Here is a 72,089-nt window from a genome sequence, read left to right on the forward strand (position 1 = left end):
TAAAAATACCCACAACACACTACTATATATAATATTTTATATTATTAATTTTATTGATTATGTCTCTTAGTATATAAAATTAATATTTTAATCTATAATTTGAAAATGTAAAAATGATTTAAGTAATATATTAGAATTAGGCATTAATAAAATCATTAATTTATTCTAAATAAAAATATATAATTATATTAAAATCAGAAGCAAACACAATTAAATACTATATCTATTAAAATTAAATTGATTATATAATCTGTATATATTTATATAATTTATTTAGGATTCTATTTCAAAATAAGAATTCATGAAAACCAGGTTAGAACCGGAACTTATGTTCACCATATATATTCAATATAGTTACATCTCATAAAACAATTCTTTTTTTTTTTAAGTTTTGAATTCAAGTCAAGTATTTATAAAATTGGTAAAAAAACATGATTAATATTTCTAATACTAGTATTTTAATTATTTTTTTGATAAAATTGATCACACAAAAAGATTCAGTTTTTCTACAAGATTTAATTATTAATTTCAATTTTTTAAAATTTTTCAATTCCTATTATGAAATTATTTTTTTCTTACATATACTTATACATATACATACTAATAGAAATTAATTTTGGGGCCTCTTACTTTTGGGGCCTTAGGCGATGGCCTAAATGACCTATGAATAGTCCCGGCAGGTTCTTTGCAGTTTTCTTTTCTGGACGTCCCATCCAATTCTTTACATTACAAAACTTTCCTAAAATAGTTAATGGGTCCCACCACTTTATCACTTTTCCTCCCTTTTCACACTACTTTTACTCCACTATCTCTATTTTATATATTAAATATCAATGGGTCCCACCAATTCACCCACTTTTCTTCCTCTTTTCTAGTACTTTATATATATTTCTTAACCTCCGTGCCCAAACCCAATGTAAACAATTGGGCGGGACGGAGGGAGTATTATAAGTCTAGACGACTAGACCAGATGAGTGTATTACAAGCTTAAACTAATTTAAGATTGGACCAACTTATAATATATGGTACATTTATACATTTCTAATTATTTTTAAATTCATATAAATTATTTATTTATTTAATAATTTAAATAGTCGGTTCGGTCCGGTTTTTTTGGGTTCGATTTTAACCAATAACTGGAACCGAACCCAAAACATCGGTTCGATTTTTAATTTTTCGGTTTCGGTTTCAGCTCGATTTTTTTCAGCTCGGCTTTTGTCGGTTTTTACCGGTTTCGGTTCAGTTTCGGGTATTTTTCATTTTTTTACTCAGCCCTAATACATGTATGACTCATTCAGGCAGCGTCTTTATAATGTACCGGTCAGCAGAATTTAAGATTCTGTTAGTTGTAATAACTGCATCCCAATCCCAAACAAGTTGAATGAGATTTTTTGGGTCAACTAAGCCTTATTCAGAACTGTTCAGAAGTACACAAATGGGCTCTTAATTGATACTCTTCCCATTTTATAAAAATCGTCTTATTTTGAAATTTATTTAATTATTTTTAAATTATATTTGTTATTTATATATATCTTATATTATTAATATAAAAGATTGTTAAAGAAATTTTAAAAGTTGGTAAAAAAGCATATCAAATTACCAAAAGACATGCCTAACCAACTAATATAACGGGATACCCATCTTGACCTGCTGGTATTTGTTATCTGAGTTCATTATGACCGTGACTATTCATGTTCCCCAAATATTCCTGAACTGTTTAAGCATGCATGATCGTAACTGTGCGATTTTATTTAATTAACATGACTTAAGTGTTTGAATGAAATTAATCCATTAATTATCTCGATAGTCAGATCTTTTCGATTAAAACCACTGTCAACCATATTTTGACTGTTCGTTTCATGCATGACAATCATATGTCTGACAGCAACTTTCAAGAAGTACTGTCAAGAGAACAAAAGGATATAATCATTTAAATAACTAAGTCGTGACAGTAACTTTTAATGACCCTTCAACTGTCATGAAAACATGTTGTCACAACCTTTGTGTTACTAATGCTTTAACCAAGTGTATAGGAAATTAATTTGAATATATGGGAAATCATCAAAACCAAGAAGGAGTTCATTCTCTACGAGGTCTGACATAAGTTATCGTTCCCATATGCAAGCTGTAATTTTCTCTCTGCAACAAAAAGTAACCAGTCACATCTTCACATCCAACAGTTACCAAAAATCATACATACAGTAAAAATCTCTCACAACTTCCCTCCTAAACTCAATCGTCATTCCTACTTTTGCTCTCTCTCTCTCTTTCTCCCCCCTACTCAACCTTAATCTCTACGAAGCTTTAAATCACTATCATGGCACCCAAAACTGCTCTTACTTAGACCAACTATGCCGGTATTCAAAGTGATGCCAATGCCATTGGATGCTTTCAACAAATAGTGTTGTTCATGAACAACTCTAACCTGAAGATTCCAATCACTGCAAAACCCTTGATTAGCATGGATAGATTGGACTAATTCTGGAAAACTGCTAAGAACAAAGGTACTGAAGAGGTTCCTAGTGTTGATTTTAAGATTGATAGCAAAGAACATATACACAAATTGTCACACATATACATGAAGCTTTTGGAACTACCTTCGCAGAGAACAAGTCATTTGATGATTTGGCTAATGATGATACTCTGTCAAAGTTTTTCTTGAAGATTGGGTATGCTAGACCTGTCCTGGACGAAAACTCAACCAAGTGGTATCCTACTGGTGAGATGGACAGAAAGTATCTTAGAAAAGAGTGGAATATGATATTCGATGCAATGGTGATGATCTTCTCCACCAAGACGTCAGGATGGAATGGAATCCCCTCTTACATAAGGAAGCTTACTCACTCTATGTTTCATGGATACAAGGTGAACGTGGGCAAAGTGGATATGGCTCAACTGTGTTCTGCCATTTCCAAAAAGGTACACGCTTATCCTCGCTTTGTCACTATGTTTTTGAATCATATTTGTGGTGTTGTTGAGAATGCTCCTAACACGAAGGAGTGTTTTGTATTGAAAAATAATACACACACCTCACTTATTTCCTCAAACCCACACAGTGGCATGAGATTGCACTACACCAAGCACATGAATGATCAAGTGTCCAACCTTGGTTCTTCATTCGCTGATGACCCAGTCATCTTTTCTCAGGAGGATGAAGGTAGAGTAGACCCAACCCTAGATAACCCACCTTCCATTCCATACATTCCACTTAGGCCCTCTAGACGACCTAAATCCCTTCAAGAGGCCCAAACAGAAACCAAAAAAAGACCCATAGAAGCCGATGGAGGTGATAGTGAGAATGTAGAGGGAGTAACTGCACAAGATGCAGCAAATAAGGATGGTGCTGTCAAAGAATCCACAGTAACTCCTTCTGAGCCTAAGGCGAAGAGAGCTAGGAGGACTAAAGTTACTGTCAGCCATGCTACATCCTCCTAAAAGGATGTAGACATTACAAGGAAAGAAAACACATCTCTGGGTGCCTCTTCTCAACGAGAGACATTTATTGAAGTTGGCCTGTCATCCAAGGCACCTTGTACAAAATTTGCACCAACTCAGATACACACTTCTGAGAAGCCTACTCTTGAAGAAACACACGTAGATGTGGGGCATAGTGAGGTATCTTCTCCTAATCCGTTTGATAAGCCACAAGTTACCTCTGTGACTCAGCTCCCATACATTTTTGAGATTTTATCTTCTATTTGTCCTACATCACTTGTTTCTTCTCTTACATCTAGAGTAGGGCCATCCCCTCAGATGTTGATCTTCCATTTCCTAACTTGAAAGAGCCCCAATAAAGTGGTCCACAAGAACCCATTACTCAAAATGTAATGGACACCACACCTCCAAAAACCGAGTTTGATCAAGGTAGATTATAGCCATATATTGAAACAGCCACTACCTTGGTTGATCTCCCTTTAGTAACTTACCATGCGTAAGTTGTTGTCACAGCCTCTGTCGCTGTTAATGACTCTGCAGGTACCACGACCTCCATTGCTGTCGACACCATACCTACTGTCAAGACTTCTCTTGCTGTCACCAGCCCTCCTGATGTCACAATCCCAACTGTTATCTTCACTCAAACTGACATCATTGTATTTACAAAGGCTGTTGTCACCTCAACGCAGCATCTTCATCCAGATGTGATCATTGAAGATGGTTTTGATGATGAAAATGTTCCACTTTATACTCTCTTTAAGGTACAATTGTTACCTTCTTCTTTACTACATTCCAGTATTGCTCATACTCATGCAGCTAGGTTGAGTGAGGGTGTTAAAAAGAAAAAAGAGATAAAAGAACAGAGAGTCAGGACACAAAATAAAGGGCAGCCAAATTTACTGCTGGAAAAAGGAGAGGGACTTGAGCATGTGCAGACTGAACTTGACATAGCCACATCTATACTGGCATTAGGCCTTGAGAGCTCCACTCTGAGAAGTGATGAGATCACTTTTAAACATAATGAGAGTGTGAGAACCCAACCAGCCTCCAGGAACCAATCTCTTCCTTCAATTCCAAAGAGGTTGAGAACTGGTGTCCCTGCTATAAAAGCATCCTACAGGTTATCCTCATTGGAAGAGAAAGTAGCTGTCAGGATTGACAAATTAGACAGTCTTTCTCAGTCTGTTGTTGCCGTTTTCTCAAAGATTCAAGCTACACTTGACTCCTTCTCCGAAATGCTAGTCTCAGCATTTCTTGCTGAAGAAATGAAAGAACATGTGTAATCAGAATTGTTCTACCTCCAATCACTATCAGGGAGCCTACATCGGGAAGCTCTGCTTTGGAAAGTAGACACAATTAGAGGGACGAAGAAATTTCCTAGGGAAAAAGAAACGGAAAACTTGTTGAACAAGCAGATGAGTTTCATGCCTATGGAAATGGGGAAGAGTTTGACATAGAACAAGAAACTCTTATTATGGTGGACTGTAATGAGAGTGTTATGCATCATTAAGATGATCAGTTTGAGAAACTCATTCAAGATGCAAGGACTAGAGTAGACAACCGATTGATGAAATGGTCTGAAAACATCAAGAAACTGGTTGCATATTTTTGTATAAACGTCAATATGAAAAACAGATGGTTCATCTATGTCTATCTGAAGAACCAACATATGTTGTACATCACAATGGAATGCCTGCAATCTCAACCAGGAATTGTTCTGTTTTTTCTTTTAACCCAGATGAAGAAGAAGAAGATTCCAGTCAACCAAATCATGAGAAGTCAACTCTTACACATTATTGATAGGATTGTCCAAATTCCTTCAGTGTCTATTTCAGGATGGAGACCACTGAAAATATTGACAAGTTTGGGAGTGTAAACCTTAAGGAAACAAGAGCTACAACTAGACCTGGCAATATAGGCCTAAAACCATATATCCAGTCCAACCAAACCATTTTTTAAAATTTGGTTCAACAAAAAGTCACATATTTTATTTGTATATGGTTGGTGTTGAAATCATATTTCTTATCCAAAATATGGACCCAGTACATGATAACTATATGAAAAAATAGACTTCAACCTTTCATTACCCATCCTTATTCCTTCGTCGACACTCGACTAACAACTCGTACAATACAAACACTCGACTCCGCTAGATCCCTACGTCCACCGACCACATCATCGCCGCCGAGAAACGTCTTCTCTCTCTTATCAAGTACTCTCTCTCTCCCCCTCCCTCCCCCCCTCCTCTCTCTCTCTCTCACTCTCTCTGATTTTCGTGTTTTAGTTCTTTCATTATTCATATTTATATTGTCTCCTTATTTTACTTGCGGATATGTTCTGTATAGATAGGCTTACGCGATTTGAATTGATTTTCATAGTGTGCCTAATCTGCTTAATGTTATTCTCTAAATTGATTATATTATGTTTAGGACAGATTTAAGCACTTGCTAATTCAAGTTAGGGCACCTATTATTTAAATAAGGCCGCAGGGAAACAATTGAATATCATGTGATAATTACATCAAATTGAGTATCATGTATTTTTCTTATTTGGGTAGTTTAATTTTAATGTGTATATTTATATTTTCGTGTTTCTTGTTGGTTTAATATAGATTTAAAGTTGTAATGGAAGAAGAACAAAGTTCAACCTCTAGTAGACCTGCAAAAAGATATAAGAAATCTACATCAATAATTTGGGAATTATTTGATAAGTTTGTGGAGAATATAACACAAAAGTCTAGATGTAAAAAATATGATCAAGTTTATATAAGTGAACATGGTACCTCAAATATGCGCAAGCATATGATGTCAAAACATGGAGAAGTTGTACCCGGTGATGAGCTTGAAATGGTTCCATTTGAGCAAAGTGTTTAGCAGAATCTAATGGGAAAAGCAATAGTACAACATAACTTGCCTTTTAGTTTTGTTGAATATGATGGAACTTGGGAAATGCATAGGTATTTAAATCACAAAGTACAAGATGTTTCAAGAAACACTATAAAAGCTAATATCTTGGATATATATAGGATAGAAAAGAGAAAAATGAAACAAGAGTTAGAGTCTTTATCTGGGAGAATATGTCTTACATCTGATTTGTGGTCTTCATCAACTATGGATGGGTACTTATCTCTTACTGCACATTATGTGGATGAAAATTGGAATTTGCAATCAAGGATCTTAAATTTAAGATTTATGCCTCCACCACATACAGGTTAACTACTGAAGAGAAATTTGTTAGTTTACTTAAAGAGTGGGGAATTAAGAGAAAGGTGTTTTCATTAACTCTTGACAATGATTCTGCAAATACTTCTTTCGTAGAAATTTTGAAAAGTCACTTGAATATGAATAGTGTCTTGCTTTGTGATGGAGATTACTTTCATGTGCGTTGTGGTGCACACATCTTGAATTTGATTATTCAAAGTGGCCTTAAAGTGATAGATAATTGTGTAAGTAAAGTTAGAGAAATGGTAAAATATGTTAGGGGAGCAAAAGCAATGATGATAAAATTCGCAGAGTTTGTTAGTCAACTTTCAATTAATTGCAAGAAGAAGCTTTCTCAAGATGTTTCAACAAGATCGAACTCTACTTATGTCATGCTTGAAAGTGCGTTGCAATCTGCATGATTTTGCTTTTCTGGCTTTTTCATTCTGCTTTACATTTTGCTTATCTTCCTTCTAACCCGAGTTTTGTAGATCACACTAGCTCCATCTCTTAAGCACATTTTTCTAAAGCTTAATACAGAGTTCAATAGTTATCTTTCACAATACAGGCTCATATAGTTATCTTTAAGACTTGCCTAAGCAATGATGCATGCTGTCTCTAGAGAGGAGTATTTTTTCCACCTTTAACAGAATGCTCCTCTAGATGCTTTCTTCTGTTTTGGCGAATTTTTTAGGCTGCCCCTTTTAAATTTATCTGCATTTCATGAGTACCTGCAGTTGTGTATTGTGATTTTATTGTATCCTCAAGGCCTAGCTAATGTTTTGTTATTTTTTTTTGCACCATTTATTTGTCTGTACTACAGTGGGGCTTATTCTATGCAAGTTTTATTCTTAGCATTAATCACTTGTTTTATGGGAAATATGTTTTTTTTTGTTGGGTTGCTTTGATTTTCTATTCTGCTTAACTCGTTGTGGAGCTTAGCTTAATTGTGTAACTTTTAACTCCATATTCTTTCTTTTGCCAGATTTCAGCAACCTTCACAGGGGGTGACTTTGAGTGGTAAACCTTGCAATAGATTTTCTGATTGAATACAGTGGCTTGCTTCAGTAAGGATGATCAGAGTTCTTGAAATTGATTAGCATCAAAACATGGCACTAAGCTACTATTCTGACTGGGCATAAAATTATCTTGAAGTTAAAGTTGATAGTTTTATATAATCATCTTTAAGATAATTGTATTAAATCGTACTTAATATTTATGTATTAATTACTTTTGTAGAAGTTGTATGTATGTATGACGTTTTTTAGCTTAACCAGGTTCTTTATTCATTTCCGTAGTTTTCTATTGACAAATTTACTGGCTATATAGCCGCATGCTTGTGAAAGTCCAGAGAAGTTGCGTAATTAATAATTTTTTTTAAAATTTTGATAAAAATATGGATATCCATATATTAATCCATAACCATATAAAACCAAATTATAACCATATTTTATATAATATGGTTCATATATGGTTTTGGTTCATAAACCAGTCCAAATCCATATTAATGAACCAAAATTGGTCCACAACCACATTCTGCCAGGTCTAGCTACAACAAATACTCTCAAGCTTGTACTAAATCAAATTTTAGATTCTCCTATAAGCTTGGAAAAGGTTGCTGTTGTGAAAAGACTACATTCCATTCTAGTTCAAAGGGATAGTGAACTAGATAGAGAAGTGAAGCAATGGATAAATCAAGCTAATGTTGCAAGAGGAAAAAAGGGTGGAAGCTTAATTTACTTAGTTGTTGATGCTGTTGTTCAGGAAGCTGTAATAATAGGTCAAGAAGATGGTGAGGCAGTTATGGGAAACGAAAGTGAAACAGAACCTACTATCAATCCTTCTGTCACTTAAACAACTGTCAATGAGCCAGAAGTCACTGTCAGCGAAGCCACTATAAGTAGGACAAGAGATGCTGTCATAGAGCCTACTGTCAATGTAACTATCGATGAAAGAGTTCCAATGGAAACTGAAGTTGTTGTCACAGAAGGAACTATCAATACTTTCGTCAACGAAGCTGTTGTCTTCGCTAGTGATACTACTACCAATGAAGCTGCTGTCACAGTTGGTGAGGCTGATGTCAATGAAGCCGTTCCTACGGAGACAGAAGCTACTGTCAATCTAGAATCTCCCATGGAAACAGAAACTAATGTCAACCCTACTGTCGCTACAGAAGCTGTCGATGATGATACAGATCTTGCTACTGTTCATCAAGCAATTCAGAAGAAAATTGAAGAAGCTGTCATGGCTATTGTCAGGACTACTGAGGTTGAAGAAACTTCAGTCACTCAGCCTCAAAGAACGTTCAAGAATAATACATTCAAGGAATTGGTTAAAAAAAGGAGCTGGGTGGACAAGAAGATTAAAAGGTCTAAGGACCAAAAGGAAGCCTAAGGTGCTCAAAAAGAATTTTCACGTCAAGACTGACACAATGCTAATTCAAAAAATAATCAAAAACAGTTTTGATGCACTAAGAAAGCACATGGCAACAAGGATTATTGAGGTAGGAATCGATTATGAAAATGAAATTGCTGTTACATACAAGTTGTTTCATCCTCGTATTAAAGGTCATGTAAATCACACTGACTTTGACAAGGATTTCAAGAATCAAAGAAGTGAAGATACACGATCAATCTACTTCTTCGAGCTCAAAAGGATGATTGAAATTCTAGAGGATGATACCACTATCACTCCTGAAATACTGAACCCTGTATATGATTACTATGATCTTAGAGAGAAGCAGTATAAAGATGTGTATGGTGATTGGAGAATGCATGACGATTCAGACTATCTTAATAATATTGAGGAAGAACAAGTAGATGTTGCACCAGATGATGTCATTGATTTGACTGCTGATGATGAAGATGAACAACCTCGACAACCTCCATGGAGAAATCCAACTGAAGCTCAATAGTATCATTACACTCCATCCAACTATCAAGCATGGAGGAATGAACTGTTGAATCTCTTCAAGGATCCAAAGAGAGAATGTTCAAGTAACCCACTTTACATTCCTCACGTTCTTGATAACCCAGTAAGATACAAGGACATGGATCTGGAAATCCACGTTAAGAGTTTGTCAACATTGAGAACTGGAGTGATAAAGGACATGTATGTAAGAGTGGTGGGATCCGTGAATAATTTGGAAGCTCAGTTTGCTCAAGAATGTGAACTTATCTTGGCAAGCAGAGAGGATGAAGATCCTAAACTTGATGAGAAGATAAGATCAGCCTTATATGCTATTTCTGGAAAGAATTTGTGAAAAGAAAGAAATGTAATGGAGTTCAGATGATGTTCTAGTGGACACATATGATGGTTTACAATTGATGGAGCAAAACAATTCGGTTCTCATGCTCTTATGCAAAGAATTGAAGAAATTGAAGATTTCGTTGAGACTCCAGAAGAAGCTGCTTTGGTTGCTGATCTCAATCTGTTAGTTAAAGAACTAAAAGAAACAGAACGGAAGGCAAGGGAGGAAAGGAGAGCTCGAAAATGAGCTAAGTACTAAATTGTTTCCTATCTACTTAAACTACGAAGCATGTTTCATAATCTACTGTGTCATTTGTTCATACAATTACCATATTCCATGTTCAAGTGATTCAGTGTCCTTAACATTTTTCAGAAACAAAGTTTTTAACTATTCTGATATATGTTAGTTAAGTTGACAACATGATTGTATTGAAAATTTGTTGTTATTGTCCATAAAAACAAATTGGGGGAGATTGTTAGGATTTATGGGTGATAGATAGCAGTCAACTAAACATTTTTATTTATTTAGATTTTTCTAAATAGAACATACGGTCACAGCCAGAGTATTTCTTTGTAGTGTTTTCATAACTGCCATGTAATTACAATGTTCTTGGAAGAAGTTTATTATATTGTTCATGCCCTGAGACGCACATTAGAATGACAGCAAGAATAAAAGAATGCTACTGTCAGATGGTTGACAACAGTACTACAAATGACAGACAGTTGTAGGTCACGACAGATAGTTTAATCTAATAGCAACATTGGTTGAAGCTCTGTAGACAACAAGTTTCCGCATGCAATATATAGGACTTGGAGTTCCTGACAGAAGCGTACACAGGAAGTCCCTGTCATCCCAATCATTGTTTGACAACAAGTTTTGGTGTCTCTATGTCACTGTCATCGGAGATACAGGATTGGCTTTGATTCTTCATCAAGTCAAACCTGTGGCTGATAAAGATGTTCAAAGTTCAGGGATGCTGGCACACTTGCAAAGTCTACAAATGAAGCTCAAGAATACACAAAGTCGTGGATAGCCGCTTGAAAGATGTCAAGTCACTATCCACTGGGATTTGCACAGCTCAAAATCGAATGTTTCCTAGGTTGCTTTTCATACAATGTAATATATGTTTAATTAGCATTTTAGGATATTCAGATGGGCTACAATCTACAAGTAGCCGCAAAAGCATAATCTACTTGCAGAGTTACGGAACCTGTGATGACTGTGATGTGCACAGTCTGATAGTCATATAGGAAAACATCACAAGTTCTATTGTAACAAGAAATGAACACACAAGTAGAGTGCAAAAATACCACCATATTCCTTGAGAGAACTGAAGCTCGAGAAACACCTTCTTGAGATTGTAGCAAAACAACAAAATAAATAATACATTTATTTTGTGAAGTTAAACTACTGTGTTCTTCAAGTTTACTACATAATCTGCTGATAACTTTAAATCTTATATTTATTGTTGAATTAAGATTTGAAATTATCAGTTTTGCATTTAACCCCCCCTTCCGCAATACATCTTATGTACAACAATAGCTTTTATATATTGACTTAGCAACAGAGAAAAAATGGTATATGCTTCAATTTACTACTTAGGTTGCTTTTTATTGCTAGGGAATACATTCAGATTTATTCACATCAACTTTGACACTATAAGAGTTTGTAAATACATTCAACAATTTATACCGAGCTTCAATGCACCTATGGGGGTCGTAAATATTATGAATGTATCACCACATAATTCATGGAGTATATAATATGACCAACAACCAGATCAAAAGCTAAACACCCAATATATCACCACGGTCACTGAATTGACCATATATGAAACACATACCATATAGATGCACCTCATTATGCTAATCTGTCTAATACCAACCAAACAATGTACTTGCCATTATCTATAAATTAAGTAATTCCTAATCAAATGTTAGTTTCGAAAGCCCAAATCACACTTAAAATCAAAAATGATCTTCTACGAAAACAAATCCATTAAAGGTCCAAGCTTTGTTTCTATTTTATAATCAACTTGATAAGTGCATATTTTTGTATATTTAAAATGCCTAATTATTGCTTGTTCTCACTTATTTATTTGTTTATTTGTCTTTTTTTTAGGAAAATTGCAAAAGCTTGAAGAAATAAAAGAATAAAGCAAAACGGAGGAAAAGATGGGAAGAAAAGGATCATAGGGGAATATTCTCAAGGAAGCATCTAGATGGGACACCTACACCCCCCCTCTACCCTAATTTCCCCCTATAAATACACATCTCCCCATCATGTTTCAACCAACCTAGGATTTTCTAATTTTAGTAGCCTCTCTTTTATGTAGTAGATCTAGTAGTAGCACTCTAGATTTGTAATCACTTTTTATATTTATACAAGCTTTCATCTTTGTCATTCCTTCTTGTTCTTAAATTTTGCTCTTTATTTGCTTTCATTGGCTATGAAATCTTTCTCTAACCACATGAATCTCAAGATTGCTTGTGGATTGAAAGGAGCCTTTTTAATAGTTAATGACTCTCTAGCTTTATATTTAATTTTCGGGAAGTGAGTAAACTCTAACACAAGAACAATTTATGTGAGGGTTTATATAAAATTCCCAAATTAATCAGTTTTTAGTTTTATTAATTAAAGTGCTAAGTAGTTTTTGGTAAGAAAATAATAAAAATAATGTTAAAATCTTTTGAAGCCCCTGCTCTGTTGTTTTCTTAAAAACCCCTTCTCCCCTATTTACGTTACTATGTTTCGTTTAAAACATAACAAACGACCACTGCCTTCCTTTTCTTTATCGTTTTCTTAAATTGATGAGTTTCGAATTATTGCTGTGAGTTGTTATTTTCTTCTCTGATTTGCGAGTTACTGTTGAGTGCTTGTATTTTGTTTACTCTAATCTAATCCGGGTTTCGTTAGCTGAGTCATGTGTGTCGCCCTTTTTACTGAGTCAGTTTTCTTTTAGTGGCAGCATTGTTACTGAGTTCTGGGTTTGATGTTGTGAGTCTTGGTTTTGTTCTGTTTTATATGCTGAGTTCATTTGTTTAGTTCTTGCCGAGTTGTGTCGATTTCGTTTGTGTTTCTGCCCTGGTTTCGAGTTCCGTTTCGAGTCATGAAGCTGAGTCGCAGCCCTGAGTTCGTTGCTGGGTTGTAGTCTGTTTTTTGGGTTTTTGTTTCGTCTTTTTCCGAGTCTGTATTTTTCAGTACTTCGATTTTTCTGCTCTGTTATTGCTTGCTGTTGATTTTTTGTTGAGTTACAGTACCTGGGGTCGAGATGGATGTTTGATTAGCGATTAAATGAGTCGTGGTTTAGATTTAGTTCGAGTTGGTGTTTAACACAGCGGAGTTTCTGGGTGTTAGTTTGGATTCTGAGTTTTTGCTTGCTGAGTCGTGTTTGCCATTTCGAGTCGTGTTTTTTTTTCGTTTTAGTCCAGTGATTGCATCGATCCTGTAATCTGATTTTGCTTGCAGAGTTTTCGAGTTGTTTTGTTAAGTTCTTGTCGAGTTACTACTGGATTGCTTCGTGTCTGCTATGAGTTTATTTAGCTGGGTTCTTGTTCATTGTTTTGTTTTTTTAGTTTAGTCCAGTGTTTGGCTGAGTCCGAGTTACAGTATGTTTGAGTTTTGGTGTATTGGTTTTGTTATTAAAATGTTTTGAGGTTTCGTTGCTCCAGGTTAATAGTAGGTTTTAATTTAATTGTTTGTTACTTGTCCATTCTCTGCATTTTGAATTTTAGATTAAGAGTTGTGTATTCCTTCATTTTGGCCGCAATTGCTAGTCAACGGTAGATTTCTTTTGATCAAATGTTTAAATTGGGTGGTTGGATTTTCTATACTTTATTTGAACATAAAATAATTTAGTTGCATTTTAGTAAATTTGATAATTTCATATTTGATTTAGAAACCCTTTTTTTTCCTCAAAACCATTTTCTAATTCGCCTAGATTAGAAATAATAAGTTGCAGAAATAATTTTAATCTCCGTGGACGAATCTTAAATATTAAAACGGTGATCGTGCACTTGCGATTTAAATGTATTATTTCTAGCACATCAAGTTTTTGGCGCCGCTGCCGGGGATTAAAATTTAATTTTTCGCACCTTTATTTTTAATCTTTCGGATTAGTTTGTTTCTCACTTTTTATTTTTATTTCAAGGAATTTGGAGGAATATTCGGGAATCATGGAGTAAAGTGAACAAATTTTGCTCGGATTTGGAAGCTTGCTTTGGTATCCCGTATCTCTCCACTCTTATTTTTCATTTTTATTTAGAAAACCACAAACAAATTTGAAAATTGAAAATCACAAAAAAATAAAAAAAAATTAAAATCCAAAAATATTAGTTAGAACTACATGTGTTGCATCATGCATTTTTACACTTAGGGCACATCATTTAGATTTTAGTTTTTGTTTTTAAATTTTCGTACCTTTAATTGTGGTGATCGCTGGAGGACCCTAAGGTGCGTTAATTTCTTTCTTTTCTCTAGATTAAAACACGTAGTTTAGAGCATCCATAATTGTTTATAGCTTTTATTATCTCGTTGTGTGGAGCATCATTTTAAATAAATCTTAAGGGCAAAACCCAATCACAAGATAAGGGGAGAGATTTCATCACTCCTTCCTTAGCCCACAACAACTATTTCCACATTTTGCATTCCCTAGCCTTTTAATAAAATTTGAATTAGACGTTAGCCCCTAGGATTTCGCGCTCAACTAGGAAGGTACCTAAAAGACGAGGTAATCTTTAATTATTCCGACTCTTCGGTGTCTAAGGACAAGCGAAAGCTTACCTGGCCGATTAAGGTTTGGTGTCTAAGCGCGGAGATTGGCCTCTTGGCAATGCCTGCTCCAAACTGGCCAAACCGGTCCGAATAATTTTGGATTTATCGAGTTTTTGGTGGTCCTTAACGTTAGGAGCAAGGTCTAGTTCATTTTTATTAGGGAACCCTAGAATTAAGTTTTCTTTCGTTTTTACACCCTTTCTTTTGTGTGTTTTAATTTTTCACACTTATTTGCTACATGTTTATCGTTTATGCGAACTACTTGGGTTAGGAACGAATCATCTAGATTAGTGAGACCGATTATCGAAATTCCGTCTTCATCCTCTTCCGATTCCAAAATCCTAGAAGTTCCAGAACCGATAGTTAGCATGGCGTTGTCTCTTAAAGACCGTTGTTACCCGTCTCGTTCCGCTCAACCATCGTGCATCACCCTTCCTCCCGTTAATGGGAATAATTTCGAAATTAAGGCACATCACATTCGTATGTTGCCTAAATTTTTAGGGAGTGATGGTGAGGATCCATATCTCTTTATTCAAGAATTTGAGGAGGTTTGCGGTTTGCAAAAACTCCAACAATTGAGTGAAGACTCCATTCGGCTTAGACTAATCAACTTTGCTTTAAAAAAAATGCCAAAAAATGGTTGTATAGTCTACCCGTCAATTCTATTTCCACTTGGGAGGGGTTTGTGGTTATGTTTCTTAAAAAATATTTTCCAAACCATAAAACGACTCGAATTACAAATGAAATAAATCAATTCCATCAAAGGGAAAACGAGTCTTTTTGGAAATTCTTTGATCGTTTCAAAAATCTTTTATCACAATGCCCCCACCATGGAATAGAAAAATGGAGACTTTGTAAGATTGTGTACGAGGCCTTAGATAGTCAAACAACCGCTTTGTTAGAGTCTATGTGCCAAGGCAAATTTATGGAAAAATATGAGGACCAAGGGTGGGAATTTTTCGAGGACTTAGCCGAGAAAACAATGTTATGGGAGTCTACTAGGGAACCTAAAAAGTCGATCGAGGCGTCTAGCTCTAGGGGTTTGCACTCGATAGGAAACAATATGGCAACCGATGCCAAATTAGCAACCCTTACTAAGAGACTCGAAGCTTTAGAGTCTCATAGTGGCCCTTCATCTCTGCCTATGTTCTCGAACTATAATGCTTCCCATCCCGAGATTCAACAATCTCACGACTTTGAGCAAGTGAACGCGATGTTTCAACCTAAGCCTAGAAACGATCCTTTTGCACCAACTTACAACCCCGGGTGGAAGAATCACCCGAATTTCTCATGGAACCAAGGGCAAAACTTTCAAACTCCACAACCTAATTTTCCTAGGCCCAATCCCAATTCTTTTCCGAATTATCAAAACCCGAGTCAAGCTCCGTTAAATCCTCCCGGTTTTAATGATTCGGATAAGAGACTCAATTCCTTAGAAAAGAGCATAGAGGCCTTAGTGAAATCGCAAACTAACTTGACCCAATCCCAACAAACTTTCATGCAAACTTTAACTCAAGATAGACAACTTTTGCATTCTAATGTGCAAGCCGTCTCTAAGTTAGAGTCCCAATTGAGTCAATTAGCAAGCACGTTATGTGAGCGAGAAAAGAACAAATTCCCGATCCAACCGGAGCCGAACCCAAAATTTCCACTTAATCAAAGACCCTCGGATAATGTGCATTCGGTCATTTCTCTTAGGTCGGGTAAACAAATAGATACCCAAGTTGGTGAGAACCTCGGTAAGAAAGGGGATTCGACTTCTAACCCAAGTCCACCCCGCACTACCATTAATCATGACAAACCCGAGTGTTCAAAAGCCCGTGAGGAGTCGAGTTACCCAAACTCGGAACCGAATTCCGAGTCGCAAAGTGAAGTAGTCTATAAACCAAGAGTCCCTTACCCTCAAAGACTTATTTCACCGAAGCAATCGGCCCAAATGGAGAAGATTTTGGAAGTGTTTAAGCAAGTCAAGGTCAACATACCCCTTTTAGATGCAATTCAACAAATTCCTTCATATGCTAAGTGTCTTAAGGAGTTATGTACCCATAAGAGAACCAACCATGTCCCTAAGAAAGCTTTCCTTACGTCTCACATAAGTTCGATTCTCTCAAACCAAATTCCCGTGAAATACAAGGACCCCGGTTGTCCTACAATTTCATGTGTCATAGGAGAAACTTTTGTGGATAAGGCGTTACTTGATTTAGGGGATAGTGTTAATCTCCTTCCATATTCTGTCTACCAAGCTTTAGTTTTAGGGGAGCTCCGACAAACCAATGTCACACTTCAATTAGCCGATCGATCCATGAAAATTCCTAAGGGAATGATCGAGGATGTGCTAATTAAAGTAGGTGATTTCGTGTTTCCCGTAGATTTTGTCGTCGTGGAGACCGAGCCAGTTAGGAACCCTAAGAATCAAATTCCCATTATCCTAGGACGACCGTTTTTAGCTACATCCAACGCGTTGATTAATTGTAGGAATGGCTTAATGAAGCTAACATTTGGCAACATGACAATCGACCTCAACATCTTTCACGTGGGGAAACAATCCGATGATTTTTATGATCAACCTATGGACGTTAATCTAATTGATGAAATAGTTGATCAAGATCTCATGAATCCCAAAGATGCCCTTGAATTTTGCTTAAAACATTTTGGAGAGGATTGGGATGTTTCCGACTACACACATGAGGTCAACCAAATGTTAGAATCCACCATTCCTACAACGAGTCAAGAGCGTGATGTTGAACCCGAGCATTTGCCATCTTCAGATAAAACCGTTGAGTCACAACCGTTGGAGTTAGAACTCAAACCTCTTCCCGACACTCTTAAGTATGCTTTTCTAGACCCTAACGAGTCTTATCCCGTCATCACTGCCTCTAATTTGACTACGTCACAAGAGGAAGAACTTTTAGAAATCCTTAGAAAGCATAAGGGAGCGATAGGGTGGAGCATTTCGGACATTAAAGGAATTAGTCCGGCGATTGTCCAACATAGAATTCATTTGGTAGAAGATGCAAAGCCCATGAGAGAACCTCAAAGGAGGTTGAATCCTCCCATGATGGAGGTAGTTAAGAAAGAAATTCTTAAGTGCTTAGACAATGGGATCATTTATCCCATTTCCGATAGTAAGTGGGTGAGTCCCGTTCATGTAGTGCCTAAGAAGTCGGGCATCACTTTAGTGACAATTGAAAACAATGAGCAAGTTCCAACACGTGTCCAATCCGGTTGGAGAATGTGCATAGATTTTAGGAAGCTCAATGCCGTCACTAGGAAAGACCATTTTCCTTTGCCTTTTATCGATCAAATGCTAGAGAGGCTAGCAGGTCATGCCTTTTATTGCTTCTTAGATGGTTACTCCGGATATTTTCAAATCCTAATAGCACCCGAGGACCAAGAAAAGACCACCTTTACTTGCCCTTTTGGAACCTTCGCGTATAGACGCTTAGCTTTCGGCCTAACCACGGGCCCGTCCACGTTCCAAAGGTGCATGACTAGCATCTTCTCGGAAATGATAGGTGACTTTCTAGAAGTCTTCATAGATGACTTTTCCATCTTTGGACCATCTTTTCACCAATGCCTTAACAATCTAGACTTAGTTTTGAAAAGATGTGAGGAAACAGATCTAGTGTTAAATTGGGAGAAATGTCATTTCATGGTTAAAGAGGTATCGTTCTAGGACACAAAATTTCTGAAAAAGGGATCGAAGTAGACAAGGCTAAGGTCGACCTAATAGCTAATCTCCCACCTCCCAAGTCCGTTAAGGAAATTCGTTCTTTCCTTGGACATGCGGGATTTTATCGTAGATTCATCCAGGACTTTAGTAAAAAGGCCCGACCTTTGACCAACCTTCTAGCTAAGGATGTAAAATTCGAGTTCACAAGCGAGTGTGTTCATGCCTTCGAAGACCTTAAGAGAGAATTGACTTCGGCCCCGATCATGAAGTCTCCCGATTGGAGTCAACCTTTTGAGCTCATGTGTGACGCATCCGATTATGCCATAGGAGCGGTTTTAGGACAACGAATTAATAAGAGGCCTCATGTCATTTACTACGCTAGTAAGACCTTAAATGATGCCCAACTCAACTACTCTACCACCGAGAAGGAGCTTCTAGCCGTAGTCTTTGCCTTAGAAAAGTTTCGCTCTTATCTTATCGGGTCCAAAATCATTGCTTACACCGACCATGCCGCTCTTAAGTACCTTTTCTCTAAAAAAGACTCAAAAGCCCGTTTGATTAGATGGGTGTTGTTGCTCCAAGAGTTTGACTTAGAGATTAGGGATAAGAAAGGTTGTGAGAACGTCGTCGCCGATCACCTCTCTCGATTAGTGGTTGAATCCACTAACAACTTGCCTTTAAGCGAGTTTTTTCCCGATAAACACCTTCTCTCAATTTCCACTCTCCCTTGGTTCGTCGACATAGTCAATTACTTAGCAACTAGTGACATTCCCTCGACATGGTCCAAGAATGATAAAGCCAAGTTCTTTTCTCAAGTGAAACATTTCTTTTGGGACGACCCGTATCTCTTTAAACATTGTCCCGATCAAATCATTAGGAGGTGTCCCAAATAGTGAGTTTCATAGCATCCTCTCGTTTTGTCACGATCAAGCATGTGGAGGTCATTTTAGTGCGAAGAAGACCGCCGCTAAAATCCTCCAATGCGGTTTTTATTGGCCTAGTTTGTTTAAGGATGCCGCCGAGTATTGTTCCGCATGTAGTAGGTGTCAACATCTAGGAAGAATCACTAGGAGGAACATGATTCCTATGAGCCCAATCCTTGTTATAGAGCTCTTTGATGTGTGGGGCATAGATTTCATTGGCCCATTTCCTAGTTCGTTTGGTCACCTTTACATCCTTCTCGCGGTTGATTACGTTTCTAAGTGGGTAGAAGCCATTCCGACCCGGTCCAATGACAATAAAGTTGTCATTCGATTCCTTAAAGAAAATATCTTTTCTCGATTTGGAACACCTAGGGCTATCATTAGTGACCAAGGGACACATTTTAAGAACCGTCAATTCGAGTCTCTTCTTAAGAAGTATTCCATCACTCATAGGCTTGCTACCCCTTATCATCCTCAAACTAGTGGCCAAGTAGAGGTCTTAAACCGGCAAATTAAGCAAATCCTAGAAAAGACGGTCAACTCGAATAGGAAAGATTGGTCCACCAAATTGATAGATGCCTTATGGGCCTATCGGACCGCCTTTAAGACCGTCTTAGGAATGTCTCCCTATAGACTCGTGTATGGTAAAGCTTGCCATTTGCCGGTTGAGTTAGAGCATAGGGCCATGTGGGCCATTAGAGAGTTGAACTTCGACTTACCCACAGCTGGTAGTCATCGGAAGTTAAAATTGACCGAGTTAGACGAACTTAGAAATGATGCCTACGAAAACGCTAAAATTTACAAAGAGCACTACTACATAGATGGCCAATTGTAATGCCCAAGTCATGTTACAATAGGCCCAATATCCGTTACAATAGAGCTACTGTAACACTAATGGGCGTTACGTTTGCGAACGTTACAATTGGCCCCTATAGTAACACAAACAGGAATCAACTGTAACAGCCAAAAAACGTTACAGCAGTGCCCTACTGTAACATAATATGGGGATGCTGTAACGGTAAACCACTGATACAATAGCACATTCCACCGGTCAAGCTAGCATGTGGGTCCCACATATGCCACGTCAGCATGTGGGTCCCGCAGAGGCCAGGTCAGCATGCGGGACCCACAGAAGCCACGTCAGCGTGTGGGTCCCACGAAGACACGTCAGCATGTGGGACCCCCACCTGCCACGTCAGCATGTGGGACCCACAGAGGCCACGTCAGCATGTGGGTGCCACAGATCCACGTCACCATGTGGGTCCCACTCAGCCACGTCACCATGTGGGACCCACACCTGCCACGTCAGCACGTGGGACCCACACCTGCCACGTCAGCACGTGGGACCCACCACGCCACGTCAGCTTGTTGGTCCCGCACTACCACGTCAGCATGTGGGTCCCACAAAGCCACGTCAGCGTGGTGGGGCCTCCGCAGCCACGTCAGCCGGTGGGACTATTGTAACAGTAAAAAGGTGCTTTGGAAACACTAAGTGGACTAACTGTAACACAAACATTAATCACTTGTAACGTTAAAATGAGCTATTGTAACACATATTTAAAAATTTTCTGCAATGCCTGCATTGTTTTTGGAGCATTCCCATTAAAAATATAAATAATCCAACAAACAATCCAACAAACATCCATCCAAACTTCCCACCATACATCCACCTAAACTACAAATACCAAACTCCAAAAGAACAAATATCCAACCATCCTCCAACACAAATCAATCCCATGCAAACCATTTAAGACACGTAACATCAAAACAATCTGACAACAAAATGAAGGACGACAAATTCATATTAACTAAGTTTTACGTAAAAACAGTTATATTAAAGAGTCGGTGGTGCCATGGGTGGTGCCAGGAGCGGTTCCAGAAGCGGTGCCAGGAGTGATTGGAGTGCCAAATTGATCTCCATCACTAGAAACAGTTGCACAAAAGTCATGAGTAATGTCAACTTTCAGACCCGGATTTGCCTCTCCGAGTTTCTTCAGCAACCAGGCCATGTTATGTTGAACTTTTGTATTGACCTTTGCTTCCATCTCACTCTCTAGCTGAGCAATCTTTGTGCGCAGCTCCTCGACTGTAGATTGTGTAACCGGATCAACTGGAGTTTCTGTCGAAGCTGCTGTTTTACCTTGCCTTCCCACCAACCAATCTGGCCGGTTCTTTTTCTTTTTGGGAACGAGCTCAGCTGCATCATTTCCTTCTTTCGTTATCTTTTCAACAGACTCCTACAAGAGAAAGTTTTGTCAAGTGTACAGAGGTAGAGGTAAAATGAGTTCAAATATATATACTTTAGAAGATAATTTACTTACAATTTTTTCTTAATTGCTTTTGGACTTAACTTGTACTCGTGCCCAGGCTTGCGCTTGCGACTTTCTACAAATATTTTAGCCTCTGATGGGGACCTCTGATTTGGGTCATCTTGTTTCTGTCAAGTAACAGAAACAACACTTCACTCGTAAGTAGACTATGAATTAGACAAGCTTGGTACGGGAACATTGAAGGTAGACAAAAAATCCAAGTAATCGGAAAATACACTTCACTCGTGAACTTTTCAAACTAATTAAACTAAAATTGAATTTAACAACTGTGAATTTGGGCATTACATAATTTGAGTGCATTTTTAAAAATAGGATTAAAAAACTGCCAAACTCAAAGCTAAACTCAAATTAGCGTACCAAGTCCAAACTGCTATTTAATCCAATAAAAATTTAAATGCAGAAGATTTAGAGTGCCTAATCTACCTTCAAATATTATTGAAGTCTGTGCCTATTATAAACTCATATGGCAATTATCCAAAAGTAACATCAAACTGGCGATTATCAACACTCTAAAAATTAATATAAGAAAAAGGTACAAGGTACTCAATTTTATTTCTTACAAATTACGGACATCATCAATTAACAAATATTTATGACAAATTATTAAAAGCTATAGGGTACTCAAGTTGTTTATGTTCATACCAGTGTTGTTCTAAGCTCAGCAAGACTCTTGCAACCGAGAGTGTGTGTCTCAACATACATATTGCGACGAGCCTTATTATCCTCAGCCAAAATCTGTTACCAAAACAATGTTATCATATTTTACTTTCCATATCAAATGGCGTGCAGCAAATTAATTTCTAAACTATATACTTGCCACCTTATAAATATACCTGAACTCCATCGTCCGCCCAGTAGTCCAACAGCATCTTAAAATCCTCGAGCGGAATATGATCCGGCCTGTTTTGAATCCTCTCCTCATCATTGTCAAATTGGGAGTAATGCATCAGCTTGACACGAGACTTGTGTGTTCTCCAGGATGAATTAAGTGTCTTGTACACCCACTTTTCCCCTTCTGGTGCTATATCAAACCTCTCCTATAATGTGTCAACATATAACTTGAATGAGTTGGTGCACAGATATGAGAAAAGTAAGTAAAGTTGAGGTTATAGAGGTCACCAAAGTATATTCCAACATTTTCTTCTTCAAATCATCTGGAACAACATGCCAATTAACATAAGTAAGTGACACGTGATCCTTAACTAGAGTCCCCAGGAAATTGCTCAACTCGGATCTAGTTTTGCGCTCTCCAATTGGTTGACCTCGTTTACTCAGTTTAACAAAGATCTTTTCAGCAGCAGTCCTAGCATGAACTTTTAACATTTTTGAACGTCCTCTACGTCTTTTAGGTTCTGTTCAGATAGCCATCAATAAAATAAAATGCAATTACCATATTATTGCTAATAATCCTACTAATTATTAAAAAATGAGACGTACAGAAGAAATAAAGTACAAATGACCATATTACCTTCTTCTACTTCTTCACCTTCACTTCCATTTTGTAAATCTGTATCACCAACATCCTCTCTCCTCATTTCAGCTTCAAGATTCTGCTTCTGACGTTCTCGCAGGGCCATATACGCAGCAATTGTACCACTTGGTGCAGAATTATCCCCTTGTTTTAGCAGTTTGCTGCATGTTGGCTTTATAAGTTTTGCACTTTTGGTACTAGCAGCAGCAACCTTTTTGCCTTTGTCGATAGGATCCACCGGATCCTTATCACCCAAATCCTTATCATTTGCTCGCGAACGAGTTCTGGGACCAGGTATTGCTTTCCGTTTCTGGACAGATTTGATTCCCTATGCAGTAAATATTAAACACAAATGAAGAAAAAATGTACATAATAACTAAAACAGATATATATTGTGATATTGTTAATTTAATAAAAAAAATCATTTAGAAATTTTAAGACATAATTATTGCATGCAAATTGTGTCTAGCCTAATACAAATGAATAAGCGTTAACAAAACAAACTTAAAATTAACAACACAACTTTTAAAATTTCTCAAAAAGAAAGCATTAACAACTCTTTTTTATCTATATTCTTGATTACTAATTAAGTTAAGAGGCCTCTACCAACAAATGAAGAAAAAATGTACATAATAAGTGCAAAATCAAATGCAACCCCTTACACAAAATTACCCAATAGGTTCATATAATTTCACAAACAGCTAATTAATAATAAAATAAACACAAATAAAGAAAAAGTGTACATAATAAGTATAAAATATTACCTCTGAAGTGTCATCACTTTCATCTCCCGTCTCATTTTCCACAACATATTCAGGATCTTCCCGATCCTTATTTTCCTTTGTACTCTGCTGGACTATCGGCTTAATTGGATTAGCAGCATATTTTCCTAATCCGAGTTCCTTGAACTTTTTTTTGTTTTCTTCCACATTCTGAATTTTACGCAGCTCATACTCATTCACTCGGCCCGACTGCAAGTGTGAAATCAGGAAAATATCAGTTGGTATGTTAGAAAATAGGTGTGAGCTAAGGGAAAATATTACTACCTCAATTGTATCCAATTTTGATAAGTGTAACCTCCTTTTCGCCACCAATGCAGATACAGCGTTGGGGCTTACATCTTTCTTCCACTGAGGGTTGCTTGAAAGATTCTTCTGTAGGTCCTCCAAACGCGGTGACTTTGACAGATTGTTGTTTTCAACCTCTTGCAAATGAGTTGAGCTTCGAAGATTCTTTGGAGGTGTCTTTGGCAAATTGTTGTTTTGAACCTCTTGCACATGAGTTGAGCTTCGAAGATTCTTTGGAGGTGTCTTTGGCAGATTGTTGTTTTGAACCTCTTGCAAATGAGTTGAGCTTCGAAGATTCTTCTTCGCTAGCTCCTGCAAACGTGGTGATTTTGGAAGCTTGTTCTGTTCAACCTCCTGCATCTGAGGTGACCTTGGAATCCTCTTGCTTTGCCTTTGTTGCTGTAGTTGGTGTGAAGAAACAAAAGTACGCCTATTCTGTTTGATTTGTAGATGTTCTGCAAAAAATTGCAGAAAGACACAAATCAGTAAACATGTGTCTCATGAGATTAAACACATAAGCAAGCCTTATTATAAGTAAATATGACTTAGTAATTTGTTATTATATTTAAATTTAAAATTTGAAATAAGAAATGACCTTTAAGTATGTTCTTTCTTGGTCGTACGACTAGAAATGGCACCCCTGGCTCCAGTGGCTTGCATTCTTTGTCAACAACACAATCCACATATATATTTATGTCCCCACCACTTTCGCAGGCATCTACCAGTTGAAGCAAATCTGAATCACACTTCAGAAGCTTCCATTGTAGGGGTTTTCCATTCAGCACATATAATCCTCCAATTTCAGTACAGTTGAGGCAATCCTTGACATTTTCTAGCGCCACTGTATATGAAAATTCATCCACGTCTTGGCAGTTGAAAATAATACTCTTCCCCCCTGAATAACTTGTCTTGTTGAATGTGCCATCATAGTTATACCTCACATTCACCAACTTCTCTGCCATCCTACAAAAATGAACATATATGGATTAAAAGGAGACCAATTATGCGGATAATTGAAAAACTGAACTAGACAACTAAATATAAAGACAGAAGTGATTGTTATTAAGTTAAGGAATGATCATCAAGAAAGATAGAATTATGCTACAATTCCACAATTATATATGGAAAACAGTTAACTAACATTGGACCATAGCAACACAAGTTTAATTAACTATGAGAAACAGTTAGTTAGTTCAGAGATCATCACCAATATTAAAACATCGCCAATAAATTTCAGTCTCCTAAATTACATATCAGCAACCAAAACATCTCCTAAATTACATATTACCAAAGAGTTTTTTTTTTACTTAAGTTGGTGATACAGGGACTTGTCTTTTAGGGATATCTTCCCTGAACCAACTAAATTCACCAACTTGATTTTGTAGTTGGAAATCAAGATTAGAATCATGTTTATCAGGAGGGTTGTTTTCTTCTTCCAACAAATCTTGGTCTTCAGCGTCACACCAAACCCTTGGTAGTCTTTTCATAACATATTGAACAGATTTTGCAATTGGATCTTCCACATAGAATACTTGCTGCACTTGTGAAGCAAGAACATAAGGATCAGATTTGTGACGGGACTTGTTAAAATTGACCCTAGTCAGACCAAAGGGATCTTTTTCTTCTTGGTACCAGCAACACTTAAACATAACCACCCTGAATACTCCCCAGTAATCAACTTCAAAAATATCTTCAATAGACCCATAGTAGTTCACTTCCCCGATAATTGGATTTTTGTCCTTAGAATTTGCAAAACTAGTGGTTTCAGCAGTTAAAAAAACTCCACTGTTTTGTGTGGTGCATCGAGAATCTCTCTTCTTTGTGTGGAATCGATAACCATTTATGAAATACCCGCTAAACCTCCTCGCTGTTCGATTGGGACCTAATGCTAACACTTGTAACTCGGTTGAATTGGTGTCCAGATTTTCAACTTGGACCTTTAACCATCTCCAAAACTCTTTGGAGTGTGTTTGCTCCTTTTTGTATCGTTCTGAAGTTTGATCTGCTTCAACTGAAGCTCGATGAATCCTATCAAGTAAATAATTGAAACTGTTTATAAAAGAGGCATTTTAATTAGTTTTTATTATTTAATAAATGTAAGGACTAGAGAACTTACTCAAGCAAAGCCTCAATTTCCTTATTGCCGCTATTGAACAGAGTGTACGTATGACATGCTTTCCATTCTGAATCTTCTAATTGGAAAACTTTGCCATCTTTATTCCTTCTTGTTCCAATATGGTACGTCACATTTGTTGGACATCTTCCAAAATCAGTATTTTCTTTTGCTTCTTCACAAACCAAAAATCTTGAACAAAATGTGATACACTCCTCTGCTAGGTAGCCTTCTGCAATTGAGCCTTCTGGTTTGCTCCTATTACGTACATATGATTTCAGCTTTGCAAGATACCGCTCAATAGGATACATACACCGAAGGTGCACCGGTCCGCCGCATTTAACTTCATTACACAAATGGACAGGTAGGTGAACCATGATGTCAAAGAAGGCAGGTGGGAATATTATCTCAAATTCACAGAGAATTTCAACAATTTCTTCTTGCAACCTCTCAATATCATCCAAGACAATCACCTTGCTCCATAAGCCTCTAAGAAATTCACTTAATTTGATCAACGGCTTTGCCACCTCAGGTTTTAGTGATTTCTTTGCAGCAAATTGTAACAAGTAGTGGAGGATAAAATGCGCGTCATGGCTTTTATACCCCACTACTTTTCTCTCGTCTGTGTGCACGTAACGACTTATATTAGCAGCACAGCCATAAGGCAGTTTCACATTCTTCAACAGCTTGCAAAATACATCTTTCTCCTTATCTGTCATGTCAAAGATGGATGCCATAATCTCGTAAGTCTCTCCATCTGCACCTTTAACAGGGTGAAGTGACTTCCTTATTCCCATTTCTTGCAAATCAAAGCGAGCACCCAAGTGGTCTTTTGACATGCCACCAATATTTAGTAAAGTACCTAATATATTGTCGCATAAGTTTTTTTCTATGTGCATAGCGTCAAGATTGTGTCGAAGTTGAACATGTTTCCAATATGACAAATTAAAAAATATTGACCTCTTTTTGAAAGGAGAGTCGATTTTACGCTTTCTATTTCCCATTCCCTTGCGTTTCTTCCCAAATTGATTTTCAAACCCAAACAACAATTCTTCGATATCCTTTCCCGTTAATGGATCCGGAATCTGCCTCGTTTCAATCTGCCCATTGAATCTTTTCTTGTCAAACCTCCATTTGTGTGAAGGATCGAGATATTTTCTATGATTCATGTAGCACATTTTTCTACTATGTTTCAGATATTCAGAACAAGTTTCGTAGTGACATATTGGACACGCTAGTCTACCCTTTGTGCTCCAACCCGACAACATAGCGTATCCTGGAAAGTCACTAATGGTCCAAAGCACCCTTGCCCGTAAATTAAAGTTATGATCAGTCAAGGCATCATATGTTTGGATGCCGACATCCCATAATTCTTTCAATTCGGCAATCAAAGGCTGCATATAGACATCGATACTATTTCCTGGAGATTCTGGTCCCGATATTAACGTTGAAAGAATCAAATTTTCCTGTTTCATGCAGAGCCAAGGTGGGAGGTTGTAGTTTACAAGTAGAATTGGCCATGTACTATGACTTAAATTCATAGAACGAAATGGATTAAATCCATCAGCAGCTACACCTAGTGAAATATTTCGAATTTCCGAAGAAAAATCAGGATACATAGCATCCATTGTCTTCCAAGTTTCGGCGTCCGCCGGATGCCTTAGTTTCCCATCTTTCGTCCTTCCCGCTGCATGCCATGTGTTCAATTTGGAAGATTCCTTGGACAGGAACAATCTTTGTAGCCTAGGCTTTAGTGGAAAATATCTCATAACGTTTGCTGGCACTTTAGTAACTAACTTCTCTGGATCGTTATTATGGGCAGACCCTTTCTTCTCTTGTATAACCCACCTAGATACCCCACAAATATCACAGACTTGTTTATTTTTATTTGCTTCCCAATACAACATGCAACTATTGGGACAAGCATGTATTTTCTCGTAATGAAGGCCCAAGTCCCTAATCATGTCCTTCGCAGCATTGAAGGACAAAGGCATATTTGCTTCGGGGAAAGCATCCTTTATCAACCCCAATAATTCCCCAAAAGCAGAATTGCTAATTCCATGACTACATTTTAAATGGTAAAGCCTGATCATAAAACTTAAACGAGAAAATTTCTTGCAGCCGGGATAGAGTGGTTGTTTTCCCTCTTTCAGATGCCGATAAATCTTTTTAGCCTCCGTATCTGGTCCATCGTCTAAATTCTCAAACATCTTCCCCATTGCTTCTAAATTATCACCAAAATCATACCCCGTTTCGCAATCCATAAAGTCAGAACCTATATTTGCGGTACTATTTTCGACTTTCTTTTGCGAGACATCATATATCCATTGGACATGTAAAGCGGAAGGCCCTCTGCAAATGAGATGATCATAAATCACATCCTGACGATGCCAATATTGACCATTACATTTCTTGCAGGGGCACTTCATTTCTTCACCTACGGAAAAAAGGGGAAACGCATTTTCCACAAATGCTTGAATCCCACTGACATATGCTTCACTGTACCTAGGTAGTCCTATCCAATCAGCCTCCATTCCTAAAAGCTAGTCACCTTAAAAAAAAAAAACATAGTAACTAACATAGTATCATGTTCAGCCTAACTAACTAACATAGTATCATGATTCAGCCAAACATTAACAATAATACTCAAAATACAAATGACAATCACTTAAAAATATCAGTTGGTATGTAAACACAGTGTACATAATTACAAGCATGCATAGAGACAGCGAGAGGGGGAGGGGAGAGAGAGCGAGCGAGAGAGAGAGAGAGAGAGAGAGTGAGAGAGAGAGAGAGAGAGTGAGAGAGAGAGAGAGAGTGAGAGAGAGAGATAGAGTGAGAGAGAGTGAGAGAGAGAGAGCTGGAGAGAGAGAGAGAGAGAGAGAGAGAGAGAGCTGGAGAGAAAGAGGAGGGAGCGTAAAATATACCTAATCCCCTTGGTGAGAGCTTAAATCGAGCTTGGCTGCCTTCGAAACCCTAGGTGACAACTTCTCTGCTTCGAACCCCCAAACCTCGAAACCCTAATTTTGAAACCCTAATTTTGAAACCCTAATTTTGAGAGCGCCGGAGTTGAGTGAGGTTGAGGTGAGAGCGAGGTGAGGTGAGGTGAGGTGAGGAGAGAGAGAGCGAGGGAGGTGAGAGAGAGCGAGGGAGGTGAGGTTGAGCGAGGTGAGGAGGAGCGCGTTAACTGTAATTAGCGATGAGATAGTGGAGAATAACTGTAGTTAGCTTCGATTTGGGGGGGAAAACATGCCGCCCATTTATTTTTAATATATTTAATATTTATTTTATTATTTTGACATTCTTTTAATATTTAATATTATGTTTTATAAATTTAATAAGTACAAATAAAGCAATATTTAATATATTCTTATATTTTCAGAAATTTAAGTGCAAAATTACATTATTATGCAATATCGTTTAAAAGATATTTAAAAACATGAAAGTGAAAGTATAACTAGCATTATTATATTACATTGTCTATTGAGATACGACACAACCCGTGCGCTATATTTTCCGATTATTTTTCCTCCTCTATCATTTTTCCTCCTCTCTCTCTTCTATCATTTTTCCTCCTCTCTCTCTTCTTTCATTTTTCATTTTTCATTTTCATCCCCTCTCTTCCCCTCTTCGCATCTCTTCCCCTCTTCGCAAATCCAAAATGAAATCGAGGTTTCTAAATCAATAATCTAATCCATGGATTGTTGAAAGCCTTCGAATTCGACAATAATTGATTGAATAAATATTCAATTTCTAATTTAAATCGTTAATAATTGATTGAATTTAAATCCATGGATTGTTTCTAATTTCCTTCGAGATTTATTGCAGGGGAACTCAGTGGACTAAGCATGGTGAGTCTCGAAGCTTCGTTCGAGATAACGAAGCATGGAAGCGAGTCAACTCAGTTGTTGACTGAGTTCACCAGGTGAGTCTCGAAGCATGGAAGCGAGTCAACTCAGTTGTTGACTGAGTTCACCAGGTGAGTCTCATGAGGTCCAAACCATGAGCCCAGGTGCAAATCTAAATCCATTTTTCATTCAAATTCGAATTCATTTTCTGTGGTTTACAATTGATTGAATTTAAATCCATGTACTAATTTAAATCCATGTACTAATTTAAATCCATGTACATATATATTGAGCTTCTTTGGTGCTAATTGTGTTTATGGTGCTATTTGTGTTTATTGTGAATTATGGGAAAAACAAGTGAATTATTCAAAAACTCTTTGGGATTTACAAAATACGAGTTTATGGTATTCAGAAGGGGCATAGTTTGAATAAAACGAGTTTTAAGGATTTACAAAAAACGAGTTTTTAAGCATTTTAAGCTACGAAGACTTTACAAAAAACGAGTTTATGGTATTCAGAAGGGGCTTTTTAGTCTGTTGGCATTTTAGTGGGCAAGTGGGCATATCACCTCATCAGCCATAAATACAAAAACTATAATCACCTCAGCAGCTTTTTAGTCTAATTGAGTAAGAAACTATATACACGCTACTGGCTTTTCAAAACTGAGAAAGAAACAAAACTTCAAAATCAGATGAATACAAACTGAGAAACGAAAAGACAAAAGAAACAAAAGACCAACATACTTAAACCAACCATAAACATCAACAATACTTAAAATCTACCATAAATACAAAAACTATAATCACCTCAGCAGCTTTTTAGTCTAATTGAGTAAACATTAGAAAACCCATTTTAACACTACACACTACTGGCTTTTCAAAAGTCCACCAGTCCACTTTTTAGTCAAAATGAGTAACATTAGAAAACCCATTTTAACACTACACACTACTGGCTTTTCAAAAGAAACATCAAGAAACCAGACTTAAAACCAATATGAAATCAGATGCTTAAAACCAACTTGAAAAATAAACCAGACTTAAAATCACCAACATACATAAAAACCATACTTAAACCATACATAAAAACGATCACCAGTTAAACCAAATCAAATCATAAAGGCATAAAAACATAAGGCACCTCAGACCAAAACATGAAAAAGACCACCATACTTAAAAACCAGGCTTAAAACCAGATGCTTCAAATCAGATGCTTCATAAATCAGTTATACTTAGAAACCAACAAATCATACTCAAATCATGCTTAAACCAACAAATCACCAACAAATCATACTCAAATCAGATGCATACAATAGAAACTAAACCATACAAAAGAAACCATCAACATCAAACCATTCTTAAAATCCATCAGAAACATAATTAATTAAAGTTCTTAATCCTTACATCATAAAATCCATCATAAACATACTTAATCCTTACATCAACAAAATATACTTAAACAAAAGTTCTTAATTAAACAAAATATAATTAACATACTTAAAAAACATACTTAAACAACCATCCCGGCCAGCCCTCACCAAGCGACCCGCCTCAACGTCCATGACGCAGTCGCTGGACCAGTTGCGATTGCTCCACCATCACTGCTTTGAGATCATCCCCGAGCATCTCCACCATCTTGTTCAGGGTAGCAGTCAACTGGGTGAGTTCCACCATCTGCTCACGGAGGGTTGCTAGGTGACCATTCAGGTTGCACAGAGATTTCTCCACATTCTCTGTATATATGGGCTGTGTTACCGAGTTCGAGGCAGAGTGGTTGCTATGAAAAATAAAAAAATGATTACATGCATAGATTAGTGATTACAAAAATGAAAGAAAACGAAAACGAAAAGAAAACGAAAACGAAAAGAAAACGAAAGTGATTAATTACCTTGAAGACGCCATGGAGTTTCCAACGAGAGATGAAGAGACGCTGAGAGGGTTTCTGTATAGCTTGAGAGGTTTCTGAGAGATTAAAATGAAAATGTTGGTGGAGAGGGTTATAAAAAGCTGTAAAAAACGCTTAAGCTACCCCTGGTGCATTCACCAATAAAAATTTGATTGCACACGGCATTTTTGGAACACACGGCTGCTTCATTTTTTCATTTTTGCAACGTAAAAAATTAAAACACTGCATTTGTATTTTATTTTTTGATAATATTTAAATACATAAATTAAACCCAATTGGTACGTTTTTTATAATTTTACAATCTCGATTAAAAAAAGTTTAAAAAAAATCTCGATTTTATTGTTCAAAAAAATCTCGATTATATTATTTTAAAAAATCTCGATTTTTTAAACAAAAATAAAAAAAATCTCGATTTTATTGTTTAAAAAAATCTCGATTTTTTTGTTCAAAAAACAAATTAATAAAAATAAAAAAAAGCTCGATTTTATTGTTTACAAAATCTCGATTTTTAAACAAAAATAAAAAACAGAAGTCATATAAGTATATGGGCCAGATTTTAAATAATTGAAACATGGGTAACCGATGAAATGGGCCTGATAAGCATAATTTTTTTTGGAGCCCAGCAAAGAAAAGATTATGTTATATTTTAGTTATGCATTGACAAACACAAAAAGCAATGTTGGTGGAGTGGTTTCTGACTTGTTTTGTTATGGGAGAGGTCATGGGTTCAATTCCCTTGGCCTTCAAAAATTTCAAAATATTTTTGAAGTACTGCCCAACACTGCCACGTCAGCGTCGTGGGGCCCACCGCTGCCACGTCAATGTCATGGGACCCTCATGGCCACGTCACCAGAGGTGGGACCCACACAGCCATGTCATCAGTGGTGGGGCCCACATGTGGGACCCACACAGCCATGCCGGCAGTAGTGGGGCCCACCTGCCACGTCAGCAGAAGCAGGCCCACATGTGGGACCCACCTGCCACATCAGCAGTAATGGAGCCCACACGTGGGACCCGCACTGCCACGTCAGCAGTAGTGGGGCACACGTGTGGGACCCACCTGCCATGTCAGCAGCAGTGGGCCAACAAGTGTGGGACCTAAACGTGGGACCCACTAATTAAATAATTTTTTAATTAAATAAATAAATAATTAATTAATTAATTAATTAAATTAAATACATTATTGTAACAGTTGGATGTGGCGTTACACAGTTGCAACACTGTCACGTCTATTTTGACATTGAATTTCGGCTACTGTAATACGTCGTGAGGAGTGTTTCATTATGTCAAAATCTGCCTAGCTATTGTAACACAAGCGTTACAAGGGCGTTGCAATAGGCCATCTATGGCGTAGTGGAGAGAACTAAGGCCTTCCATGATAAGACCATCTTGAGAAAATCCTTTTCTCCCGGCCAAAAAGTTCTTCTCTACAACTTTAGGCTTCATTTGTTTCCCGGTAAGTTGCGTTCTAGATGGGATGGTCCTTACATTGTTCAAGTTGTGTTTCCTCACGGTGCTGTTGAAATTCAGGATCCTAAAAATGGTAATGTTTTCAAAGTTAATGGTCAACGTCTTAAACCATTTTTAGAATTGCCTGTTGATTTGGAGGAAGAGGTCATCCACCTCATCGACCCTTGATCATGTAAGTTGCTTCAGTAGTTAATAAAAATCCCTTCATCTCCTATTCAGGTATTTTTCCTCTTTACTCTCTCATTTCAATTCTCTCTTTTGCATACATTGAGGACAATGCATGATTTAGGTATGGGGAGGGCTTTAGTGTAATTCTAAAAAAATGAAAACCTAAAAAAAATGAAAAATTAGAAAAATTCCAAAAATAGAGATGGTTTAGCTAAGTTGTCTTTCCCTCACTCGAACTTTAGGAGTAGTTGGTGTTTAGCATGTTTTCGAAAAGTATATATATGTAGTGTCTTTTAGATAATTTGAACGTAGTTGAGTAAGGTTGTCGTTTTGAAGCTTGTATCGACCGATTTGTACTCGTAATTCCAAGATGGCACACACATTTGCACAAGACCTTTGATGGAGAGATTGTCTAGTGATATTATTCGATACCTGAGAGAGAACCCACATGTTGAAACAATGTCGAATCGAACCTTTGCGAATAAAAAAATAGAAAAGAAAAAAAAAGATAGAAAAAAAAGGGGAATAACTACTTCAATACCCATTGTTCTTTATAGATAAAATCTTTAGATAAATGGGCAAAAGTAGATTGGCTAGTCTCGTTTTGTGGCCTTTGTTACTCGAGCAATTAAGTCCGTAAGGGGATTTCAAAACCTAGTGCCCTAAGACCGTTTGGTTTGGGAGTCACTGACCCAAAGCTCGCTACATGGGTAACATAGAAAGCCTAAGAAAACGGACAAAATAAAGTCAATGCAAAATGAAAAAAATGAAAAAAAGAAAATAAAGAATAAGGGTTTGTGAAGTTTGGCTAGATATTTGTTTCGATAGAGATTGGGTTAGTTCAAAATTGGTTGAAAAAGAGAAAGTGTTCTTAGACAATTAGGATCCATCAAAGGCCTTAAATTCATTACACTCCTTGGTTTTCTAGTAATTTTTTGTGTCGAGTCAAGTAGATTAGAGACGACTGTATCTTGATTATTAGTAAAAGAGTCTTTAAGTCGTATTTTCCTTAAAAACGCTTTTTGTTAACACCAACGAAATTAGAGTAGAGTCGAGTAGACACTTGCTAGAATGTCTCGAAGATTTTATGGGTATATCTTCTGTAAACCCTTAGGAGACAAAACTCCTCTTGTAGAGATCGTCTACGAGTTTAACGGGTTGGTGAACCTAAAATCACCCGTCACACCTACGAAAAGGAGCCTAGGAATCGCATCTAGTTTTCATAGTTTATTTTATTTTCTTTTGATTTTACTCGAGGACGAGCAAAATATAGGTATGGGGAAGTTTGATAAGTGCATATTTTTGTATATTTTAAATGCCTAATTATTTCTTGTTCTCACTTATTTATTTGTTTATTTGTCTTTTTTTTAGGAAAATTGCAAAAGCTTGAAGAAATAAAAGAATAAAGCAAAAAGGAGGAAAAGATGGGAAGAAAAGGATCATAGGGGAATATTCTCAAGGAAGCATCTAGATAGATGGGACACCTACACCCCCCCTCTACCCTAATTTCCCCCTATAAATACACATCTCCCCATCATGTTTCAACCAACCTAGGATTTTCTAATTTTAGTAGCCTCTCTTTTATGTAGTAGATCTAGTAGTAGCACACTAGATTTGTAATCACTTTTTATATTTATACAAGCTCTCATCTTTGTCATTCTTTCTTGTTCTTAAATTTTGCTCTTTATTTGCTTTCATTGGCTATGAAATCTTTCTCTAACCACATGAATCTCAAGATTGCTTGTGGATTGAAAGGAACCTTTTTAATAGTTAATGACTCTCTAGCTTTATTTGCTTGTGGATTGCTTGTGGGTTTTTGTTTCGTCTTTTTCCGAGTCTGTATTTTTCAGTACTTCGATTTTCCTGCTCTGTTATTGCTTGCTGTTGATTTTTTGTTGAGTTACAGTATCTGGGGTCGAGATGGATGTTTGATTAGCGATTAAATGAGTCGTGGTTTAGATTTAGTTCGAGTTGGTGTTTAACACAGCGGAGTTTCTGGGTGTTAGTTTGGATTCTGAGTTTTTGCTTGCTGAGTCGTGTCTACCATTTTCGAGTCGTGTTTTTTTTTTCATTTTAGTCTCGTGATTGCATCGAGCCTGTAATCTGATTTTGCTTGCGGAGTTTTCGAGTTGTTTTGTTAAGTTCTTGTCGAGTTACTGCTGGATTGCTTCGTGTCTGCTATGAGTTTATTTAGCTGGGTTCTTGTTCATTGTTTTGTTTTTTTAGTTTAGTCCAGTGTTTGGCTGAGTCCGAGTTACAGCATGTTTGAGTTTTGGTGTATTGGTTTTATTATTAAAATGTTTTGAGGTTTCGTTGCTCCAGGTTAATAGTAGGTTTTAATTTAATTGTTTGTTACTTGTCCATTCTCTGCATTTTGAATTTTAGATTAAGAGTTGTGTATTCCTTCATTTTGGCCGCAATTGCTAGTCAACGGTAGATTTCTTTTGATCAAATGTTTAAATTGGGTGGTTGGATTTTCTATACTTTATTTGAACATAAAATAATTTAGTTGCATTTTAGTAAATTTGATAATTTCATATTTGATTTAGAAACCCTTTTTTTTTCTCAAAACCATTTTCTAATTCTCCTAGATTAGAAATAATAAGTTGCGGAAATAATTTTATTCTCTGTGGACGAATCTTAAATATTAAAACGGTGATCGTGCGCTTGCGATTTAAATGTATTATTTCTAGCACATACCTTATTTCCCACCTAAATAATCAACGTCTGACAATCCAAAAGCCCTAATTGAAGTAAAGATAACAGCTTTACAATCAAATAAATAAAACAAAACATAAATATACAAACTTTACCACAAGAAAGCTCTTGGTGTGAATTGCTTAAAGATTCTAGGTAAAGCAGAGTTGTCATGGCTAATTACACTGCTAATTGTGTAAACAGGGTTTTTTAAAAATTGATACAATGTTGGATCAAAATACAAAGTTGCTAAGTGAATGTTTAGTTACTAACCTGTCTGATCTATATGAAAGGCAATCGATCAAGAAGAAGATGAAACTGATTGCAAATGTGTAAAGCTTATCACCTGTTTGACAATAAAACACTAATAAGAATATATATTCATCATAATTGAATCACATAATAATGAAATATATTACAAATTTCTATTTTCCAAGTTTCTGTTAGGTCCAGATACGATTGTAGAAGGAGGGGGGTTGAATACAATCGTCACAAAATAATCGCGGTGGAATAATCTGATTGGAGTTTAACTTGTTAATCAGATTTAAATTAATTAATATAACAATTTTTAAGTCGTTATATAATTAATATGGTTCGTTTTAATGTCCACTAGTTCGTAGAATAAATTTGACAGGAAGTATTCTAACTTAGCTGATTAAAACAACCGAGTGATCAAAATACAGAAAACTGTGGATATAACAATAGCAAGTTTAGCACAACTTGAAAGCTTTACAATGCAATGAACAACAACAAATGAAGAGGTTGAAGCCATATTTATAGGCAAACCATTGAACTAGTATGACAAAGCTAGGCATGACAACTCTAGGAAGTGCTATGACAATCTAAACAAGTGCTATGACAATTACATGGGAAGGTATGACAATCTAACACATTGTCATGGCACAAATGGTAAGGTATGACAATCTAAAGGATTGTCATACCATAAAACCATCGGTATGACATACTGATCTTGGCCACCAAGTTAATGAGTGGCATGACAATCAATTGGATTGTCATGCCTACTGAACTCGGTATGACAATCTAAAGGATTGTCATGCCTTGAACAATCAGTATGACAATCTATTGTATTGTCATGCCTTCTGATCTTGGTATGACAATTTTTGATTGTCATGCCTAGATCAGTCGGTATGACAATCAAATTGATTGTCATGTCAACTGCCAGAACGCACAAATAAGGGTGCGGTATGACAATCTAATTGATTGTCATGCCGTGCCCAAAAACAATAAAACAATAGATTTTCTTTATATAATTAATTCAATAATTATTCACTTAATTATATTAATTATATAAATTCATAAATTAAATTAGTTCAAATGTGAATCAATTTAATAAATAAATTTTATAACTCATATAATTATTTTGAGATGTGAAATAATTAATTAAATAATTATATAGTGCATTTCCTTCAGCAACAGGTCTTCCGACTTCCTTTAAAAGATCTGATTCTTTGTCTTGATTGAACGGCCACCTATTGTTGATGCAGAATATTTAATCTGAGTAGCTGACACACAAATGTACTGTCTGGTTCATCTGTATCTAGCTGAATCAAATATTCTTTATCCACTGAACATCTGAGAAGTGGTTTGTTCGTCGAGTCTTTGTCTTTGTAGTTCTTCTTCATAAGTAGAAATAGTTTGGAATCTTCTGAATAAATAAAGTATTAAAACTTTATACCTTCTGGACTTCTGGACGTGCTACACAATATTATTTGTACACTGAGGCTTGAACATATTATTGAACTTCTTTCAGTGCTGTACGTGCAGCAGCATCCTGAAATTCTTCAGACATATGATTTTAATAAATCACTTGACGTTCTTCGTACGGATTCCTTCAATAGTGCTTGCTATTTACTTTCTTTCTTATCAGAGTTGCGTTGATACTCTTAAATACAAATAGGCTTAACATATGCCTTTCAATCTCCTCCTATTTGTTTGTTAACATAACATGCAAATTATCGAGAGGATAACTCAACTAACTGATGAGACAAAAGATTAAACATGAATTGTAAATAGCAAAAAGTTTCTGGTATTTCATTAAACATTGACCAGAATTCAAACAAGTACATTAGATTACACAAGGATGTTCATTCTAAACATATATAACTAATTCCTTATCAAATCTAAAGATCAACTTCTCCTTCTTCGATATCTGAACTGTGAAGGACAGGAGTTGACGGTTCTTCTCTGGTTGGCGCTTCTGATGTAGTGGATTCACCACGCTTTTTACGTTCCCTTGCCAGAGCCAGTTGATGTATAACACTTCCATCTCTACAGGGTCTTCCCGAAAGTCTGATGGCTGAGCTTTTGTAACATTCTTCATCCTCCGGAAATATAGAGAAATATTCCTTCGGGTGCAGTAGGCTAGAATCACATCATCAGCATCAGACTTGGCTTTAGAAGTGAAGCCCTTGGTTCGAAGTAGAGTCGATGCTAGAGCCAGCAGGATACTTTGGTAAAGCTTCTTCATTTAGATATACAGTGCTTAAGAGCTCCTTGTGAACGAACTTTACACAATATGGATTCTTGACAACCTGTGGACTGTTGAAGACAGCACAATCCAATAGTTTGTCACGAAGGAGTTCGTTCAGGTTGGAGCATCGCTTTACCTTATTGCGAAGCACCCAGAGCTCAGATACAGAGAATGATTTAAGAAATTCAACAGATAACCTGAATGAACCATTTCTCTGTGTATATACAATCAGCTCCCACTGTTCTTGCAAGTTATTGACTCCAACAGTCAAGTAATCAATTTCTAAAGTAAAGGCATGCATAAAGATATCCTCGTCAGGGTTTACCTCTCGAAGATCGTAGATCAGAGATAAGAACTTTCTGTCATTGAAAGGCTCCCTTTGAGGTCCATTGAAAATCCTCTTTGCAATGTCCCAGCTTTTTCCAACTTTCCTTTTGATATCAAGATTCTTCTGCTTGCACGCAGCATCATAGATTTTCCGCTTCTCTTTCTTGATTTGATCCTCAGTGATCAGCTTGTCCTCTAGAAGTTTCTGGTAATCACGAAGATTACGCTTCCTAGCTTCATTCTCAGCTTTAAACTTCCGGACATTCTCTTCATGTTCAGAATCAACAGGTTCTTCATCTTGGAATAGATAGCTCTCCTCAAATTTGCCTTCTTCCTCTGCTTGACGGTAAGTAGCATCGAAGACGTCATCATCATCCATGTCTTTCGAAAAGTCATCATAATTGTCAGAATTGAAGACATTCTCAGATTGATGTAACGGCTCTTTGCCTTTTGACTTTTCAGAATTGTCAGGAGCATATTCAGAAGTATTGCCTTTCTTGCTTTGATTTGAACTATTTCCCCTATCATCCCTGTCACCTTTGTCTCCATCTCCTCTATTCTCCCCCTTAGTTGAGGGATCCTCTCTGGAGGTATCAGCGTCTGACTTTGAGTTCCTGAGGAGTTGATCCAGTTTACTGTCGATAGCATCAAATTTTGCCATATAAAGAGCATTATTAGATCTCATCTCGACAGTCAACTCATGAATTTCTTCTTTAAGCTCATCCCTGGAAGAACTGGATGGCCTTTCATCAGCTTTCTTCTCTAGGGTCACCAACTGTGCACCCTTTAGCCTCTCATTTTCAGCTATCATTCGGGCTAATTCAGCTTTCAGCTTAGCCATTTGTTCCTCAAACAGAGCCGGGTCAGTGTGTGCACTCACCTCACGTACACTCAGAGCTGTTTCACTAGCCTCACGTGCAAGTGTATCGCTCGTTGTTTGCCTTTCATCACTCATTGAATTCACTCTTCCAGCTGTACCTGTATAAACTACCAATGCCCCCTGAGATGGGTTCAAAGGTAGTGGAGGAACAAATTGTCCTCCGAAAGCCTGTGAGGGCAAGTTTACTTGCACGCTGCCAAGTACCGCCTGATCAGAAAAGAAAGTGTGATCAGAAAAGTTTTCATACATGATAAACTGGTTTTGAAAATCTGTGCAATCAGTAAACATAGTAACCTGTGTATCTGTTTGGTCTTGCACTAGCGTGAGTGCTAGCGCAGTGCTTGACTCTGTACAGGGTACCGTGGCAGGGCGGTCAACTTCAATGGCATCATTCTGTTGAGAGAATGAGTCCAGAGACTGTTTCATTGCCTGTTCTAAGTCCAAGCCTTTTTGGGATGGCAAGGATGAGGCTGTAGATGTCTCCAGGGCTTCCAACCTTGGCTTCTTAATGGAAGACAGAGCTGCGGGTTGACTCGTCAAACTGCTCGAACTCCTCTTTCTGGCAATCTTACGAATGGGTTGAGTAGTAGTGTTGATTGTTGTGTTTGCAGAAGAAAGAGTTGGTTGAATAAAATCGTCAGCTTGGTTATGAACCTGTGTGTTGTCAGGTTCATTGCTGGTAGTCTGGAAAACAAAATCAAGGTCACAAACAAAATCTGACGCATTAACATTAAAATTAGATGAGAAGTCAGAAAGTACCTGAGCTACCTGTAAGTCCTGTCGAAAGGACTACAACTCTGGATTGGAGGTTGAGTCAGCAGGTAATGGTTGTGAGGTTGATTGCGTTTGTGGTATATATTGGGTGTGTTGTTGTTGTGGTAGTGGTTCAGATGAAGACGGTTGAGCTTCGAAGAAGTTGTATTCCTGAGGTTCATCTTCAAATGAATGTGTTTGATGAAGAGGGGAATGATGTGGTGATTGGTATGGTGATTGGTGTGGTGATTGGTGTTGTTCTGGTTGTTGAGCTTGTAGTGGTTCAGGTTGTGGTTGAGGTTGTTGCTGTTGTTCCTGTTGATCTTGTTGTAGTTGTTGCTGTTGCTGAGGTTGTGCCACTTGAAACTGGTACAGCTGTGGCTGAGCATTGAACTGGTCATGGAGTAACAAAAAGTGGAATATTCTCATATTTTCTCTTGTTGGTCAATGCCTTCATCAACTTCGTACAGACACGCTGAGTTGGTGCAATTGGAGAGTTGAAGTATGAATTCTTCTCAGCGGCTGTCATCTTATCATTCAAAAAGAGCATTAAGAACCGAGGGTAAAAACAGACAACCCTGGCATTCTGTGCAACAGATCGACTGCTGAGTGGTCCCAACTTCTTTAGAATCGACTGAAGAATCAATTTGCCAAAATTGATAGGTCGATTGTGAACAATACAAAATCCAATGATTTGAAAAAGGGAGCAGATGATGTTGAAGTTACTTCGAGTGGTAGGGGAAAAGACCTTTGCAAGTGTATCGAAGAACAAATCCCACTCAGGTTTCAGATTCCCTTTCAGCATCCTTGGCAGATGGATCTCTTCTTGGTAAAGAATAGTCTGAAAGAATTGAACTAACTCATCATCAGTCGGAATCTCAGCAAAATTGTTTCGTGGAAATCCAAGGATCCTATTGACATCATCAACTGACACAGTGATGCTTCGTCCTCCAGCAATGTTTCCGGAAACCCTGTAGCTATCCAGAAGAGTAGTGTTGATGGCAGAGGAGTAGAAGTCTTGAAGTGGTCTAATCTGCAAGTCAGCATTTGCAGTGATCGCCGTGCTTACTAAACTCTGACTATTCAGAAACCTTACCCAAGGTTTGAATGTCTCAAGGCTGGAATCAGGGTCCAAATAACCATTATAGTTCGTCTCACCGATAAAAAATTGACTAGCCATTTTTATAATTAAAAATTGAATTAAACGAGAATTTTTCAAATAAAATGTTAATTCTCAAATTTCTCGCAAATTTCAATTAATAATTAATTAACAATTAACCAATTAATTAATAATTCGAATTAATTGATTAATCTCGAATTAAAAATTAATTAAATTGTAAATGACCAATTTGAATTCCACAAAAAAACCACTAAGTCCCAATAATCTTCACTTAGCCAAACAAGTCCTAAAATCCACACAAACCCTCAAAATTCGAAGCCCCAAATCTCTGTAATTCGACAAATCCAAAACTACAAATCAGTGAATGGCTTCAAAATGTAGTTGGAAATTCCAGAAGAAGAACACAACAGAGGTTTAGAGTTCAAAAACGAGCAATAACCATGCGAAATTAGTTCACAAAATCGCGAAATAGGGCTTGATTTTTCAAGAAAAATCGGCAGTATAACGGCTTGAATACGGTTAAATGATCGAACCAGCAAGCAAAATAAGCTTGAGAACACGTAACCAGCAAGTTTTTAACGAGAAAACTTGAATAACTCTGTGAAGAAATCGCGTGTATATGCTGCCTTGTGTGTATATCGCGAATGATGAAGATGAAGAGGGGCAGTATGACAAAGTATAAGTATGTCATACCGAGTTTTAAAACGGCTGTAGTTGGTGAGAGAATAACTCGGTATGACAATCGTTGCAATTGTCATGCCGAGTTTAATCGACGCTTGTATGACAAACTAACCATTGTCATACCGAAACAAACTTAAACCAGGTATACGGACTCGGTATGACAATATTTTGGATTGTCATGCCGAGTTAAATATAAATAAAAACAGAAATATATATACAAATAATATGATTTTTGATTTTCTTAAAAAAAATAAAACGTTTTTCACTTAAAATAAAAAATCTACTACAAATAAAATATCATAAATCACACCAAATATTTTGTAAATTTCAACTTTAATTAAATATAAATATTTATGAATTTAACTTTAATTCATTAAAATGAATTAACTTAAAATCTAATATTTATGCTTAATTAATTTTGAAAAATACAAAATAGACACAAATAATTATCTAAATGCTTGGAAAATAATACAGGGGAGTGTGCAGCACTTAGAAAATTATAGAGACATTTATGAACATGCATAATTATACAGAAAATGATCAGATAATTTACAAACAATTATATAAAATCTAATAAAATAGATATAATTACACAGAAAATTCACAAAAATATATCATAATATATAAAACAAATATAAGATATATACAAAGAGAATCATGGCATATTTAACATCCCTAGTTCACAAACCAACTTAGAGAAAGTGGATTCATCAAGTGGTTTAGTGAAGATGTCAGCAATTTGATTAGTCGTGGGTACAAAATGTAACACCACAGTACCATTCATGACATGTTCTCGAATAAAATGATACCTGGTATCTATGTGCTTGGTCCGGCAGTGTTGCACTGGATTGTTTGAAATGGCTATGGCACTGGTGTTGTCACAAAATATTGGAATTTTGTTAACATCAACACCATAATTATTTAGTTGATTCCTGATCCAGAGAATCTGAGCACAGCAACTGCCAGCAGCTATGTACTCAGCTTCAGCAGTAGAAGTGGACACTGAGTGTTGCTTCTTACTGTACCAGGAAACCAACCGGCGTCCTAGAAATTGACAGCTTCCAGACGTACTCTTTCTATCAATCCTGCAACCTGCATAATCAGAAGCTGTATAGCCGGTTAAGTCAAAACCAGTATTCTTAGGGTACCAAATACCTAAACCAGGTGTACCCTTAAGATATCTAAAGATTCTTTTGACGGCTATAAGATGTGATTCTTTAGGATCAGCCTGAAACCTAGCACATAAACATGTTGCAAACATAATATCTGGTCTACTAGCAGTGAAATAGAGTAATGAGCCAATCATACCTCGATAGCTTGAGATATCAACTTTCTTACCAGATTTATCCTGGTCAAGCTTTGTGGCAGTGGCCATGGGTGTCTTTGCCGGAGAAGAGTCTTCTAGATTGTACTTTCGCATAAGATCTCTGACATACTTTGATTGGCAAATGAAAATGCCATCTTCCTTTTGGCTTACTTGAAGACCAAGAAAGTAGGACAGCTCACCCATCATACTCATTTCATAATTGCTCTGCATTAACTTAGCAAACCTCTTGCACAAGTTATCGTTAGTAGAACCAAATATAATATCATCAATATATATTTGAACAAATATCATATTATTATCATGCAATTTGTAAAAGAGAGTTTTGTCTATGACACCTCTAGTAAAATTGTTTTCAATTAAAAACTCAGAGAGGGTGTTATACCATGTCCTTGGTGATTGCTTGAGCCCATAGACAACTTTGAATAGGAAGTACACAAAATCAGCAAACTCTGGATTTTCAAAGCCAGAGGGTTGTTCCAGATATACTTCTTCTTCTAGCTTTCCATTCAGAAATGCACTTTTCACATCCATCTTATAAACCTTGAAGTTGGAGTGTGCAGCAAATGCAAGAAATATTCTGATGGCTTCAAGACGAGCAACTGGAGCATAGGTTTCATCGTAATCAATTCCTTCTTCCTGAGAATAACCTTTTGCAACCAGTCTGGCTTTGTTTCTTACAACAATTCCATCACCATCTAACTTGTTACGGAAGACCCATCTAGTTCCAATAGTAGACTTTCCCTTTGGTCTTGGAACAAGGGCCCAGACTTCTTGTCTCTCAAATTGATTGAGTTCTTCTTGCATGGCAAGAACCCAATCAGGATCAGCAAGTGCTTCATCCACTTTCTTTGGTTCTAACTGTGATAGAAAACCAGAGAATAGACATTCATTTGTCGTGGCACTTCTAGTCCTTACACCAACATCAGGATCACCAATAATTAGATCAAATGGATGATCTCTGCTCCAAATCTTTTCCCTTGGAAGTTATGTCCTTGATGATTCAGTTGTATTGTCAGTAAGCTGATGTGTATGACTAGTTGATCCACCAGCTCCCCCTGAGTTGTTGCCAGGTTGACTTGATGATCCACCACTAGCATCAGTGGAATCTCCAGCATTATTGCCATTTCCTCCACCATTGCCTGGATCATTATCATTGTTGTCATCACCTGTTGCAACCTCAGGTGGCATATCATCATCTGAGTCAGAATCTGGATAGTTGTCAAACTTTAGAGATTCATATGGATCAGCAGATTGTAAACTTGGGAGTTTAGTGTCATCAAATGTAACATTGACACTAACTTTCACTGACACAGTATCAATTACAAAAACTCTAATAAGCATTATTAGTATAACCAACAAAAATTGCTTCAGATGCCTTTGGCTCAAACTTGTTCAAGTTCTCTTCTCCATCCTTGAGAACATAACACTTGGCTCCAAAGACATGAAGATGTTTGACATATGGTTTCTTGTTGTTATACAGATGATATGGAGTTTTCATATGATATTTATTGATAAAAGTTCGATTCTGGGTATAGCAGGCAGTAGTCACAGCTTCAGCCCAAAAGTACAGTGGAAGCTTTGCTTCAACAATCATTGTCCTTGCAGCTTCGATCAGTGTACGATTGTTTCTTTTGGCGACTCCATTCTGCTGAGGAGTCCTTGGTGCTGAATACTGCCTTCTAATTCCCTTTTCAGAGTAAAAGTTGATTAGAGTTTGATTCTTGAACTCCGTGCCATTGTCTGACCTTACAGCTTTCACTGGCACACGCTTATCCAATTCAACAGACTTAATATGATCAATCACTGTCATCGGGGTTTCATCCTTAGAAGCCAGGAAGTAAACCCAAGTAAATTTCGAGAAGTCATCCACAATGACTAAGGCATATCTTCCACCATCAATTGATGTAACATTCACGGGGCCAAACAAATCCATATGCAGTAAGTGAAGTGGATTTGTAATGGTATTGATGGTCTTTCCTTTGTGAGATGCTCTCTTCGCTTTTCCTTTCTGACAAGCTTCACAGAGATCATCAGTTGAGAATTCCTGGGAAGGCAAACCTCTCACTAGATCCCTCTTGACTAGAGAGTTCATGGTTTTGAAGTTGAGGTGCGAGAGTTTCTTATGCCATAACCAACTATCTTCAGCAGACACCTTTGCGTAGAAACAGTGAACTTCGTTTCCTGGTCCTGAAGACAAATCAGCTACGAATATATTGCCTTTCCTTATGCCACACAGTGAAGGATGCTCATCCTTGATATGTTTAATGATACATATCTCCTTTTCAAAATGAACATAATATCCCTTGTCACGAAATTGACTGACACTCAGGAGATTATGTTGAAGTCCTTCAACTATAGCAATATCTTCTATGATGATCCTTCCAATTTTGTACTTGCCATATCCCACAGTACGACCTTTGCTATTATCAGCAAAACTCACTGTTGGGCCAGCTCCTTCTCTTATGTCTTCCAGCAGGGATCTATTGCCAGTTATGTGCATTGACGCTCCACTGTCAAGCACCCAAGTAACTCGAACAACTCCACTGGCACCCTGCAAAAGACAACTTGATTAAACCTTCTTTGGGACCCACACTTGATTGGGTCCAGCAAACTTAAAGAATTGATTTCTATCAGGTAATACAACAGAGCCTCTTGGACTGATACTTGGCTCACTCTTGACTGAACTTACTTCCTTAACAACAGCCTTATAAACCTTGGTTTTAGGCTTTGGAACATAAGTCTGCTTCCTAACACGAGGAGGACTAGCAGTCTTTGATCTAGCATGCTTATTGTTTGTGTGTTGTCTAGGTGATGTGTTTTCATTTTTAGCATGCAAATTTCTAAAATATGCAGACATTGTATTGAAAGCACAAAGCATACAGTTATCAACACCACAACATTTTTGACATGTATCAAAAACAGGAGCAGCAGGCATATCAGTCATAGTAGTAGGAACATCAATAGATTCTACTCTAACATTGTTAACAGATTTAAAGTTCTCAGTAGAATGACATCTATTATCTCTGTTCTTACTGTTCACAAAATTATTAGGCTTGTTGAATTTAGTTCTCTCAGAGTTGACACCTAAACCAGCTTTAGGCAACCTAACATTGCCTTTCACTTTGATTGGTTTCAGTGATGTCAGGATCTCATCTCTCTTCTCATTACTCTCTTTCATTTTAAGGTCTTCCTGTTTGAGTTCATATCTAATGACAACAGGAGTTTCTAATAGAGGTTCAGCTTCTGAGGATTTAAACAATGGTTGAGGGGAATCTTTCAAAACAAAAGGAATCCGTCTCTCCTCAGCACTCTTCATAAAGGGAGTAATGTTACTAGCCTTACCTACAGATTAGTTATAGTCAAAACCTATTCCAACAGTTCTTTTGATCTCTTTTTTATCATTAAGTTCTTTGACTATAGTGGAAGCATCCTTAAAGGCTTTACATTTCACTTTCTCTTCGTCTAGCTGAAGTCTTAAAGCAATCTCTCCTTTCTCTAGAACTTTGACTTTAGCACATTGTAATCCTAAATCCATAGTCAGTTATTCAATTTTAGGATTCAATACGTTCATCTCATTCATCTTATAAGCATGAATATCTAAGACTAACGCATACATTTTAAGATTGGCAGCTTTCAACTTTTTAATAGCATCATCTCTTTCAAGTCCTAATTGCATAAAAAGTTTAGGGCATGTAGGATCTACCTGAAAGCTTCTAGCAGGAGGAGGTGAAGATGATCCAACATTATCCATGAGAGCAACATTCCCAATCTGCTCTTCTTCATCACTATCTGTACCATCCCAGCTTTTCCCTTCTGCTAGATAAGACTTGCTCTTAAAACTTTGACTTCCAGAAGTACCCTGATGCTTTCTAACCAATGCATCATACTTCTGCTTTAGCTCGTCGTACGAATCTTTTTCTCTTTCCTTGAACCTTGGGCTGTTTGCATTCAGTTGCAAAGTGTCCCGGTTCACCACAGTTGAAGCATTTGAACTTGCTTCTATCCACCATCCCAGTCTTGTATCCTCCTTTGCTTGTAGAAGATGAGTAACCTCCTTTTTGAAACCTGTTGACAGTAGGTTTGTATTTATAGGAGAGGTTCTTCCGGAATCTCATGTTTCCAAACTTCTTGGCAAACAGTGATAGAGATTGATCTTCTAACTGTTCTAATTCTTCCATTGTATAGAACTCTTCGTCACCACTGGAAGAAGCAGTCTGATCAATCTTAGGTACAACAAATTCCTGAGTGGTCTTAGAAGGAACAACAACATTCTTCTTTTCTTCCGGTACAGGTGACTGAACAACTAGAGCTCTCGAATGGTTTTGTGTTTTACCTCAGCCATATCTCTGTTTACTCTGAACTTGCTCCAGTTCATAAGTTTTCAAAACTCCGTAGAGTCTTTCCAGAGAAATCTTATTCAGATCTCTGCTTTCCCTTATAGCAGTGATTCTGTGTTCCAGATGTTCGGGAAGTGTTAAGAGAAACTTCATGTTGACCTCTTTCTTGTCATAGTATTTCTCATTCAGATTTAAATTATTTATCAAATTATTAAGTCTGATAAACACTTCTGAAATCCCTTCTCCGGGATTGGAACCAAACTGTTCATACTGAGCCATCAGTATCTCTTTTTTATTTTCCCCAACTTCTTCTGAGCCTTCATTGATAATCTCTAACGTATCCCAGATTTTCTTGGCGTTCGTACAATTTACAACAGCATTGTACATCACTGGATCTAGATATTCAACCAAAATCAGTTGAACAACGTCATCTAAGTTCATCTGTTCACTCTCTTCATCTGTGTACTCATGAAGTTCTTTTGGAATTGTCTGATGAGGTATTAACACACCATCTTCTTCGTGTGCTAATATGACTTTCATCGGAGTAGAAACACCCTTGTTTAATATCCCGATATATTTTCTGTTCGCAGTGCGGAGGAATAGTAACATGTGCCTCTTCCATAGGCCAAAGTGTTCCTTGCTGAACAGTGAGATTTTAATGCTACTAATCTTTTGTGTACTCATGTTTAAGGATTTAAAGTGAATAGTGTTTGGATGAGAAATGGATTTTTGAAAGAAAAATATTTTAAATCAAAATTAATTTTTTTTAAAAAAAAATTAATTTGAAAAAAAATATTTGGATTTGACGTGAATAGTGTTTGGATGAGATTTGGATTTTTGAAAGAAAAATATTTTAAATCAAAATTAATTTTTGGAATAAAATTAATTCGAATAAAAAATATTTGGAAGTTACAGAGTGTGTATAGGATCTGATACGGAAAATGGTATCAACCGCTCTGATGCCAATTGTTAGGTCCAGATACGATTGTAGAAGGGGGGTTGAATACAATCGTCACAAAATAATCGCGGCGGAATAATCTGATTGGAGTTTAACTTGTTAATCAGATTTAAATTAATTAATATAACAATTTTTAAGTCGTTATATAATTAACATGATTCGTTTTAATGTCCACTAGTTCGTAGAATAAATTTGACAGGAAGTATTCTAACTTAGCGGATTAAAACAACCGAGTGATCAAAGCACAGAAAACTGTGGATATAACAATAGCAAGTTTAGCACAACTTGAAAGCTTTACAATGCAATGAACAACAACAAATGAAGAGGTTGAAGCCATATTTATAGGCAAACCATTGAACTAGTATGACAAAGCTTGGCATGACAACTCTAGGAAGTGCTATGACAATCTAAACAAGTGCTATGACAATTACATGGGAAGGTATGACAATCTAACACATTGTCATGGCACAAATGGTAAGGTATGACAATCTAAAGGATTGTCATACCATAAAACCATCGGTATGACATACTGATCTTGGCCACCAAGTTAAGGAGTGGCATGAGAATCAATTGGATTGGCATGCCTACTGAACTCGGTATGACAATCTAAAGGATTGTCATGCCTTGAACAGTCGGTATGACAATCTATTGTATTGTCATGCCTTCTGATCTTGGTATGACAAACTTTGATTGTCATGCCTGGATCAGTCGGTATGACAATCAAATTGATTATCATGCCAACTGCCAGAACGCACAAATAAGGGTGCGGTATGACAATCTAATTGATTGTCATGCCGTGCCCAAAAACAATAAAACAATAGATTTTCTTTATATAATTAATTCAATAATTATTCACTTAATTATATTAATTATATAAATTCATAAATTAAATTAATTCAAATGTGAATCAATTTAATAAATAAATTATATAACTCATATAATTATTTTGAGATGTGAAATAATTAATTAAATAATTATATAGTGCATTTCCTTCAGCAGCAGGTCTTCTGACTTCCTTTAAAAGATCTGATTCTTTGTCTTGATTGAACGACCACCTATTGTTGATGCAGAATATTTAATCTGAGTAGCTGACACACAAATGTACTGTTTGGTTCATCTGTATCTAGCTGAATCAAATATTTTTATCAATTGAACATTTGAGAAGTGGCTTGTTCGTCGAGTCTTTGTCTTTGTAGTTCTTCTTCATAAGTAGAAATAGTTTGGAATCTTCTGAATAAATAAAGCATTAAAACTTTATACCTTCTGGACTTCTGGACGTGCTACAAAATATTATTTGTACACTGAGGCTTGAACATATTAATGAACTTCTTTCAGTGGTGTGCAGCAGCATCCTGAAATTCTTCAGACATATGATTTTAATAAATCACTTGACGTTCTTCGTACGGATTCTTTCAATAGTGCTTGCTATTTACTTGCTTTCTTATCAGAGTTGAGTTGATACTCTTAAATACAAATAGGCTTAACATATGCCTTTCAGTTTCGCAACTTTTCTTTTTTACAGATTCATGGAAAAAAGAAAGAATGAAAGATGGACAAAAATTTGAATGCATAAGCGGTGCATAGATGGAGAGTAGTTTGAAAATAGAAGTGGTGGCTACACACGTGGGATATAAAACAAACTTAAAATATTTGAAGTTTCAATCCACGTATAACCTGATTGTCCAAAATTCTAGTATGCTCAAGTACTAAATGAACTGAAAATGGGTAAGGTCATCCCCATATAAATGTGCACTATCCATTTGAAAGGTAAAAAGACAAAAACAGTCCTCTGCTGTATACAGAATTTTAAAAGAAGGGCACATCTGGTCATTTTTCATTTGCTTTGTATTCATGAATTAGGATCACTAGGGAATTATGCCCGCGCTTTGCGAGCTCCCATTAAAATTGGTTTAATTATTAATAAAACACTTACTTCATTTTTGATTAAAAATTTACCGAAAACAGTATGCGTATTTGTGAAATTTTTAACGTATTAGTATTATACTCATTATTAGACATTCCTTAGCCATGAAGACAACGTTTACTATTCTTAGTTTGTATACTACAAAGTAATACTTGAATAGGTTTTTAACTCCTACAAAAGAAAACAAATATATCTCGGAATTATCTATTTCGAGTATGGTTAAACCTAAGGAAAAACATATTTGTATTCATAAAATAAATGAAGAAATTAATCATTTTTCTTCGGATATTGTCTTGTTTATTTGTAAATGCATATATTTGTTAAATTAATTATGTTGAGTTTGTATTAACATTGACAAATATACTAAACTCAATTCTAGTACTTAATTTTAAAATTATTTTGATTTTAATGTTATCTCTCCACCTTAAACAAATCACTATTTGTTAACACATACATGTATAGCATGTGACATACTTCAAAGCAAACCTTATTACACATTTTGAAGACCTACAATTTTATCCAAATTTATGTGAGAATGGCTAATAGCTTTATGTATGATTGGAACTAACATGAATGTATCAGTATTTATGAAAAATAATAATAAATTAATGTTTTTCCTCAGTATTACAATTTAGTCAGCTATGCTTATCATTTATACTTTTCTTAGTGCATACAAAACCAATATTTTGTTAGGTCACAATTTAATCAATAGATTTGAGCGGAATTTATCTATTGTTAAATCGAATGTCGTATAAACTAAGATAAACAACCAATCAAGATCTATATCAACTCAGCTCTTATTGATAACTTTAAGAACTGTTACAAAACTCTCTCAAGAAACACAGCCGTTCTCAAGAGCTTCTAGGTTACACAATATATTACTCGTGTTGTGTTCCTTACTTCTATTCATAAGACCTAATAATTTGTGTTTATATGGTGCACAGCTACCATAAGTACTAACTTGATATATTCTACCAGAAGTATATCTCTCTATAAATAAGCTGATTCGTATCAATCTTCTTTCTTGCTGATGTGCTAGAAATATTAACTTATTAATCGCAAGCGCACGATCACCGTTTTAATATTTAAGATTCGTCCACAGGGATTAAAATTATTTTTCGAAAACCTTAATTTCTAATCTAGACGAATTAGAACAATTAAGTTGATGGAGAGGGTATATATTTTTTTAAAAAGAAAACTAATCTTTAACATTAAGTGAGAGTCTAATTTAATCAACCAAAATCAATAAGCCAAAATTAGATTATAAAATTAAACTTAATTAAAAGAGCAAGCACTTTAAATACTCTAAACCTGGTTCCATGACTCGGTTAAATGGTTTAGAAAACTCGTAAACATTGACTCGGAAAATCAAAGCAATAAACTGAAAAATGAAGCAACAAAAAGACAACAGCTCGACTATGAAATAAGACTCAGCAGAACTCTAACTAGGAAACTACACAACTCGGCTGAACTACGACTAATGCTAGACTAAAATCGAACGACTCAGCTTCAATCGACAAATCAAACAAACGACTATGCAAACACTGGACACGGAACAGCTGCTCGGAATTAACAGAGTACACAGAACTTAAAACAAATCTCAGACAAGCAACTCGAAACAAAACCCAGATGTCGACTCAATCGCAGGACACTAAATCAACCCCAACTCGGTGATAAACTCGGTACAAAACAAAGAAACTGACTCGGAGATGAAAACAGCAACTCGCCACACAACTTTTAACCATAACTCAAAGCAAACAGACTCATGATATCAGCAACTCAAACTCGTAAATCGAACTCAAGAACAACTCGGCACAGCAGCTAAACAAACCCATCGACTCGATTAAAAGAAACAAAATCAAAAACAACAAAACTCTAACTCCTGGACTCAGAACTCAGCAAGCATAACTCGGTAAACTCGGACGACGTGACTCGTAATTGACTCGGTAAAAACAGGCAAAGCAACAACGGAACTCTGTATTGTGACTCGCAAAAAGGAAGAAAAACAAAGCAGGGGGTTTTGTGTTTAATCGAAAACAAACTCAAGAAATGGGTTCGTATAAAGTGAGAAACAGGGGAGAGGGGGTTCAGTAGTTAAAACAGAGCATAACATTTTAATATTGAAAACAGAGTAAATAAATGGGCTGCTAAACGAGGGTTTTAAAACTAATTTTATATAAACTAAAATAATTTTGGATTTTCAAGATTTAACCCCCACACAAATCACTTTTGTGCTAGAGTTCAAGCTTTTCCAAAATTAACTCTAAATATAAAGAGAGCTACAACTAATTAATGGCTCCTTCCAATCTACAAACAATTTTGAACTTTGTAGTTAGAGGAAGATTTCATAGCCAAAGAAAACATAAAGAACAAGAATGTAAGAACAAAAGATAAAATCTTGCATTAAAATATGAAAGTGTTTACAAATATGGTATGAAATTGAGAGAACAAAAGAAGATCTACCACTATACTACCTACCAACTAGAAAAAACTAGGTTAAAAAGATTATCCTCACAAGTAAAGGGGGTGGGGGTATTTATAGCTAGAAATGTAGGGTTTAGGGGTAGGGTGGCTAAATCTAATCCATCCATGTGTGATGTGTGTTGGGTAAATCATAGCCATCCATGTGCCCCCTTGCTTGCCAACTCTCTTTGATTTTCTTCTTTTCTTTTCTTTTTCTCCCTTTTTCTTGCATTTTCTCTTCTTTCTTTATTTATCTACAATTTCCTGAAATAAAATAAATAAGCAATTAATACTACAAAAATAAACAAAAAATAGGTACTTAAATATGCAAAAATATGGACTAATCAAACTTCCCCATACCTATCTTTTGCTCGTCCTCGAGTAAAAATCAAAAGAAAAGAAAATAAACTAAGAAAACTAGATGCGATTCCTAGGCTCCTTTTCGTAGGCGTGACGGGTGATTTTAGGTTCACCAACCCGTTAAACTCGTAGACGATCTCTACAAGAGGAGTTTTGTCTCCTAAGGGTTTACAGAAGATATACCCATAAAATCTTCGAGACATTCTAGCAAGTGTCTACTCGACTCTACTCTAATTTCGTTGGTGTTAACAAAAAGCGTTTTTAAGGAAAATACGACTTAAAGACTCATCTATTAATAATCAAGATACAGTTCTCTCTAATCTACTTGCATCGACACAAAGATTTACTAGAAATCCAAGGAGTGTAAATAATTTAAGGCCTTTGATGGATCCTAATCGTCTAAGAACACTTTCTCTTTTTCAACCAATTTTGAACTGACCCAATCTCTATCGAAACAAATATCTAGCCAAACTTCACAAACTCTTATTCTTCTCTCTTTTTTTTCTTTTTCGCTTTTTTTTTTGCATTGACTTTATTTTGTCCGTTTTCTTAGGCAAACAATGTTACCCATGTAGCGAGCTTTAGGTCAGTGACTCCCAAACCAAACGGTCTTAGGGCACTAGGTTTTGAAATCCCCCTACGGACTTAATTGCTCGAGTAACAAAGGCCACAAAACGAGACTAGCCAATCTACTTTTGCCCATTTATCTAAAGATTTTATCTATAAAGAACAATGGGTATTGAAGTAGTTATTCCTTTTTCTCTTTTTTTTTCTATCTTTTTTTTTTCTTTTTTTCTATATTTCTTTTTTTTTATTCGCAAAGGTTCGATTTGACATTGTTTCAACATGTGGGTTCTCTCTCAGGTATCGAATAATATCACTAGACAATCTCTCCATCAAAGGTCTTGTGCAAATGTGTGTGCCATCTTGGAATTTAAAGTACAAATCGGTCGATACAAGTTTCAAAAAGACAACCTTACTCAACTACGTTCAAATTATCTAAAAGACACTACATATATATACTTTTCGAAAATATGCTAAACACCAACTACTCCTAAAGTTCGAGTGAGGGAAAGACAAATTAGCTAAAACATCTCTATTTTTGGATTTTCTAATTTTTCATTTTTTTAGGGTTTTTCATTTTTTAAGAATTACACTAAAGCCCTCCCCATACCTAAATCATGCATTGTCCTCAATGTATGCAAAAGAGAGAATTGAAATGAGAGAGTAAAGAGGAAAAATACCTGAATAGGAGATGAAGGGGATTTTTATTAACGAATGAAACACTTACACGACTCACACATACATTTCCTTCCCCATACCTGAACTTCACGAGGGAAGGTTGGAAGAAGAACCAAATCAACCAATTCCGGAAGGAAAGATGGGAGGAAGCTTCGAGAAAGAGTCAAAATGTGTGCGAAAATTTTTGGGCACAAAGACTTTCTCGAGCATGTGACCATCGTTTACCCATATAGGACAAGTATCACTAATGTTCTCCCTAAACCAACTTAATGCTTCTTTATTATTAAGCAAATTAGAGACTATGCAATTTTGGTCATAGGATAAATCACTAGGAACGATGTAAGAAATGATGTCATCCTCCCCTAAGGCTCTATGTGAATGAGGGAACAATGAGTCAAATGTTGGTGTTTCACCAACATGACTCGCAAAATCGGGCCTAGGGCAAACACTAACAATCTCGGGTGGAGTCTCCCATTTTGAACAAATGTCGTTCAATTCTCCTAGCAACTCCTCCGAGGTCAAATCTTTCAAAGACTCATGATACACTCTATTATCCTCGTGGTTGACTTTGAAGTCCTCATTAAGAAGAGACTCAATCTCACTATCATCAAAACTAGACCATGTGACAAACTTGTTGACCACATTAACCCCTATAGGTTGCTCATAAAGCTCATTGGGTTCTTTTCCAACATTGAAAATGTTTAAGTCTATGGTCATGTTTCCAAAAGTGAGCTTCATTGAACCATTCCTACAATTGATTAAGGCATTAGATGTAGCAAGAAAAGGTCGTCCTAAAATGATAGGAATTTGGTTCTTAGGATTCGAGACGGGTTGAGTCTCGAGAACAACAAAATCAACGGGAAAGATAAAGTCACCGATTTTTATCAACACGTCCTCAATAATTCCCTTAGGCATTTTAATCGAACGATCGGCAAGTTGAAGGGTCATATTGGTGGTCTTGAGATCCCCTAAACCTAGGGCTTGGTAGACCGAGAAAGGAAGAAGATTCACACTCGCTCCTAAATCAAGTAAAGCTTTGTCTACAAATTTATCGCCTATGACACAAGAAATTGTAGGACAACCGGGGTCCTTATATTTCACGGGAATTTGATTAGAGAGAATCGAGCTAACTTGTGAGGTCAAAAAGGCTTTCTTTGGAACATGCGTGGTTTTCTTATGAGTACACAAATCTTTTAGACACTTGGCATAAGAAGGAACTTGTTGAATGGCATCTAAAAGAGGAATGTTTATCTTGACTTGTTTAAAAACCTCTAGGATTTGTTCCATTTGGGCCGATTGTTTAGGAGGAATGAGTCTTTGTGGGTAAGGAACCCTTGGCTTATAAACTTCTTCGTTGGGCTTTTGAGAAATGGGCCCAGGACTAGGTTCACTCATGGACTCACGGATTCTAGAACATTCGGGCTTATCATGATTAGTGCTAGGCAAAGAAGGATTTGTTTTAGGAATTGACTCCTCATTTTCATTAGCGTTCTCACCAACTTTGTTATCCACTAGATTTCCCGACCTTAGAGAAATAATCGCATTAACATTCTCGGGAGGTCTTTGATTGAGAGGAAACTTAGGACTGACCTCGGGTTGACTTGGGAACTTGTTTTTCTCTCGCTCACACAACGCGCTAGCTAATTGACTCAATTGGACCTCTAACTTAGAAACGGCTTGCACGTTAGAATGCAAAATTTGCCTATCTTGGGTTAGGGTTGTCATGAAAGTTTGTTGTGATTGGGTCAAATTAGTTTGCGATTTCACTAAGGTTTCCAAACTCTTTTCTAAGGAATTGAGGCGTTTATCCGAATCATTAAAACCGGGAGGATTCAAAGGTGTTTGAATTGGGTTACGACATGAACTTGGACCTTGATTTGGGTAAGAGTTTGGGTTGGGCCTTTGTTGAAAATTTGGTTGAGGAGTTGGAAAAGAATTTGGCCCTTGATTTTGAAAAATTTGACCTTGGGTCCATGAGAAATTTGGGTGATTTCTCCAACCCGGATTGTAAGTAGGTGCAAACGCATCATTCCTAGAATTTTGGAACATCGCATTTACTTGTTCAAACTCGTGCGAAGGTTGGGTTCCGGGATTTTGAAAATTGTAATTAGGGAGCATCGACATTTGTGGGGGAGGTTTACTAGTTTCTAAAGCTTCAAGTCTCCTAGTTAGGGTAGCTAATTTGGCATCGGTTGCCACATTGTTTCCTATTGAATGCAAACCCCTAGCACTAGACGACTGAATTGACTTTTTGGGCTCCCTAGTTGACTCCCACATCATAGTCTTTACCGCTAAATCCTCGAAAAATTCCCACCCTTGGTCCTCATCTTTTTCCATGAATTTACCTTGGCACATAGACTCTAATAACGCGGTGGTTTGACTATCTAAGGCCTCGTAAACTATCTTGCAAAGTCTCCATTTTTCTATTCCGTGGTGGGGGCATTGTGAGAGAAGATTTTTGAAACGGTCAAAGAAAATCCAAAAAGACTCATTTTCCTTTTGATGAAATTGATTTATTTCATTTGTAATTCGAGTAGTCTTATGATTTGGAAAATACTTTTTAAGAAATACCACAACGAACCCCTCCCACGTGGAGATAGAATTAACGGGAAGACTATATAGCCATTTTTTAGCATTCTCCTTAAGCGCAAAATTAATGAGCCTAAGTCTAATTGAATCTTCCGTTAATTGGTGGAGCTTTTGGAGGGAACAAACTTCCTCGAATTCTTGAATGAAAAGATAAGGATCCTCACCTTCACTCCCTAAAAACTTAGGCAACATGCTAATGTGATGAGCTTTAATTTCAAAATTGTTCCCATTTACGGGAGGAAGGGTGATACACGAAGGTTGACTTGAACGAGATGGATAACAACGATCCTTGAGTGAAAGGGCCATGTTTACTATCGGTTCTAGAACTTCTAGGGTTTCGGAATCCGAATAGGACGAGGGAATCTCGATGATCGGTCTAATTAATCTAGACGATTCGTTCCTAACCCAAGTAGTTCGCATAAACTAGATAGTAAACACGTAGCAAATAAGTGCGAAAAATTAAAACACACAAAAGAAAGGGTGTAAAAGAGAAAGAAAAACCTAAATCTAGGGTTCCTTAAAAAGAATTGAACTAGACCTTGCTCCTAACTTTAAGGACCACCAAAAACTCGATAAATCCAAAATTATTCGGACCGGTCTGGCCAGTTTGGAGCAGGCATTGCCAAGAGGCCAATCTCCGCGCTTAGACACCAAACCTTAATCGGCCAGGTAAGCTTTCGCTTGTCCTAGACACCGAAAAGTCGGAATAATTAAAGATTACCTCGTCTTTTAGGTACCTTCCTAGTTGAGCGCGAAATCCTAGGGGCTAACGTCTAATTCAATTTTATTAAAAGGCTAGGGAAATGCAAAATGAAGTAATTAAGTCGTTGTGGGCCAAGGAAAGAGTGATGAAATCCCTTCCCTTATCTTGTGAGTGGGTTTTGCCCTTAAGATTTATTTAAAATGATGCACCACACAACAAGATAATTAAAGCGATAAACAACTATGGATGCTTAAACTACGTGTCCTAATCTAGAGAAAAGAAAGAAATTAACGCACCTTAGGGTCCTCCAGCGATCACCACAAATAGGTACGAAAATTTAAAAACAAAAATTAAAATCTAAATGATGTGCCCTAAGTGTAAAAATGCATGATGCAACACATATGTAGTTCTAACTAATATTTTTGGATTTTAATTAATTTTTTTTTTGTGATTTTCAATTTTCAAATTTGTTTGTGGTTTTCTAAATAAAAACGAAAAATAAGAGTGGAGAGATACGGGATACCAAAGCAAGCTTCCAAATCCGAGCAAAATTTGTCCACTTTACTCCATGATTCCCGAATAATCCTCCTCGAAATAAAAACAAAAATAGTGAGAAACAAACTAATCCGAAAGATTAAAAATAAAGGAGCGAAAAATTAATTTTAATCCCCGGCAGCGGCGCCAAAAACTTGATGTGCTAGAAATATTAACTTATTAATCGCAAGCGCACGATCACTGTTTTAATATTTAAGATTCGTCCACAGGGATTAAAATTATTTTTCGAAAACCTTAATTTCTAATCTAGGCGAATTAGAACAATTAAGTTGATGGAGAGGGTATATATTTTTTTAAAAAGAAAACTAATCTTTAACATTAAGTGAGAGTCTAATTTAATCAACCAAAATCAATAAGCCAAAATTAGATTATAAAATTAAACTTAATTAAAAGAGCAAGCACTTTAAATACTCTAAACCTGGTTCCATGACTCGGTTAAATGGTTTAGAAAACTCGTAAACATTGACTCGGAAAATCAAAGCAATAAACTGAAAAATGAAGCAACAAAAAGACAACAGCTCGACTATGAAATAAGACTCAGCAGAACTCTAACTAGGAAACTACACAACTCGGCTGAACTACGACTAATGCTAGACTAAAATCGAACGACTCAGCTTCAATCGACAAATCAAACAAACGACTATGCAAACACTGGACACGGAACAGCTGCTCGGAATTAACAGAGTACACAGAACTTAAAACAAATCTCAGACAAGCAACTCGAAACAAAACCCAGATGTCGACTCAATCGCAGGACACTAAATCAACCCCAACTCGGTGATAAACTCGGTACAAAACAAAGAAACTGACTCGGAGATGAAAACAGCAACTCGCCACACAACTTTTAACCATAACTCAAAGCAAACAGACTCATGATATCAGCAACTCAAACTCGTAAATCGAACTCAAGAACAACTCGGCACAGCAGCTAAACAAACCCATCGACTCGATTAAAAGAAACAAAATCAAAAACAACAAAACTCTAACTCCTGGACTCAGAACTCAGCAAGCATAACTCGGTAAACTCGGACGACGTGACTCGTAATTGACTCGGTAAAAACAGGCAAAGCAACAACGGAACTCTGTATTGTGACTCGCAAAAAGGAAGAAAAACAAAGCAGGGGTTTTGTGTTTAATCGAAAACAAACCCAAGAAATGGGTTCGTATAAAGTGAGAAACAGGGGAGAGGGGGTTCAGTAGTTAAAACAGAGCATAACATTTTAATATTGAAAACAGAGTAAATAAATGGGCTGCTAAACGAGGGTTTTAAAACTAATTTTATATAAACTGAAATAATTTTGGATTTTCAAGATTTAACCCCCACACAAATCACTTTTGTGCTAGAGTTCAAGCTTTGCCAAAATTAACTCTAAATATAAAGAGAGCTACAACTAATTAATGGCTCCTTCCAATCTACAAACAATTTTGAACTTTGTAGTTAGAGGAAGATTTCATAGCCAAAGAAAACATAAAGAACAAGAATGTAAGAACAAAAGATAAAATCTTGCATTAAAATATGAAAGTGTTTACAAATATGGTATGAAATTGAGAGAACAAAAGAAGATCTACCACTATACTACCTACCAACTAGAAAAAACTAGGTTAAAAAGATTATCCTCACAAGTAAAGGGGGTGGGGGTATTTATAGCTAGAAATGTAGGGTTTAGGGGTAGGGTGGCTAAATCTAATCCATCCATGTGTGATGTGTGTTGGGTAAATCATAGCCATCCATGTGCCCCCTTGCTTGCCAACTCTCTTTGATTTTCTTCTTTTCTTTTCTTTTTCTCCCTTTTTCTTGCATTTTCTCTTCTTTCTTTATTTATCTACAATTTCCTGAAATAAAATAAATAAGCAATTAATACTACGAAAATAAACAAAAAATAGGTACTTAAATATGCAAAAATATGGACTAATCACTTGCCTTATCAAACTCAATCTCCAAATACTGATTGTACTTGATACTGATCAAGTATCCGCATACTGATGAGATTCCATCACTTCCTGATGCGGCCATCAGTTTCCGTCCATTGCATCGTTCCTTGTCGCTTCATTATGATGATCTCCTGATGGGTAAATGACTCTTCCTACGTAATAATCTCCCCCAATTTATACTTTGTGAAATAAAGCATAAATTTAACTAATTCATTGACGCCAAAAACTTCTTCAAAATTTGTGAAGTAAGTCATATCATCGTCACGAGTTTGAATTCTTGATACCTATTTGTTCCAAGATTGATATTCTGCCTTGTTTGTCTATGAGCTTGTTTATGGCTTCTTCTGTTAGTAATTATTCTTTCTTCATTTTCTTATTTCTTCTTTTTCTTCTGAAAATTTTGTTCTCAACTTTCCTTCTGATTTCTGTGATCAATTTGATATTCAGCCTTTGCTTCCGATCATCAGTCTTCAACTTCTGTTTTCAACTTTATTGAATCTTTCATAATTTAGAATTTTCAAATGGTGCTTATTCTTTATCTTCTTTCTTCTTTTGATAATTTTGAACATCTTCTCCCCCTTTTTGGCATTAAGTAAACAAGGTGGTTGTCCAATCATCAATATTAGAAGAATATAACATGTAAACAGTTTGTAAAGAAAATTTCTAATTTCTCTCTGTTCTTTTTAAGTGATCTCATCACTTCTCACAATATTCCATATACCACTTTAAATAGTGATAACTAACTCTCCCTGTGAAAACTCACTTTCTTTTCTCACATCTACCTCACCTTCTGTCAGTTGAGGAGACTGTCTCTCTAGAATTTTTTTCACTAAATGTTTTTCAAACATTCTCACATGAAAAAGGCTCAGTCTCTCATCAAATCAAAGAAATAAGAGGTGGATAAGAAAGTTTAGATCAGTCATATAAATAGGGGTTTCTTTTATCAAAAAAATCTATTTATAATCATTCTGAGAGTATAGTAATGTACCATTGTGAGAATATTCCAGATTTGTCATCTAAGTAGTGTTTGAATTTAGTTCACCACTTCTTTGTCTTGTCCATACAGTATCTGGCTTCTGTTCACTTTGAGAATCATGTTCTTGTGTGCCTTGGAGTTTAAGATTTAGTTGTTGTTTCACTTTGAGAAACAGGTTCTTGTGTGCATACTCCAATTCCTGCTTGATCTGCTGCATCACTTTGAGACGTAGGTTCTTGTGGGATTTGAGGATTGACTTGATCTGCTCCACTACTTTGAAGTGAAGGTTCTTGTGGGATTTGAGGATTGACTTGATCTGCTCCACTACTTTGAAGTAAAGGTTCTTGTGGGATTTCCTCAATAAGTAGTCTGTATGTGATAGCCTATCTTCATAGAATTCTATAGCATTTGTCATTCTATGCTACTTGTTCAGGTTTACATAGTCATTATCATTAAACATGTGAAGTTCCACTTGTTCTCGAAAGAATCAGAATCAGAATTGTATCACGCCATTGATTATTTATCATTCAATATAAATTTATCAGTATCAGTATCTCCATCAAGATTCGTCAGGATCTAATATTGTTCATCAATATCTGATCTTCTATCAGTATTTCATTAGTATCTAATGATCCGTGTACACCTTTTCATCTCCTTGCAGATTATTCCTTGTAAATCTCTCAATATCTCAACGCTCATAGTAATATATTTCAACTGAATTATTTTGAGATAAGATAGAGGTGGATATGTTTTTGAGAAATTTTCGGATGATACTGTGGTTAGAAATTTATTCATAGTATCGATAGTGGATGGTAAATAATTTAATCATCAATTTCTGATGAAAAATTATATTGTCGTAGCTCTTTTTGTTAAATAAATTCAAACATGTGTTTGAATCACAAACAAACTAATAAGTTCGATTAAAACCGATTTCTTTACTGATAATCAGTTTCATCTCTGTTTACATCAGGTTTTCTTTTCTCAATAATCACATTGACTAGTCTTGAAAAGTGTGATTCTTGAGCTGTACTTCGCTATTCATCATAACTTAAAACTCATCATAGCAGTTTCAAATCAAAAGTAAACTCATTAAATATTTTCATATGTTCAATAAGATTTACATTAAAGTAGAATGCGAACAGTTTCAACAAAATAATCATGAACATTATCTAAGCAGTTCATACATCAAAAATCATCAAAAATAAAATTTATTTCATTAATAATCTGAGATGATTACATGCATAAATCGAACTGATTTAATAGATAATCCTAAACGATTACATCATAATCTAAGTCCAATTCTAGTACTTAGTTTCTCGATAATCCATCTAACAGTGATTGCTTCAAAGAGGATTGACTATGTCATGATCAGCAGACATAGTAGTTTCCAGGATACTAGATGTTTGTACATAGTAGTATTCTTTTGGAGGAAGATTGATAAGGCCCAAGTATTTATGAAAACTTCAACCACAATAATGTGATCGAAGCATCATTGAGAGGTAGGGTTCCTTATTTGGATTGTAAGCTTTAACTCGAGGGATTCTGAGAGTTGTTTTTCGATCACTTTGTCTCTTCGACTTCTCTCAGCACGTGCATTCAGTTTGAAAAACTTAAGCTCTTGATAATCACCATATGATAATGTATCAGCAAATTCATCATGAAACTGATCAGGATCAAAAGCCTAACCGTTCATGTGAATATTAGGAGTGAAGGGATCATAATACACACACCCCTTAAATAGATTTCTCGGTGGGAGATAAGCTCCATTTTGAAGATGAAAGAGTTGTCTATAGGCCATGGTGTTTTAGGGTTTGAGAGAGGCATTTGTGAATGACTAAACAAACAGAAGATAGGGTCTTTATATAGATGAATGAGATTAGGGTAGCTTAAGAGTTTCTATCGGAAATCGTGTTTTATGAAAGGTAATACGCATGAATAGACACGACTCTTTGACGATAAATATTGACTCTTAAATAAAATCTGCTATTTCCAAGATTAAACGATAACACAAATATCACAATCAGTTTTATAAAACAAATCAAATTTGAATATATAAATAAGTACCGAAAGAAATATTGTTACTATCCTTTGTGTAAATAAAGTCTTCTCCATCAGTAACCGGAATATTTAATAAAATATACTCTTAAATTTTAACAAAATTTTAAGGTAATATTCACCTCCTCAGCTTTTGCAATGATGGCTTCTTTTAGCAGCTTCGTTAGTCTTACCCTCATCAGTATTCTCATCAGTAGTGAGAGTATCATCAGTATCCTGATGCTTCATTAGTATATAGTAAATCATCAGTAACTGAATTACCACCTCATTCTTCTCTTTAGTAGCCTTCTCTTTTTCATCCCTTTCAATCACTGGATTTGCCCGTATGCTGAGCTTTTCTTCAGATTTGAGAGATTCTCCTGCTTGAATGCTATCTAATTTTGACAACAGGGTAGTAACATATTCATTAAACATTGAACATCCATTATTCAGAATAAAAATTCTGCTTCTTGAACACTGCGGTCAACAGAAGTGATTAGTTTAAAGTTTTAAGAACCCACACTTGTTGGATCCTTATGACACGTTGGTTGTTCTTAACCACATACACCTTTTTAACATCGCATGCTCTAGAGCTATCAGTTTTATCAGTAACTGATATATTCGAACATGAGACATGCTTGCTAACACAAGTTTTATTCGTCCCTGCATGTTTATAAAATTTAGGAAGTGGATCATAGTAATTTTCATAAATATCATGATAATCAAAAAAAGAATTCAAAGAATACCAATAGCTTCCACAATGAAGACACGGGATTATCCTGTTTAAATTATAGATTTTTGTTTTTTCTTGTTTTTCCTGCAATCAATAGCAAGATGATTACAATTACCACAATTATAACATTTCTTCCTAGGTGCAAAAGGAATGTACTTGTAGTTGTTTGTTCTGCCAACTCCTTGCTTGCCATTATGGTTCCTTTAGGAGATGTTCTAGATTTAGTTCTTCTTGTGACTTCGACTAGCTTCTTTTTAAGCTGACATTTGGTCAATAAACCAATGTTCTTACCCGTTTTCTTCAATTGAGCATCTGTGGATATCACCTTGACATTTTTCTTGTTCTCATTTGTTATCTTTATGAAACTTACTCTGTTTTCTTGATTTCCTTATGGGAAGTAGCGTTTTCATCAAACAGTTTTTGATATCTCAACATGTTTATTAGCATTTGCTTTCACAAAAACCTCATTAAGACTTCCTTTCTTAACTTGATTTTTATCATCTTCAAATCTGTATCCTAGACATTCTAAAACCTAATCTAGTAGACACAGTTTCATACAATCTATTTCCTGTGCTAACCCAGTTCTTTATCCTTTGTTTTTCAACTACTAGTTCTTTTTTTAGTTGTTCATATTTCAGTCTAAACATGGATTCTGAGTTTTTAGCAACTTTGCAGTCATTTTACGGTTCATTCATCACCACTAGTTCACTTTCTAAGAAGTTGTTTCTCTTTTTGCATTCATCTATTTCACTTCTTAGTCTAGTATTCTCTAGTGTATGAGTTTTAAAACTAACATGCAATGATATTAAGAATGATTTCAGTTTATAAATATCATCAATATCAAATTTGTAAATTGTCTCTTGTACCTTGGGTGTAGAGCAGTCATCAGTGGTTTGAGTCTCTTCAAAGCTTGCCACCAGAGCATAGTTCACATCTTCTCCTTCTGATTCAGATGATGGATCCATCAAATCTTCACTTGAAGTGAAGAGTGCTTTTCCTTTTCCTCCATTCATCCTTGGCTTTCTACAGTCTTGTGCATAGTGTCCTATCTTATCACAGTTAAAACACTTAATATTTGACCAATCAACTTTGCTTCCTTTGATTTCATTTGATGATCCAGAAGAGTTTTCTTTGAATTGATCCTTCTTTTTACCTCTTCCAAACTTTACTTAGCTTAGTCCTTGGGCTATACATGCCATGATCTCTTGCATCTTGTTAGGTCCAGAAACGATTGTAGAAGGGGGGGGTTGAATACAATCGTCACAAAATAATCGCGGCGGAATAATCTGATCGGAGTTTAACTTGTTAATCAGATTTAAATTAATTAATATAACAATTTTTAAGTCGTTATATAATTAATATGGTTCATTTTAAAGTCCACTAGTTCGTAGAATAAATTTGACAGGAAGTATTCTAACTTAGCGGAATAAAACAACCGAATGATCAAAGCACAGAAAACTGTGGATATAACGAATAGCAAGTTACAAACAACTTGGAAGTTTACAAAGCTTTGAACATTTACAAATGAAGAGGTGAAGGCCTATTTATAGGCAAATCACTTGAACTTGTATGACAAAGTTGGTATGACCATGCTACAAAGATCAGTATGACAATGAGAACTAATGTCATGCTATACTAGAGATCAGTATGACAATGTGAGCTTATGTCATGCTGAAATAGAAATCGGTATGACATAGCAGGACATTGTCATGCTGCAATTTTCGGTATGACAATCCATAGCATGACATATGACTTGGAGGTTAAGTTTGATTCAGTATGACAATGCAAGGTAATGTCATACCACTTTACTTCGGTATGACATACCATCACATTGTCATGCTAATACAATTTCGGTATGACATAACAAGACATTGTCATGCCAATACAATTTCGGTATGACATAACAAGACATTGTCATGCCAATACAATTTCGGTATGACATAACAAGACATTGTCATGCCACCTGAAAACAGAACCTTCCAGGGGCGGTATGACAATCTATATGATTGTCATACCGTGCCCAAAATCAATATAAATTGATTTTCTTTAATATAATTAATTCAATAATTATTCACTTAATTATATTAATCATATAAATTCATAAATTAAATTAATTCAAGTGTGAATCAATTTAATAAATAAATTACATAACTTATATAATTATTTTGAGATGTGAATAAATTAAAAGAATAATTATATTGAGCACAACCTTCAGCAGCAGGTCTTCTGACTTCCTTTAAAAGATCTGATTCTTTGTCTTGATTGAACGACCACCTATTGTTGATGCAGAATATTTAATCTGAGTAGCTGACACACAAATGTATGACTGGTTCATCTGTATCTAGCTGAATCAAATATTCTTTATCAATTAAACATTTGAGAAGTGGCTTGTTCGTCGAGTCTTTGTCTTCGTAGTTCATCTTCATAAGTAGAAAAAGTTTGGAATCTTCTGAATAAATAAAGTATTAAAACTTTATATCTTTTGGACTTCTGGACGTGCTACAAAATATTATTTGTACACTGAGGCTTGAACATATTAATGAACTTCTTTCAGTGGTGTGCAACAGCATCCTGAAATTCTTCAGACATATGATTTTAATAAATCATTTGACGTTCTTCGTACGGATTCCTTCAGTAGAGCTTGCTAATTTACTTTCTTTCTTATCAGAGTTGAGTTAATACTCTTAAATACAAATAGGCTAAACATGTGCCTTTCAATCTCCCCCTATTTGTTTGTTAACATAACATGCAAATTATCGAGAGGATAACTCAACTAACTGATAAGACAAAGGATTAAACATGAATTGTAAATAGCAAAAAGTTTCTGGTATTTCATTAAACATTCACCAGAATTCAAACAAGTACATTAGATTACATAAGGATGTTCTTACTGAACATATATTACAAATTCCTTAACAAATCTAAAGATCAACTTCTCCTTCTTCGATATCAGAATCGTGAAGAATAGGAGTTGACGGTTCTTCTCTGGATGGCACTTCTGATGTAGTGGACTCACCATGCTTCTTACGTTCCCTTGCCAGAGCCAGTTGATGTAACACTTCCATCTCTACAGGATCTTCCCGAAAGTCTGATGGCTGAGATTTAGTAACACCCTTCATCCTTCGAAAGTATTGAGAAACATTTCTTCGGGTGCAGTAAGACAAGATCACATCATCAGCATCAGATTTGGCTTTAGAAGCGAAGCCCTTGGTTCGTAGTAGAGTGGATGCTAGAGCCAGTCGTTTAGCAGGATACTTAGGTAATGCCTCCTCATTCAGATTGACAGTGCATAAGAGTTCCTTGTGAATGAACTTAATACAATATGGATTTTTGACAACCTGTGGACTATTAAAGACAGCACAATCCAACAGCTTGTCACGAAGAAGTTCATTCAGATTGGAGCATCGCTTTACCTTATTACGAAGTACCCAAAGCTCAGACACAGAGAATGATTTAAGAAATTCAACAGATAATCTAAATGAACCATTTCTCCGTGTATATACAATCAGCTCCCACTGTTCTAGCAAATTATTGACTCCAATAGTCAAATAATCAATTTCTAAAGCAAAGGCATGCATAAAGATATCCTCGTCAGGGTTTACCTCTCGAAGATCGTAGATCAGAGATAAAAACTTTCTGTCATTAAAAGGCTCCCTTTGAGGTCCATTGAAAATCCTCTTTGCAATGTCCCAGCTTTTTCCAACCTTCCTTTTGATATCAAGATTCTTCTGCTTGCACGCAGCATCGTAGATTTTCTGCTTTTCAATCTTGATTTGATCTTCTGTTATCAACTTGTCCTCTAGAAGTTTCTGGTAATCACGAAGCTTACGCTTCCTAGCTTCATTCTCAGCTTTAAACTTCCGGACATTCTCTTCATGTTCAGGGTCAACAGGTTCTTCATCCTGAAACAGATAGCTCTCCTCAAATTTGCCTTCTTCCTCTGCTTGACGGTAAGTAGCATCGAAGACGTCATCATCATCCATGTCTTGTGGAAAATCATCATAGTTATCAGAATTAAAGACATTCTCAGATTGATGTGCCGGCTCTTTGCCTTTAGACTTTCCAGAATTGTCAGGAGCAGATTCAGAAGTATTCCCTTTGTTACTTTGATTCGAACTATTGCCCCTGTCACCTTTGTCTCCATCTCCTCTATCTCTTCTATTCTCCCCCTTAGTTGAGGGATCCTCTCTGGAGGTATCAGCATCTGACTTTGAGTTCCTTAGGAGTTGATCAAGTTTACTGTCGATATCATCAAATCTTGACATATAAAGAGCATGGTTAGATCTCATCTCGACAGCCAACTCATGTATTTCTTCTTTAAGCTCATCCCTGGAAGAACTGGATGGCCTTTCATCTGCTTTCTTTTCTAGGGTCACCAACTGTGCACCCTTTAGTTTCTCATTTTCTGCAATCATTCGGGCTAATTCAGCTTTCAGCTTAGCCATTTGTTCCTCCAACAGAGCTGTGTTAGTGTGTGCACTCACCTCACGTACACTCAAAGCTGTTTCACTAGCCTCACGTGCATGTGTATCGCTCGGTGTTTGCCTTTCTTCACTCATAGTATTCACTCTTCCAGCTGTACCTGTGTAAACTACCAATGTCCCCTGAGATGGGTTCAAAGGTAGTGGAGGAACAAATTGTCCTCCGAATGCCTGCGAGGGCAGATTTACTTGCACGCTGCCAAGTTCCTCCTGATCATTAAAGAAAGTGCGATCAGTAAAGTTTTCATACATATTAATTGGATTTTGAAAATCTGTGCAATCAGTAAACATAGTAACCTGTGTATCTGTTTGGTCTTGCACTAGCGTGAGTGCTAGCGCAGTGCTTGACTCTGTACAGGGTACCGTGGCAGGACGGTCAACTTCAATGGCATCATTCTGTTGAGAGAATGAGTCCAGAGACTGTTTCATTGCCTGTTCCAAGTCCAAGCCTTTTTGGGAAGGCAAGGATGAGGCTGCAGTTGTCTCCAGGGCTTCCAACCGAGGTTTCTTTATGGAAGACAGAGCTGCGGGTTGACTCGACAAACTGCTTGTACTCCTCTTTCTGGCAATCTTACGAATAGGTTGAGTAGTAGTGATGATTGTTGTGTTTGCAGAAGAAGGAGTAGGTTGAGCAATGTCATCAGCTGGGATATGAACCTGTGTGTTGTCAGGTTCATTGCTGGTAATCTGGAAAACAAAATCAAGGTCACAAACATAATCTGACATATCAATATTAAAGTTAGAAGAGAAGTCAGAAAGTACCTGAGCTACCTGTAGGTCCTTTCGAAAGGACTGCAACTCTGGATTTGAGGTAGAGTCAGTAGGTAGTGGTTGTGAGGTTGATTGTGTTTGTGGGAAAAAGTGGGTGTGTTGTTGTTGTGGTAGTGGTTCAGATGAAGACGGTTGGGTTTCGAAGAAGTTGTATTCCTGACGTTCGTCTTCAACTGTGTGTGTTTGATGCAGAGGGGAATGATGTGGTGATTGGTGTGGTGACTGATGTGGAGATTGATGTGGTGATTGGTGTGGTTCAGGTTGTTGGTGTTCTGGTTGTGGTTGAGGTTGTTGCTGTTGCTGTTCCTGAGCCACTTGAAACTGATGCAGTTGTTGTTGAGCATTGAACTGTTCCAACAAGTATGGAGTTACGACAAGGGGAACATTTTCATGTTTTCTCTTGTTGGTCAGAGATTTCATCAGTTTTGTACAGACACGCGGAGTTGGTGCAATTGGAGAATTGAAATATGAATTCTTCTCCGCGTCTGTCATCTTGTCATTCAGAAAGAGCATTAAGAACCGAGGAAAAAAGCATATCACTTTGGCATTCTGTGCAACTGATCGGCTGCTGAGTGGTCCCAACTTCTTTAAAATCGACTGAAGAAGCAACTTGCCAAAGTTGATTCGTCGATTGTAAACAATACAGAATCCAATGATCTGAAGAAGGGAAGATATGATGTTGTAGTTGCTTCGAGTGGTAGGTGAAAAGACTTTCGCCAGCGTATCGAAGAACAAGTCCCACTCAGGTTTAAGATTCCCTTTCAGCATCCTCGGTAAATGAATCTCTCCTTGATAGTGAATGGTCTGAAAGAACTGGACAATCTCAGCATCTGTAGGAATCTCAGCAAAGTTGTTGCGTGGAAATCCAAGAATCCTATTTACATCATCCACAGATATAGTGATACTTCGTCCACCAGCAATATTTCCCGAGACCCTGAAGCTTTCTAGCAGAGTGGTGTTGATGGCAGAGGAGTAAAAATCTTGTAGAGGTCTAATCTGCAAATCAGCAGCTGCAGTGATCGCCGTGCTGACTAAGCTTTGACTGTTGAGGAATCTCACCCAGGGTCTGAATCTCACTAAGCAAATATCAGGGTCCAAGTATCCATTGTAGTTCGTCTCCCCGATCACAAATTGGCCAGCCATTGTTTATAATTAAGAATTGAATTAAGCGAGAATTTTTCAAATAAAAAGTTAATTCTCAAATATCTCGCAAATTTCAATTAATAATTAATTAATCAATTAATCAATTAATTAATAATTCGAATTAAAAGGTTAAACTCGAATTAAAAATTAATTAAATTGAAAATGGTCCAATTAAGTTCCACTAAATCCAACTAAGTCCCAACTAACTTCCAATTAGCCAAACGAGCCCTTAACTTTTATCAAAAACCCCCAAAATTCGAACTCAAGCCTAGGGTTTCAAACTCAGTCGAATCCAAACAAGTATAAATCGATCAATATTGATAATGCACGGTCACAGGGTCACGGAATCGGCACTAAATCGATCGAACTCGGTCAGAAACGGGCAACTCGGTCGAACTCAGTGGCTCAGTCGAACTCGGTTCGATTTTAGCGAAAAAATGGGCAGAGTAACAGCTTAAAACTTGATTAAAAAGTAACCAGCAAGCAAAAAGATGCTTGAAATCAAGTAACCAGCAAGTTTTTGAAGAGAAAACTTGAAAAACGATCGAATATGTGCGTGTATATGTGACAGTGTGTATATATGTATAACAATGAAGATGAACTGGTCAGTATGACAATTGGTGCATATGTCATACGGATTTAAAATTTCGGTATGACAATATAAGGGTATGTCATACCGAGAATTTAAAAGGCGGTTGTGAAGTGTTTAGTATGACAAACGAAGGATATGTCATACTGGTATTAAACTTCGGTATGACAAACGCATCCATTGTCATACCGAGGTCTCAACAGTCGAAGAAGCGCTCAGTATGACAATATAAGACATTGTCATACCGAGAATTAACAGCCAAACAGACTTGGTATGACAAACGCATCCATTGTCATACCGAGATTAATAATATTAACAACTGAAATATATATATAATATAGATATTATGAATTTTGATTTTCTTTTGAAATAAAACCTTTTACACATAAAATCAAAAACC

General features: G+C 36.5%; 2 protein-coding genes and 1 long non-coding RNA gene across 3 annotated transcripts; all 3 read right to left on the reverse strand.

Moving 5' to 3' along the window:
* Positions 1–21,083: 21,083 nt before the first annotated feature.
* On the reverse strand, positions 21,084–25,084 carry LOC135152209 (uncharacterized). Its single transcript, XM_064092051.1, has 9 exons — positions 24,718–25,084; positions 24,102–24,577; positions 23,820–24,026; positions 23,053–23,383; positions 22,704–22,936; positions 22,418–22,621; positions 22,227–22,319; positions 21,593–21,691; positions 21,084–21,491 (listed from the first exon to the last, which is right to left on the reverse strand). Exons 1-9 carry the CDS (start codon positions 25,082–25,084, stop codon positions 21,084–21,086), a joined length of 2,418 nt encoding a protein of 805 aa, XP_063948121.1.
* Positions 25,085–25,429: 345 nt separating this feature from the next.
* Positions 25,430–28,769, reverse strand: LOC135152210 (uncharacterized). The gene is made up of 2 exons (XM_064092052.1): positions 26,239–28,769; positions 25,430–26,150 (listed from the first exon to the last, which is right to left on the reverse strand). The coding sequence occupies exons 1-2, from the start codon at positions 28,767–28,769 to the stop codon at positions 25,430–25,432; spliced, it is 3,252 nt and encodes a 1,083-aa protein (XP_063948122.1).
* A 24,727-nt stretch (positions 28,770–53,496) lies between these two features.
* On the reverse strand, positions 53,497–60,146 carry LOC135152428 (uncharacterized). The gene is made up of 2 exons (XR_010291586.1): positions 58,999–60,146; positions 53,497–53,845 (listed from the first exon to the last, which is right to left on the reverse strand). It is a non-coding gene; the product is annotated as an uncharacterized LOC135152428 (long non-coding RNA).
* Positions 60,147–72,089: the final 11,943 nt, after the last annotated feature.

This window comes from Daucus carota, chromosome 4 (assembly GCF_001625215.2).
Source record: "Daucus carota subsp. sativus chromosome 4, DH1 v3.0, whole genome shotgun sequence".
In the NCBI taxonomy this organism is placed as follows: Eukaryota; Viridiplantae; Streptophyta; class Magnoliopsida; order Apiales; family Apiaceae; genus Daucus; species Daucus carota.

Bases quoted from the DNA above. Each gene is read 5' to 3' on its own strand.
- LOC135152210 (XM_064092052.1), bottom strand. From the start codon at position 28,769: ATGGAGGCTGATTGGATAGGACTACCTAGGTACAGTGAAGCATATGTC. The intron at 26,151-26,238 runs GTAAGTTCTCTA...TTTACTTGATAG, and splicing joins GAAATTGAGGCTTTGCTTGA to GATTCATCGAGCTTCAGTTG.
- LOC135152209 (XM_064092051.1), bottom strand. From the start codon at position 25,084: ATGGCAGAGAAGTTGGTGAATGTGAGGTATAACTATGATGGCACATTC. The intron at 24,027-24,101 runs GTAGTAATATTT...TCACACTTGCAG, and splicing joins CAAAATTGGATACAATTGAG to TCGGGCCGAGTGAATGAGTA. The intron at 23,384-23,819 runs GTAATATTTTAT...TTTACTGCATAG, and splicing joins AAAGTGATGACACTTCAGAG to GGAATCAAATCTGTCCAGAA.